This window comes from Eurypyga helias, unplaced genomic scaffold, assembly GCF_000690775.1.
Source record: "Eurypyga helias isolate BGI_N326 unplaced genomic scaffold, ASM69077v1 scaffold519, whole genome shotgun sequence".
In the NCBI taxonomy this organism is placed as follows: domain Eukaryota; kingdom Metazoa; phylum Chordata; class Aves; order Eurypygiformes; family Eurypygidae; genus Eurypyga; species Eurypyga helias.
The window spans coordinates 49357-121445 of NW_010269913.1; the positions used below are offsets into that span (position 1 = coordinate 49357).

At 36.3% G+C, this 72089-nt stretch overlaps 1 protein-coding gene across 1 annotated transcript; it reads left to right on the forward strand.

Moving 5' to 3' along the window:
* Positions 1-31349: 31349 nt before the first annotated feature.
* On the forward strand, positions 31350-57898 carry DNTT (DNA nucleotidylexotransferase). The gene is made up of 7 exons (XM_010158231.1): positions 31350-31552; positions 34925-35099; positions 41282-41407; positions 52111-52281; positions 53574-53645; positions 56356-56479; positions 57762-57898. The coding sequence occupies exons 1-7, from the start codon at positions 31350-31352 to the stop codon at positions 57896-57898; spliced, it is 1008 nt and encodes a 335-aa protein (XP_010156533.1).
* Positions 57899-72089: the final 14191 nt, after the last annotated feature.

A 72089-nucleotide genomic window follows, 5' to 3' on the forward strand; every position in this document is an offset into this window, starting at 1 on the left:
ATCATACTTTTGAGCTTAAATAAATAACATGATTACTCTAAGGTGGCATATGATCTAAAGTTTTGGGGTGTTTTAAATCTATTTTAAAAGTGTTTTTTTTCCCCCCCTGTCATTATTATTTCTGTGAAAGAACAAATCATCAGTAAGTTCATGCCAATGCTACATTATCTTTTCAGAAGACAGAGCTAACATAAAATGCTTGTACTGAGTCAGACAATAAGCTCATCCAGCCCAGCATCTTCTTTTCTGACTGTGGTCATAAGTGAGCTACCTAGGAAACTGTATAGAAACAGGGTCACCACGTAAGACTCGCATGGTACTCTTCCAGTCTCCAACCATTTTGAACTCGGAGACTTACAGGTCTGGATATGGTTTCTACCTATGCTGCATGCATATATATCACATAGTTTACACTGATCAGACCCAAGTTTGGAGCCATGACAGTTACCTTTTTAAGGAGGGAGATGTGCAATGGACTGGACAGGCACAGCTGGGAATCACTCTTAGGCTTCAGGAGGAGGAATGGTGGAGCTCAGATGGAGCTGAGAGAGAGCAGAGCTGAGGAGGCTCAGGCTGTGCACTTCTGCCCCTTCCCACCCCTGTCCCTGTCCAGCATCCCCTGTGTCCCTGCTGCATCCCTGCCCTACTCACAGCCTGTTTCTGCCTCTTCGCCTCTAACACAGAATACACTTCCAGTTTGAGAGGAGGTGGCATATGCAATTCATAAATTGGAGAAGAGGGCAGGGTGCATATTCTAAAATGGAGCAAGGGGGAAAAGTTTGAGACATTGCTTTGGAGAATGGGCAATAAAATTGCAAAGATGCAGCTGCAGCTGCTGAAACAAATCCAGATTATTTTGCTCAGCAGCTCTGAGTCACCACCACAGGAGAAACATGAAAGCTTCCATAAAAGGCCAGAGACCAAGGAATGTTCTATTCTACTTTCCAATTACTCTTCCTGTTTTATTTCCCAGTGCAAAATGGATATGTGGCACATATTCAAAGATTAAAGTGGATTTCAGCTAAGTTGAAATGTCTCATCTGCTATCCTTCTTCACATTTTTCTGCGTGTATTTTTGCTGTTAGAGTGATCGACAGGTCAGTTGTTGCCAGTGAATATTTTTAACTCTTAGCTATCTTGTGACTTTGCAGCACGTTGAATCTGGCAAAACTCAACTCCTGGAATTTGAGAAATGCAGAACTGTGATAGAAGTCCTTGCAACTTAAGCTTTGCATCATCAGAATAATCTCCAAGTGCCTGACTGGCACATTATAAGACAAACTCTGTTGAATTTTGTAGTGTTTCATAGTGTTGGCTGTGAATTGCTCTAGGGGGGCAGTGTCTCCCTGGGTGACAGAAAGAAGCAATAATCTCTTCCATTGTGTACAGGACCAGAGGTGCGTGTATTCCTTAAGAAATTTTGCTTGCCTAGTTGGAGTGGAGGAGTGATTGTGTCACAAGTAGGGTCTTCATGTTTGGTGGAGGTGGGGAGCAGCTGGGTGGGAGATGTGTACGAGTTAGAGATTTATGGTTGCATAGAGGAGACAACACAATAACAGATTGCATCAGGTGTGAAACATGAATAAAGTGAAGAGCAGCAATGCTGTTATTTCTGCAGTATAGGCTACTGAGTAGGTGTAAACAGTTCTAGTTCATAACATCTCAAAGGCAGATTAAAAAATAGTGGTTTAAGGATTCTGAATTCAGTGCATGCTGCCAGCAGTACCTGCTCCTCTTCCCACGATTGCCCGTTAGGCCACTAGCAATTTCAGAAATACTGGTGTGCAGAGTTGCTCCTTGCTGCCTGCTGCCCTCCACTGTTAATGCTCCCACACTGCCTGGTAGTCTGCAGAGAGCTGAAGCTCTGCCAGCCCTCCCACTTGCTGTGCCCAGGCCTCCCTCTTCTCCCACCCGTCTTCTGTCTGATTGCTCTCCTCCAACACTAACTTCTGGCTAATTCTCCTATCACTGCCTATGTTGACATTGCCTTAATTTGTATTCTGGGTTCTCAGGAGGGTACCAATGGCTCAAGAAGCCAACGTTTATGAAGCTCACCTCTCTCCACTGAGTGAGACAGATCTATTTGGGAAAGTCATGTTCAGTTTTGTGTTCCCAAAGGGGCTGTAGCAGAGGTGGTGGAACCATATGACTGTAGCTTGCAAGAAATACTTCGCCATTTGTGTTTTAGTCAGATGAAAAGTGATGATGACAACAAAAAAATTTAAAAACCAAGGATGTGGGGAGGCTCATCGGGGATCCTGCAGCTTGTCTCTTGATGCTAATATTGATGTTGGCTTGATCCATGCTGTAGTTTTCTTTCCTCAAGTGTGTGCAACAAAAATGGAGAATATTATCGTACACTTCCACTACCCTCAAGGGGGGATTATTTCAAGAATTGTTGGCTAGGAGGACCCCAGATTTTGTTACCGGTTCTACTTAGTGCTCTCATACTTCTAGTTGGTCTATGATTTTCATGACAATCCAAGTAAATGCATGCACTTGAACACGTTGGCTGTGTGGGCTGCAGCGGGGGCAGCCTTGAGCAGAATACTGAGGCTTCCAGCGTCCACTATCTCAAGGCTGACCACAGACGCTGTTGCTTCCCAATGTCCAGCTGCCTACATATGACTTTCAAGCAGACTTAGATGAGGTGCAGCACTAGCCTTGGGCAGGTCAGGCTTACTTGCTACTGAATATTCCCTGGAGCCTCTTGATCTGGCATGAAAATGTATTTGGGTACATGTGCAGAGTGTAATCTGTTATTTTATACTTGCATCTAACTGGAGATATTAGCACTTTTTATCTGTACTGTTTACAATTTCGCTGCTCAAAAAAAGGCAGAAATCTGTTTCTGTATAGTAAAGAAATTTCATTTTTTCTGGTGCCTTTAGCAAAAATGGTATCTAATACTTGAGAACTACAAAATTTCAGAGGAATCTTAGTTAATGTGTGCCTTTTATATACTGGGTAATTTCACCTCTAAACAGAAGTTCATCCTTACACGTAACTTGTACATAAAGCAGAGTTAACACATCATTACAGTATATATTTGAATGATTCTTTTTTGCTACAGTCTCAAATGTGCAAGCCATATAAAAGGCACATTTTTACAAGCTACAGCTCCTTGGAGTTTCATAAAGTAAGTTCTCTATTTGCAATTTCATAGAAATCATTAATAAGCAGCATAAAAACTGGTTCCTAGATCATACCACTGGCATTTCTTACTGAATACAACTATATATTTTCATGACCACAGGCACTAAATGTGTTAAACTTATTTCAAAACTCTCGAAGTCAAGTTCTGCTTTGCAAAAACCTGTAGAAGCTGCAAGCAACTTATTTTACTGTACATAACACTGGAATACTGCTTTCAGAAAAAATTACTTGAGCAAAGTATCTCAATGAAGTATCATTGTACATAAAATATGAACTATTGTCACTGGCTTGGCTTTTTTTTTCCCCCATTTTATACAAAAATAATGAAAGGAACACGACTTACCATATACTCATTTTTCTTCTCCCAGGCACACATGTTGCAGTTGATTCCAAATAAGTTAAAGGAGCAGTTTCTCATGTCTGCTCTTCCTCCTTAAACTGTCCCATATATATTTTGTTTTTGTTAGTGTGATTGACAGGCTTGGCATTCATAGTGGGTGGGAGAAAAACATTCTTAAAGTAAAAAGCTAGAATAATCTCAGAGTCTGAATAAGTCTACAGAGAATGTCATAAAATGAAGGCATACTTAGAGCTGTCTCTCTAGAAGCTTGCCAAAGTTTTGCCTTTTTTTTTTTTTTAATTTATTTATCAGAAAATAAAAATAACAACAGAATCAACAGAAATTTTGGTGTCTGGAAGGGACTTCAGGAGATCTAGGCAGGGTTTCAACAGAAGGGCAGGGTCAAACACAAGAGCAAATTGGCTCAGTCTCAGAAATCAGTTTGGTAACCTTTTATTCTACCTGTGAGTTCTTGGGGAAGCATCAGTTTCACCACCTCATTGGGTGACACCGCAGGAGGAAGAATAATAAATTCTGTGCTATACTGCTGGAAGGGTGCAAGAGAAAGTGCCTGTTCATAAAGGTAATTGCTAAGCACCAGATGGAGTAGTCCTGGACATCCTCTCTTTCCCGAAGAAGCAAACCTGGTTTCATAAACATTTGTTCATAAGTAGTGATTTAGGAAACTCTTGTTTAGACTTTTCATTCTCAGCATATTCTTCAATTTGACTCCATCTCAACTGAAATAAAGAGTGGCCAAACTGGTCCCAGTATAGTATTCTTTATTCTGTTGTAACTGCTTCTGTCTCTGTGATGTCCTGACATTAGAAGTATGCTTGTTATTCTTCACCAATGTTATTAACAAAGTACTGAATGCAATTAAGGCCAGAACAAATTCCTATGGGACCCTATTTGAAATACTCATTGAGTTTGAAAGTGATTTGCAGGTAACTTCTCAGTGTGAGTCAGATGAGCACTTACAGTATATATACAGTATATAATATACAGTACTTCCGCCAAATTTCTCTAGTTCGCCTGTCATGATTTTTATATGACCACATCAAAAGCCTCAGTGATAACATGCACTTTGTGCCCCTTACCTACTAGGTAGTTATCATATCCAGGAAGGAAATGAGATTGGTTTGACATAGTTTGTTCCTGACAAGTCAATTTTTACTGCAGTATGAAAGAAACAATTTATGAGTATATTGAAGCCCAACATTTGCTTCAGTGTATTTGTGACAATTGAAGTTGGGCTGACCATTCTGTAATGCTCTGTCCTCCTTCCCCCCCTCGTCTTAAAGGATGGATGTTTGCCCTTCTTTCATTTTACTGACCTACATTATGTGCTGAATTCATAACACTCAGAGTTCAAGGATGATGCTTCAGCTAGTTCTTTACATAATCTGTATTGAGAATTTCATTATGCCATTCATTTAAATATCTAATCCACCTTAATATCTGTAAGAAATACTCTGATCATACTGTGGCTGCTATCAAAATTAAGTATGTGGTCACAATCTTTTCTGTGAAAACTGATTAAATGCTTCAGTTTTTTCTCATGTTTGTTATTTATTCTCTTTTTTTTTTTTTCCCCCAATAAGGTGTGGACCTATGTTGTGGTTTAACTCTGGCTAGCAAAATACTACAAAGCTGCTCTCACAAATCCGCCCTTCCCTCCTTCAGCGAAGGAGAAGAATCGGAGGAAAAAGAAATAAGGAAGCTCATAAAATTGAGATAAGAACTATTTACTAATTGAATCTAAATTAATATATACAAATACTACTACTACTAAGTAATTAAAATAATAGAAAATAAAACATATGATACAATTATGATACAGTTGCTCACCACCCACTGACAAGTTGACAACCAGGTGCTGAGTAGTGGGAGTCAGACCCACAGAGCCCGAGAGCTGCAGCCCGAGGGCTGGAGCAGCAAATTCAGAGCAAATCCTATCAGTGACAGGATGACCGGGAAAACTAAACAAACCCAGTAACTCCCTCCCGAACGAGCCAGCACACAAGTTAGTGAAGCAGCTAACGCAGGAGTCAGGGGGAGCATTAGCAAGTGTACGGGAGTGAACAAGGGAGAGTAAGGGAGAGAGCAATGGCTCCCAGCCCCCCTCCTCACCTCTGCCCCCAGCATGACATACTACAGAGTGAAATAATTCTTTGGTCAGTTTGGGTCAGGTACCTGAACTGTGTGTCCCTGCACTGCCTGTAGCCAGACAGCGAGAGCTGGGAATGCAGCTGCAGGATCAGAAGTGGAGAAAGACCTTGAAACTGGTGCAGGCATTCCCCAGTGCCAGCTGGGACCTTATCAGTGCTGCTCTCTGCATCCAGGAACAGCTTCCTAGCAGCCACGGTAAAGAAAGTTAACTCTTTCCTGGCTGAATCCAGCACAACCTGTAATTCCCCCTGTTTTTCATACTAATATTTCAGGAGCCACAGGGACTTGAGTGGACTTCAGATGAACCTGTGAGTGGGGGAAGTGTCACAGGCTTTTCCAGTGGTGCCGCAGATAAGTACCAAGGGAAGCAGTGTCTTACAAAAATGTTTCTGTGGAAATTAACTGTGTACTTAGGACGGTTTAGCTTAATTGCATTCTGGCGTGAGCCTCTATCATTAAATCACTTTTTGGTCTGCAACTTTTTTTTTTTAAGTTCATGAAAAAAAATCTAAAAATCATTCAATGGGAAGGTGTTAAAAATCACTTCTTATACAGCAGTGCTGTATTGCTTAAAACTGACATCTGTTCTTACAATAATAAAAACTGTAACACCAAATTTGTAACAACTTTTGTAATGATGTGACCTATTTCAGAGCTTGATTGTAGCTTAGAACATGGCAGACTCAACAAAATTTTCCTGGTTTTCCAGGAGAAGGGATTAAGTGCTCTGTTTCTAGATGGCAACGTATACTATTGTTTTTTGAATTGTACCTGGGTTTTTTTTTTTTTTGCCTATTATGCCAGCCAATTATATGTTATGAAAATGGAGTTGTTCAGGAGTCTTGGATCCCAAGATTAGATATCAGGAAGAAATTCTTCCCGGAGAGGGTGGTGAGGCACTGGAACAGGTTGCCCAGAGAAGCTGTAGATGCCCCATCCCTGGATGTCTTCAAGGCCAGGCTGGATGAGGCTTTGAGCAATCTGGTCTAGTGGAGGGCGTCCCTGCCCATGGCAGGGGGGTTGAAACTAGATGATCTTTAAGGTCCCTTCCAACCCTAACCATTCTATGATTCTATGATCCCCTTTGTGATTGAAGTAAATTCATTTTTATGATTTAGATAAGTCAGTTGGGGAATTTTTCAGAGACCAAAGGGAACTCTACTTGCCTAAATATTTTATGGATCTTTGCAAATGTCCTTATTTTCTGTCCTGATGTTTTCCTCCATGTTTCTGTGAGATGATTTAGTACTGTAGCAGGGAGAACCATAGGAAACCTTAATATATCAGTGATTATCCAATTGTTATGAAAGCTTTCATGTTATAAAATGATGTAGATATCTGTTCTTCTGGTTTTAGTGAGGGTTCATTTGCAGTAAAGAGTATCTTTCCAGTTCTACTGACTGCATGTAATCATTATTTTTGTGCACTTGTTGCTTTAAGTTGTAGTAAAGAGTGATAATATGTAGAACTTCTTTGAGCAATTGTCTTGCAAGTAAACATAAAATTTATTGGAGGATTCTGGCATCTAGACTCTGTTACTGAAAAGTAATTAACTGTTCATGGTAAAGAACAAAAAATCTCTTTGCAGCACTTAATTGAAGTCTCTCTCTGTGCAGCCCTAAACAGTAAATCTAAAATACATTTTCTTCTTGTAATCACGAAAGACCCAGACCCAAAGAAATCTCAAATGAAAAAGAACAAAAACCACACAAAAAAACCCCAAAAGAACCAAAACACCTTTCTAAGAATGGTTAGCACCATTGCTATACCAGAAACTGTGGTGTACACCTGTTTGAAACCTCTCACCTTTAAATCGCTTCCACTATATCCAGTTTGTTACATAAATATGCCCTATTTCTTTCTTTTGCTTGTTCACAGCTGAATTTTAATTATTGCTAAGTGCTAGTTTTTTTTTTTGCTTGTTTTGTCACAGAGGCTGGATACATGGCATAAAAACCATTTTCTTAAGGACAGTTGCTCTTTGTGTTATTAATCAGCCTTCTAAAATCTTTTTATATGGCTTTTGATTTAGTTTGACCCTCTCTTTGAATCTAGCAACAGATTCAACCATTATTCTAGAGATTTTCCCCATCTAACTGTGCATTAAAAATATACTTATTCTCATAGGTATTTGTTTGTAACCTGAATTTTGCACCTAGTTTTCTCTATCTTTTCAAAAATTCATGTTTTTAACTCGTACAATAAAATATAACTAATAAAACCCCAACCTGATACAAAAGTGACGTTTGTTCATTAGAAATTCTCTTTGATTTTTTTTGAAGGCTGGAATTGATGCTGTATGCTTGGTTGTGATATCCTTCACAAGTACTCAGTATTCTTTGGAGTTTAACTGAGCTGCTTTTTTTGAGTTTTTATTCTTTTGAACACCTTGGCAGAACTTGCTGTCTATTCCTCTATGTTCATATGCTGGCTTATATAGTTTGCACTTACATTTTATATCATTTCTTTATAGAACCTCTGCTTCTTTGAAATTTATCTGTGCATTGACAATTCTGATAAAATATAGGAAAAAGGTGTACAAACAGATTTCTGTCTGGCAACATTTATATGCATTAAAATCCAGTGATTAAATTTCAAAACAGAATAACAATATTATTTCAGTGTCTTGCCTTATAATTTAAATAGCATTCCTAGGCAGCTTAAATTTGAAAAGCTATGGCTGATGCTTATTTTAAATTATGTTGTTTATGTTCTTTTGATGGATTTTATTAGTATAATGAATTCTTAGTTAAACACTATTGATGTCTTTGAGTCTTGCACATTGATATGTGCAGGAGGTCTTTCACGATGCACATGACTGTTGATATGAGATAAATGGAAAAATGTCAAATTAATACTGCAAGCCCCAGTGGGCATACTAATGCATCACTGCATGGTATTTTACGGTGGAAGATCTCAACAAAAGTTGACCCTGTAGGTGTTGAAGACTTCCACGAAGTTAGGGTAAGAACCAGAGTGGTGGGTTTCTTTTGCTGCATCTGCTTCACAGATCCAGAGTTCTCTGTCATTGCAATGAACTTGGCCAGCCTCAGATAACTGTAGTTAGAGAAAATTCCAAATGATGTTTCTGAGAAATCTGCCTCAGGATGACTCCCAAAAGAGCACTAGATTTAATTAAAATACACAAGTTTGTGCATTTATTTTGTGTGTTATGGATACCACTCATTTCTTTGAGGTATATGCACAGAAGTATGTCTCCATTCCCCACTTGCCCCGTATTTCCACTGTACCCATTACATTGCTTGCAATCTTTGGAACAACCTTTGATATTTCAGTACATCCAGCTACCGAGCAGTAGTTATGTTGATTTCCACAGTGACCCAGTATTACTCGAGTTCATTGAATCGTTAGTGGATTGAACCAGAAAAACTTCAGTCACAATAGAATTTGGAGTCAAAACTGAAGGATTTGTTGTTAGGATGCACTGTTAACAGGAGTTGTAAGGTGTGTAATAGAAAAGAGTGTTGCTTCTGTTTTGAAGAGGTATTTCTTCAGGCTTAACATACAGGTTTGGAGAGGAAGAATGGCATTTCTCCCATTTCTCTCCATCTTCTCCCCACCATGATGTGGGGAACTGAGAGAATCATCAAAACAGTGAAGCATAGTATACTATTGTTATAGTTATCATCAGTACTATGGTGTACACATAGTATACAGCTTATATAGTGCACATATACTGTATAGTGCACTACTATAGCATAACATTATAGCACAGTAGTGTAGTATTATGATATAGTGTTTCTGTGCTACTGACATATCAGAGAACATGTACTGGGTGAATTCACAAAGTTCATAGCTTTATTACAGTTCTATTATAGTTCTATTTAAATAGTTGTATTTACTTAGAACAACTGAGATAAAACTGGACAAAGAAAATAACTGGTGGGGAAACATGACACTGCAAAATCTAGGATCTTTCTGTAGGGCAGCAAAAAGTCTGCGGGAAACTGCAGTCAATTGTTGTATGAATGAGGGAAGATCTGGGAGCAGAATCTGAGACAGTTGTTTGGACATTGTATTGTTCAGTGTCGTAAAGAGAGCGTGTGGAAGGAAGGAAGGAAGAAAAAAAAAAGATGGTTTGGGGGAGTCCAGATTGTTTAGGGTAGCATGTTATTCACTTTTGTGGATAAGAGGAATTGAGTGGAACATTTATGCATCATCTGGCCAGCATCCAGATGTTTGGCCCAAAAATCAGCAGAGCTCTTACCTACATCCAGTCAACAGACCCCTGACAATGAAGTTAGAAAAATGAACTCTGGATGTGGCTTTGAGCAACGTGGTCTAGTGCAAGGTGTCCCTGCCCATGGCAGGGGGGTTGGAACTAGATGATCTTTAAGGTCCCTTCCAACCCAAACCATTCTATGATTCTATGAACTCTGAGACTTAAAGACAGAAGAAAGTAAAGGGTTTGAAAGGGAAAGGGGAAGGAAGATGGACAGAGGGAAAAAAACAACAAAGGGAAGTGGTGTAGAAGTGGAAGGGTACAAAAGGTAAAGAAAATGAGAAAGAAGGTGATGAAGAGACAAGCTGTACAAATAGAGAATGTTTATCAAGGTTTTTGGACTCATAAATAGAACTTTTACGTGTCTTGTGTCCTTACCCTGCTGACATAGATAAAATTTTATTAGCAGAGTTTATTTGACAGTCAACAGAGAGAGAATATGATAAAATCTCAATAAATAAGAAAGACCTTAAGAGCTGAGAGATCTATAGGTTTGGTGGTGTGTTTGTTTCCCCCCCACCCCCTGATTGCAATATTCAGGGAGATCTCAAAAAGGCATTTCAAAAGGTATTATGTTTATGATAAGAAATTTTAAATGAAAGAACTATCAAGAAAAAAAGTACAAAACGTACTTTTTAATTTTTCTCATTTGATTCACACAGCTTAAACTTAATAATTACATAATGTTTTATTATAACTCCTTTTTGTTTGTCTGTTTATTATTTAGTTAATGGTTATGTCATGATTTCATAATCTTTTATTTTAAATCATTTTATCGTTGAAGTAATGGTAATGTCGTCAAACTTATCAGCACAATACTAAGTGAAATTAGATCTAGGCACAATGGTCTTATAATGGCAAGAAAGGTATGGAAGGAACACACGTTCAGTGACAGATTTGTCCCTGCACTAAACCAGGAGAAGTCTTCTATTGTTATATGCTGAATACAGGCAGAATTTAATATGGTTATGTCCAATCTCTTTCTATTTTTCTTGTGAATTGCATTTTGCTTTTGACAACCTTCCTTCCATTGCTTTATGATCCCCAGTTTAATTGTCATAGAGACAGTCAAGGAAAGCCTCATTTTTAATGTTCTTACAGGTATTTTCTGCATGCACTGCCAAAGTTGCCTGTTGCAGTATGAATTGATGACAATACAGGGTTGTTTCATTTTATTCTTTTCTCCTGTTTTCCAAAGGCAGAAGCCATGGTTAATCATATTAGTTTATTTCCAAGGAAATCTTTTGCATATTGGAAAAATGCTGGGTATAATGCTGGGAAAAATGCTAAGTATAAGTAGGTAGAGAGTGAATAATGACATGGGATGCATCAAAGGGCAGTTTTGTGGTACCAGTCGGAATTAGTGTGAATGAGGGTAGATTCTGACTGCTGCTTGTTTGTCTTGTATGACATTAAAGTACACTTCAAGATTTTTGCTGTTACTAGGGAATGCTGGCCTCAATATCCATGCATATTGTAACCTAATGGAAAAAAACTGCAGTAACAGCTCCTCTTGTGTGTTGTAAACATTCCTCTGATAAGCTTTTTTTTAAGGATCTAGATATGAGGTGCTCAGTATGCATCCATCCACTGACATCCTTATAAATATTGTATTTCTGACCTTCAGATTTTCCCTCTTGATCTGTGGTTAAATGATATATATGCCAGTTTGACACTGCTGACATTCTGTCTGCCTGGTCTAACATTGTTATAGCGTGATTCCTTGTGATCCCATTGTCATGGGAATAATATATCTTGAATGATGAATATACTTTGAAGCAACATGGGAAATAAACACACTGGCTAAACTTCATTTACAGCAAGACTTTTTGTTGCAAAATGCCTTCTTTGCTGTCCAGTATAACTGATTTATGTAATGCCAGTGTATTTAAGAACACTCCTGTTTTATCAGACAGTGTGAAGAAAGATGAGCTACTGTTCAGGTGGATATTGAGTATCCCAATTATTACTGAGATCAGATTTTCCCTTGTTTTGTTTCCCATGCATATGGTACTGCATTATTTGGCTTTGCAACACAGTAAACTGAAATAGAAGTTTCCTGTTTTCCTTTGTGGTGAATGCTTCAATACTGCAGAAGAGAACACTTGTAGAGAAGGGAAGTGAAACTTCACCAGCTCTAGAGAAGTGAACCATAAACCATATGAGGTGAGAGAAAGGAAAAAAGAACACATAAAAAATTTGCACTCTGATATAATTTTTTCCTATGCTTGTTTTATGTTTTTAAACACACCTCAAAAGCAGCTCTACCTTAGGATTCCACGCTTGTTTTCAAAAGCTGATTGGATGTATGATGTGAATGAGACCTTCATAATTCTACCTACATTCCTGATAAATTGAAGTCTGACTATCTTTATTCAGGTCTTTTATGAAAAGTCAGTGGGAGTTGTTTATGCATAACCTTCATGTCCTCATTCCTTTGTTGTTAAAAAGAAATGAAATGAGAATTTAAACATGAAAAAAACCCAAAGTTGACAATAAATGTCAGGCTGATAAAAACCGCACCATTGACCTTCAGAACAGCAAGATTTGAGTGTGATGTGATTATCCTCTGAGGTCAGAAGCTACAAATCAGATGAAGCAGTGATGACTTCAGTCTGCTGCAACCTACACATTCTGTGTAACATCCCATGCCTCATTTGCTGCATCTTTTCCACTGTCCAGGATGTGATCTGCTATTCCTGTTTCCAATTTTGCATCTCCTCATTGTTGGCAGACAACAGCAGACAATTTAATTCTCTGGCAATTCTCACCTCTTGGTCATCTGTGCCCCAGTCCATAAGAAAAGCACTTAATGCGGTGTATATGTGACTGGCACACGTGAGTGCAAAATGTATGGGAGCATGCACTGTCCCTGATATACATGTATCAGCAAAATGAAATGGAATGCCCATACCTTACAACTGATAACGGATTATTTAAAGTCATTGTGAAATTGCTCTTAACTGACATTCATCTCTCCTCTTTCCTGTTGACTTGGGTGGCTGACCTTAATTTAGTTTGATTTACAGGCACATGTGCTGGTTTCAGGCAGGAAAGAGTTCCTTTTCTTCACAGTGCTGACGTCTGGCCCAGGGTGGCTGAGGGAGTGTTTCATTCCATGGTACATCAGTGGCGCATTTGTCCTGTGTGTAAGTCTGATGGAGAATGGAAACTAACAGTGGACTACCATGGCCTGAATGAAGTCACACCGTCAGCGAGTGCTGCCGTTCAAATGTAACATTTCACATAAAATGTCTCAGCGGTATTTGATAGCTTCATAACAGTAGAAGAATTTAGGAGAAAAGTTGACATGAATAAGTCTCTCTGCTTCAGAAAGTAGCCACCTTTTTTAAGACCTAGCTGTAAAATTTTTACCTTATAGAAGAATTTGTTTTGCAGTTATGACTTTGGAAAGTTGGAAAGCAAAATCCTGTGAGCTTCCTGAATGAGCTGATTCCCCCACTGTTGAATTATTGTGCATCCTTTAATGCATTTGTAGAGAATGGATCTTTAGATTGTCTTATGCTCCCAGAGGAGATTAAAATAGTACTGGGAACTATTTATCAAATGCTATATGGGAATGTCAGTATTGAGGCTTAATTTTCAGTGAGAGGATTTGAGTATGTTTTGGCCTAATTCCCCATTGGGAATACCCAGTGGGCTGCTCACACGCTATGAGTTTTCTAATAAATGTTCTAAATCTTATCTTTACATTCACTCTCACAAAATATACTGCAAAAAATTGTTAATCTGATTATTTTGTTGAGAGATCTAAATTGCAAATCCATCACAGATAAACCCACTCATTCTTATAAACTGAGTAAACAACGATAAAAGCTGTATCAGAAAGGATGCCTTGTAGCAAACTGTTTTATCAAAATGACCCCAGAACTATTCAGTTAAAGGTCAGGGAGAAGAACATTAATCAAATGAATTGCTGTTTATTTCCAGAGAGGATCTTAATCCTTAATGGGCTTTTCTTAACATTACAGGATCTTCTGGGAGAAGTTAGTTCTTGCCTTTCTTTGATGTTACCAATGGAATTCTGAAGAGTGCAAGAGAACAGAGCACTTTGCTGGACTGGCACAGCACAAAGGTGGTGAAATCACATCACTGACAATGGGTGTTTTCCACTTCATTTTGAGAAGATGAGGTGGAGCTAAAAAGAAATGAAGAGGATTGATGGTAACTATGCATTTCGCTGAATAACGTTTCAGGTAAGGTTATCAGCATGCTTCCCCCTGCCTCTCCTTCCTGACACATGATGAAGACATAGTAGAACAGGGAAAGTACAGTAGCACAAACTGCACTGAGGAACAAAGTATTATAGTTGGTTATAGCAGGTGAGATACAGGTTATAGCACCCTCTGCGTTTTCTGTCAACACTGGGGCAAAGATAGGAACAACAGAAGACTTGATGAATAGTGAAATGAATTTTATGTCGAACAGTTTTTAATCTAGTGCAAGTAATCCCATACAATGTCTAATTAGTAAAGCTTTCTTCTGAAACATTAGTAAAGTGCACTTGCAAATCCGTTCTGTACCTTATGAAATGAGTATTTTGAAATAGGCTGCTTGATTTGAAGAAACAGTAGTGAACTCAGGGTTGGAAATTATTCTCATCAAATATAGGCTGTCACGCAACAGTGAAAGTGGCAGTGACCACATGGATACTGGGCAGTTTTTTTCTACTTCTTCAGGAAAACTTATTGAATACCATTTTAACTATATTAATTCTGTTTTTTTATAGTATTAACTAATGCAATTTCAAATAACTCACTTCAGTAGCAAATCTATCAACAATGCATAGATATATTTATAATCTAGAGTAAATCCTAGTAAGAGCAAGACACTAGTCAGTCAACCCCGATTTAATAAATTATTTTTCTATTTATTTGTTCTATATATTTCCTCTGAAATTCAATGATGATCAAAAACACCTTTAAAAGCGAAACAATGAATAATCATCCTCATTTGCAGAAAATCGGCAATTGTAAAAATGTTATCACAGATTTATTCAATGAAACATTTTCTGAGATGAATTTCATTGCCGTAGGCCTTGCTTAACAATGGTGATATAGGTACAGTATATATATGAGATGCTACCGTTTAGTCAAGAGAAATAAAAAGCCTTATAATGCCATGTTGTAACAGACCATAAGGGGGAGTACTTAACAACTACATCGAATCGTTAGAGGTTGGGAATAGAGACTGAAAGCAAGGCCTCTAATGCAATGCAGCTGAGCATAGGTAATCTCTTCAAGTCTTGTTGACACTGAAAATCAATTTCCTAACAACTGACTTCTTCAAACCTTTAGACTCAAAATGATTAAGTCACTCCACATATATGTAAAACCAAATAGTAAATTCCTTACCCAACCAGAGCCATTATTATTAGTTTTCAGAAATGGAGTGGTGTTTCTTAGTCACTTGGAAAGGAGTTTGAAGGTTTCTTCATTTATTTGACTGGAAGTTTAGTTTATTAAGTTTTAAATTGGGAATAGTTACATATGCAAAATTACTGTTTCATTTTCTTTCTCATATTAATGCACTAAACACAGGTTCTACGTGTAATTTTACCCTAGATAGTTGACATACTTTTGTTATATTGGTGTTGTTTACTAACAGACCTTGCATTGTTACTATTGTAACTGAGATAGGAATCTAGACCACAGTATATTCATGCAGGAGACATTTGCAGCTGTCAGATAATTGGCAGCTCATTGGCTTGTTTTGAGATCTGTGGATAAAAAAACAGTGCAGATTAAAGACAAGATATAGGATTGTATTTTTTTTTTTCTCCTAACTGACACATGGTATCAAGGGGGCTTAACATGATAGTTGGCTGTTAGCTTATCCTGATAAACTCTACGTGGAAGTTGATAATAGAGTAATTTCAAACTACTGAAAGAAAATTTTATGCTTTGCCTTTTACCTGGAAATCTTCATGTTCTTCTTAAATGCTATTCACACAATTTAAGCAAGTCATAATTAGCAGAGTTGGGCAGAATCTTAATGGTCCCCAAATTGTCAGCAGTGGAAATACAACAAATACAGTGTCAGAGCTTTGCTCTCTATAGATGTGCAATAACCTCTCACTGTACCTTCATAAACAAAATATTGTGGTAATTCTAGAAGATATTTTCAAAATCTGCTCTTTATTGCGACCAGCATATGAAAGAGAGAGAAGTATTAAAGGGCTCAGTTTCATCTTATTTGTCTGCCAGGGCTAATATTCCCAATGTGCCTATATCACCTTGTAAATAGAAACTATATTATGATATGGCAAATTCTGGCTTTGAAACAATTTCTGGTGCATAGATGTTTGCTGATGATATGATTTCAGGACTTAATGTTTGTTCAATTTGAAATGAGGTCTTAAATGAAGGCTTTATTTGAAGATGATATACAGCGATTGATTGGAAGCCTAATGGATTCTCTCTCTGCTTTCAGATTGATTAAACAGTGATTTCTGAGTTAGAGAATTGGGAATAAGTGATATTGAACACACACATTCCATGTACGTTTTCATGCTTCAGTAAGTCAAGTTCAAAGAAGTGTGTCAACAGTATATTGGAAATGATACATTAATCTCCATCAAACTATATCTGAAAATGACCAAAACCTCAAAAGAAATTTGTTCCTTCGCTTTCCCACCAAAATCAATGATCACAACAATATGGGAGCTTAGCTGAGCTGTTCTTAGCACATAATTGTCCTCATGTAGGAACATCATCCTGTTATATTGAAGTAATTGATCCAAACCATTCACTGAAAAATTCTTCCTCCATTTCACTTTACTCTTCAAACATTTGCTGGATAAAGTATTGTTAGATTTAACACTGGAATTTGGCTTAAAAAAAAAACCAAACCATCTTTTGCTTGACTTATTTTCATTTTATGGAAAGCCAAGAATGACTCGGTTCACAAGCTTCAAGATACATAAGATGTATTAAGGTTATTAAGGTATTGAAGGTGGCCTACAAGGGTGGTGGGAGAGGACTTTTTACAAGAGCCTGTAGTGACAGGACAAGGGGTAACGGGTACAAATTGAAAACAGGGAGGTTTAGATTAGATATCAGGAAGAAATTCTTCACAGAGAGGGTGGTGAGGCACTGGAACAGGTTGCCCAGAGATGTAGTGGATGCCCCATCCCTGGATGTCTTCAAGGCCAGGCTGGATGTGGCTTTGCAACCTGGTGTAGTGGAAGGTGTCCCTGCCCATGGCAGGGGGGTTGGAACTGGATGGTCTTTAAGGTCCCTTCCAACCCAAACCATTCTATGATTCTATGGTTAGTTCCAGAAGGGGTTACATCTGGAATAAATCCCAGGAAGAAAGAGATTAATGATATATGAATAGTACCAACATTTTTGTGATATGCATATAATCAAATTCCAGTCCGATTACTCCTAAGAACCTTAAGTGCCATGTCTTTAAAAAGTATGGAACATGTTCCTCTACTATCCAAGATATTATCGTGTAATGTTCTTGCCTGGGTAGTATAGTAACAAACAGGTAGATAGAAAGCAAAATGTGCCTCAGATTAACGTACCCCTTCAATCCTGTAATCCTCCAGGAAGCAGTTGCTGTCCTGAATCTTTGACAATATAGGACTGCTATCTCCGATGAAGTGGTACTGACTGAATCAGAAATGTTTTCAATTTCAAGCGTTTGACCTACCCAGTACAGACAAAATGTTTTTAACATTCATAGAAGTGAAATGTGCATACACATGTGTACACACCAGTACACCGGTACAAAGCCCATTTGTTCTGCACCAGTTGCAGAGTAAAGGGCACCACTAAAACTTGTTTGCTTATTTAGACTTCTGAATCCCTTACTGAAACACAAGGATTTTTGCTATCTGAGTTATAGTTATACTAGCTGAAGCAGAAATAATCCAGAAGCTGGCCTTAAACCAGGAATGAAAATGGAAACTACTCAGTGTAGAAGTCACAGTAGTCATCTTAGTCTTCTTTTTCACAAAGACTTCAAATAGAGATTCATATATTCATAGGTGTTAAGGTTACAAGTGACTAACAGTCATTATAAAGTGTGACCTTTTGCGTAACAGAAATTATGATTTATGTAAATAAATTCTTGCTTTATATGCTATGACTGATATTGAACTAAAGCACATAGTTCATAAAAATATCCAGCTTTGATAAAAAGGGTTTTCAGTGTTTGAAAATTTGCCACAATCCAGCTGCACAGAAATGATGAAGCTGAATGGATTTTATCTGCCATGTATTTCTGGTGAGAGCTTGAATTTATCAAGATAGCTACATATTAGGGCATATTGGCCTAAGTACATCTAAGTCTAAGTATATGCCGTTATGGCTAGTCTGTTAAAAATCAAGGTCATAGTTAAAAAATTGGTTGTAACTTCTTTAAAAAATAGCATATGTTAACAACAACAACAACAAAAACCAAGCCACAGACAACTCCTACTCCAAACACTATTCAGTGATGTAAATCTAACAAAAGCCAGAAATTCAACATACTTTCTATATGGATATCTTCTGATTGCTTCCCCAACTTATTGGTGTTTCTTTCTGTCTCACTGATTGCTTTGAGGTTCATGTTGCTTATGCCCATTCGGGACTCAGTATTTACAAAACTTAAACTGGTTAACATCACCAGCAGAATCAGGTGAAGTAAAGCGGTGGGTTCATGTCCTTATTGGAATTGCATCTAGCTAATGTTTCTCCAACAATACTACTGATCTGATAAATTCAGCAGTGTTACCTCCAAGATGTTTAATTAAGGCAGGGATTTCTATGTTGACTTAAGTCTTTTAATCACCCTTTGGAGAATGGCGACATTTCTTTTTAGTGAATTCTAACTATATAATAACACCAGTTTCTGCAGAGAAGATTAACCTGTGCTGTGTTACAGAAAAGTCTGGTAAAAGGTTCTGGGATAGGAAAAAACCAGAAATAGATTAAATGTTTTGTTTAAGATTTGTGATTTTTTTTACTTCTCAATTAAAAATGGTATTTTAAAATAAATAACCCTAAATTGAAGTAAAAAATAAGAAATCAGAAAACAAGTATTCTGAAATTGTCTTAGATTGCCTGGTTTCACATCAAATGAAACTTTTTGTTCAACCTAAACTGAATATGGATATTTTTGGATAATTGATACAAGAAGTTTCATTTTTGGTTGAACAGACACTTTCAATCATAGAGAAACCTTTTGTTTTCATTTAATGCAAAACATCCTGCCTTTTCCAATCAAACAAATACTTCTTTCAACAACTGTTCAGTAAATGAATTGAAAACAATTTCTTTACCTGCTTGCATTCCTATACTACATGTGCTCCTCTGCATTCAGTATAAAGCACTTGCCAGCATGTGTGCACCACTTTGCCCAAGAAATATATTTACTCTGGAGCCTAATAGGGTCACTTCACAAGATGAAGAAAAAGAGTACAGTTGGATTAAATAGAGAAGAGGTGCAAAAGCTGAGCTACGAGTTCTGCAGAGAAATTATTGCTTGTATAACCACAAAACCAGCCCAGGTGTCTTTTTCTGAGTCAGGTCTGACTCTGTCTGCGAGGCACTGTTAGCCCAAACACAGCTGTTATATCCCCACACCTAACACACAGAACTAGAAAATATTTCCTATTTGCATAGGAATTAATTAGCCATATATGCATTTGGTGATATGGATAAACAACGCCAGCAGTCCTGACTCCTGCTACCCTAATAGTGTCCACAAACCCAGAATTACTAACCCAGTAATCCTTTTAGATGTAGGCTATGGGATCCTACTGAATTAAACTCTAACTCTACTGAACTCTGAACTCTAAAAGTGTAACCTGCCCATTAATATAAAAAATTATTTCTTTTAGCCAAATCCAAGCACATCTTTGAAAGCCTTGCTTGCATCAGCACTAAATCAATTTGCTTATTTCTAGACTGAGTCTAAAACATAGGCAAAGGATCTCTATTTTTTGCAAAACCTAATAATTATCCTAATCTGATTGTTAATATTGATATGTTGTATCTCTTTTCCCTTAGTAGATGGAAGCTGCTGGCCCAGACTAAATCTAGTCTGGTGGCCCTTTTGATACCGTTATCTAAGTATATGTATATGTTATCTGTCCTTGTTGTTCTGGGCCCTAGCCGTTATCCTAAATTTAGGCTTTCTTATTTTAGCTACCCTAAGTTCAAGGTTATTCTTATTGCCCTTGTTTGTAGCCATATTGGAAACCTCTTCCGGGTAAGCGCAAACCATCCTTTAACCCTGAATCTACCTCAAGACCTTTCTTATTCTCTCTTGTGTCTTTCAGCTATAGCTATAACCTCTATCCCAAACATTATCTTATTCTATTTACGTGCCAAAGCAATATCATATCCAAAATATGATTTTACCTCCTAGATTGTGATGTTAAGACCACTAAAGTTAGCCTAAGTACAGCCCTAACCTCACCTTATCAGTTTCCACAGAAGTCATTGCCCTTGATTTCAGGTTGATGTTTCTTTGATCATTCCCCTGTATTTAGAGTGCGAATAAAAGTGATTTGTCAATTCAGGGTTTGTATACGAATAAGCTGAGGTTTACGTTTCAGGCACAGAATTATGGCAGTATCTTCAAAAGATTGTAAGGCCACACATTTATATCTAGGGGTCACAGGATTGCTGCTTAGTAATTTGCAACACAGACTTTCTTAAATACACAGGGATTAAGCTGCTTGTATTTGAGTCGTAGGACTGAGCTGGAAAACTGTTAGGTGTTTCTGCAGCTGAAAAATATTGAGAAACAGTGATCTAAATGAAAGGTGAATGAATCTGGATCTTCTAGTCACTTGTGAAAATGAAAAAAATAAGAAATGCTGAGTATGCCACTTAAATTTACATATATGCCTATTTTGAAACGTGAGGAATAGGGAGAACGTCAACCAATTTTCAGGTATATTCTGATTGAATTTGAGAGGAGATCTATAACTGTTCAGGTGTATCCAGTCTATTCATAGTACTAAGCAGTCTTAAGTTTGGGTGTTTTTAATATATCCATTTAAATGGATACCTATAAAATGTGCCAGGCTTGGTAAGGAACAGAGAGGAAATTTGTCATCAGTCATTACTGATACAGTCATTGCTGAAAAATAAACAGCAAAATAATGATATTAATTTTAAACTTAGTACAACCTTACTGTTCTCATGTATTAGTGATGGACAAAACTAACAGAGAGCTGGACGCTGATATATGGACCCTGTCACAACAGCGGAAACAATATATTAGAACCTGGCACTTTGATTCTGGGGTTTAAAATGAAACAGTTGTAATACCAACTGGGTGGACTAAGATGGATTCTCAAGAAGAAAAGCAACAGGACAGGCCTTCAGTCATTGCTGTAATGAGAAAATATTCTCAAATTTAACAAGATAAGAAAACCTGAGTAATCACTGTTTTAATGTACTGCTAAAATCTTTCTTGCTTGCTCTGAAGATGATTGAGGAGGCTGTATAGTCTTTTCTAAAAAGTCACTCGTAAAGCAACTGACTCTACCATCATATTACGTGCCTTCTCAGCTGATTCTTCTAACTTCAGGTTTCTCAGGCAGTGCAACAGCATGGTTTTTCAAGTTTTCTATGGTGGTTTATAGAGTCAGGTGCAGCAGTTGACTTCTTTTGGCTCAGACATTTTACAGAGAGGCTAAGTTCTAAGTTTTCATGTCAAATGTACAGTATTGAGTGGTGAGTGACAAGGTGGTAACAAATTTTAACTCCATACGACATATGTACTACAAATTTAGGGTAGTTTTATGTTAGGAGTTTAATGCTCCATTATTTTCATAATCATTTTTACTCAATGAGTCTTAAATTACTGTGTCAAGCAATGTAAAATAGCCTTGAGAACACCTTATGAATCCAAACACATACTATAGGACTGAGTAAGACTGAAGTACTGTAATTTATTTATTTCTTGCTTAATCATTTAAAACGAGCAGTTATCCTCAATTTCTGGCCCTCACATTCACCTTTCTATGTTGTGTTGTGGTTTGTTTACACTGGTGTTTGTGCTGTAGCATGCTTGTGGGTAGCACAGCTGTGGAGGTAGCATGAGGTGATCCTGCGGTGGTTTGCTGTGGAGCGGCAGGGAGCACGCACCACAACTTGGTATGTTGCCACAAAGGCTGGTGGGGTTTGTGTTTTGTTGTCTGTTGGTTTTGACCAGTGATTAGTGAAGAGAGCATGTATAAATGGTTGCTGGAGTTACTGTTTGCCCCAACAATTACTACATCTAACTGTTACAACTGTAACTTTAGTACTTTGGCAAAGCAATTTTATCTGGAACTGAGATAAGAAATTATCTGTGTGTGTATGTATATATACGTAATTTACAGTTAAATGCAGATGCTCTATAGATATTTTTGATACCTTTTGACTTTCGCTTGACGATGTTTATCAAATAATAGCTATATAGGATATTTGTTAATGTCCAGTAACATATGCCCTTGATGCATGTCTATATTCCTGCCATCATCAGATCATTCCTACTCAGAAACCTCTCTTGGACAGAGCCATCTTTGTCCACTCACTGCAGCAAAGTTAAGAATATTATTTTCTCTAAAGATTTCTCCCTCAAATGTGAGTATTTTTATTCCCTCTCAGAAACATCCACCGTTACAGTCTGATTTAGATAGTTCCTTTAACCTCCCTCTATCAGTATTCATTAAGAGAGGTTTATGTTTGGTTTCCTTTCATGATGCTGTATGCAGCCAGAACAATAAGGGCTGTTGCAAGGTTGTTCTGAACCAACCTTTTCTTCCAGCCCTCTAAGATGAGCGCTAGCCCCCACAGTCATCCTCTTCTCCCCCTTAAGTTTTCAACACCTGCATGTGGAGGAAAGGCTCTAGAAGACATCTTAACTCATATAACCTACATAACAGTGAAATAAGTAACCAGGAAGCCACTGAAACCACATAAAGGGGAAGATATACACTACATGTAATTACATGTGACAATTTTCTGGATTTACTGATATATGAAAATATACATGGATTTTCCTTCTGCAGGTTGTGCAATATGGTGTGATTTGCACCTTATTAGATGCCTACACAAGATAATGGACTGACCAAATTTTCTGTAGATAGAAACCATGCTGTTAGCCAATTATAATTTTATCAGTTACCTGCAAGGTTCGGTGATTATGACATATATATGCAACTTAGAATTCTTTATTCAAATCTGTATATATGGTTTCTTTATTGTGTCCCATTTTGCTTATATAAGTAATAATTTACTTGTAACTTACGAGACATCTGGGGCTACTTTGCTATACATTTAAAAGCATTACTACATCTAATGTCATTATTTTCACCTTAGCAGTAGTTCACTACCATTGAAATATCTTCCTCTGCAGACCGTTTATTCTTGACACAATTTTGGTATGCATTCACTTAGAGCTGTCAAAGCTGTAGTCTGTGTATGTCGTTACACCCATGGCTTCTTTATTCTTCGCAGGCCATTTTGTCATTGCCATGCATGTTATGTTGAGATATTCAGGTATTCTGTGCAGAGTCTGAACAGCACAGCCCAGTGAGCAAGACTACAAGAGAGGAAAAAAATACTATTTTCCTCCGTGCCTTATGTAAGTAAATCAGTGGCCCGGCCTAACTACTAAAATCTACAGGAGATTTTTCTCTAAATCTTCCTACTTGACTCATTAGCTTTGGATGGCGAAAGTTGGTGATAGACTTATACCAATTCCATAGTGTTTCAATCAGCCTTGTAGAAGAGCAGCCTAGAATAGCTGGAAATGAGCTGGCTGGGTTAGGAAATCATGTTAAGTAGTAATAGTGTCAAAATAATTGTGCTTGACTATATGATAACTCTGGGATCTACTGGTACCTGCTCTGCATAACCATTAGAACAGTATCAGGATTTCTCTCTAATTTGGCCTGATAATATTTCTTTGTATTTCCACACATTTCAACACAGTTAAATGAAACAGAGGTTAAATTTGTCTGTTTATAATGCTTGTATTCATGATACAAGGCATTCATGAATTCCAGGCATTGTGAACCTCACAATAATCTCCCAACAGCAAAAGAAAACTGAATTTTGTTCTTAATAACATCACAAAATGCAAAGTGACTAAATTAAAATGTTTATAAATTATAAACAGCATCATTTTAAATAAAACTTTGAATAAATTGTTTTAACAAAACAACATTCACAAATAGATTTACCTGGTTTATATCCTTCCTGCTGTCATTCTTCATAATACTTGATAATAATTAGTTTATCATAGGAATATAGACCCAGAAGGACATGGGAATTCTTAGTGAATGAAAGAAGTTGAATCTTGTTGACAGAAAGTTTTTCAGAACGGTGTGGTCTTTGGATTTGTCACTTAACTATTAAATTACCAGCTCCATTTATAGTTCTGTGATAGCACATTGAGTCTGACTTTTCATGTAGCAGAAAATTAGCTTTCATTTCTTAAAACTGAATCCTCTCTGCAGCAATAAACATGGAAAAGAGGAGTAAAGCTTATACTACAAGTACTTAAATTAGATGGAATTATATTATCTCTTTGAATAGTATAAAAATGTGTCAAAGCTTGTGATGAAATTTCCTAATAAGCAGGTCTGCATCATAAAATAATGGCATGAGATTTACATCTGTAATTTAAGGAAACAGAAAGATGGCTCTAAAATCTGTGCTCTCAAATATATCCAGAGACAATGTGGCTTTCTTATAAAGATCAATCAACATATCTTCACAGCTGAGTAAGTATGCAATGCTACACTGGGACAAGGCTTGCAGGAGCCATTGCAACTTTGAATTGACTTAGTAATATTGAATTTTCTACAAGATGAAATGAGGGAGCAAATCTTGAGTTAGGCTGGAAAAGGAATTACCAGTAGCTTTGAGAAGTAAATTTTTATGCCATTGAAAAAAACCCAGCTTTTGTTGCAGTGAAAGGTAGAGCTGTCAAACCCACACTGCAAAATAAAAACTGTTTAAGTATTTTGTGATTCTCTAGGTAGCTGCCAAATTATAGGTGAAGTCAATAAGAAATGGAAAGAATGCTTTTGTGGAAACTGTGTCAAGAGTGGTTTGGGATTAAAAAAATCCAGCTGGATAAAGCAAACTCTTTCTTTCTATGAATTAATCACCTAGCTAAGTTATTTCTGCTGTAATTAGTTCCCATTAGTGGAACTCAAAACCTCAGTAAATCAAAGGGTGAGAATTCAGCCCCATTCCACTGTGTTTTCTAGCATCCTTCAGTTTAAATTTCTGTAACAAAAAGGACTTCTAACTGATTTTTCCTTCACCTGAAAAATTCACAACAGGTCACTGAGATGAAAATATGTTTTGTTTTCTCTCTGGAGGTAACAGAAATATATGGCTAATCCTCATCAGCATTTCTTTCAGCTTCTCTGATGCTGGCTCTGACTTTTTTCTACAGCTTATTTTGGCAGAGTGTGCAGAAAGAGTATCACTGTACTGTTAGCCATTAACTGTTGCTTTTGCTCAATAGCCAGAAAGTGAGATAAACTTCCTTATCTTGGTGTGAGAGGACAAAGGGACATACCACATAATATTATTCATAAGTTTTTCTTCCTTCTGAAACAACATTATCTACAGTGCTTTACTGTTTTTTACTCCATTCTACTATATTACCTGGTCTGATTATCTCAGCTTGACTGTTAGCCATTAACTGTTGCTTTTGCTCAATAGCCAGAAAGTGAGATAAACTTCCTTATCTTGGTGTGAGAGGACAAAGGGACATACCACATAATATTATTCATAAGTTTTTCTTCCTTCTGAAACAACATTATCTACAGTGCTTTACTGTTTTTTACTCCATTCTACTATATTACCTGGTCTGATTATCTCAGCTTGATGATGTGGGAACTGCAAGGCAAATAAGCTTTCCTGTACTCCTGACACTTGAGTATATAGTTGAAAGCTTTATGTGAAACATGGCAGTAGCCTTTTCCTGTTTTTCATTATTTTGGCTTAAGTACATCTATGTTGATTAAATGTGTTATGCTTTACTGTTTAGAAGGCATAAATCTCACACATTTGTATCTTCTGTAATGTAAATAGTTCTAGAACTGTCTTTACAGTGTTACTGTAAGATGCATCAATTCTACCATCTAGTAACTATTGTAACAACAAATTAAAAGATGATACACGGTCAATTTAGCTGTTATATTAGCAGTGCCCTGCTAGAGGAGCAGAGGAGGAAATAAACGATTCTTTATAAGAGAATGAAGGTAGCAAGATAAGAATTTTTATGTAACAGTGTATTCAATTCTGAAATTATCTTTTTTTCAATTCTAAAATTATCTTTTTATATAAGAACTTTCTGAAATGTTCACAGGAACATTATTTGGTTATCATTGAGAGAAATAATCTTTACATCTGCCTAAATATAGGCCATGCAACACCATTTGTGTAGCTTCTCATCTCTGAAATGTTGTTTGGTATTTGTTAATTGATGTCCTTGGTCCTGTCAATGAGATGCTTGTGAGAGTCTAAATAAACGGTACTCAGTAGCCAGAGACCTTTACCTTTGTAAACTGTGTTTGGGAGAGATGCATAACTGTCAAAGGACTTTCCTGACCATGCATATTGATGCGATTATGCAGATATGTCTCTGCTTATTGCTGGGAGGCTCATGAGGCTCTCATGAGACTACAGTATAAAGAAAACCATTGATGTACCAGCACAATAAATCAAAGAGTAGTCCAATAACAGTCACAACAAGGAGCAGCAGCTACCATCAGCAGAGTAACCAAAGAGAGCAATTGTAATTCTTGTTACTGAACAGAGACTGAAGGAAAAGTGAAAATAATAGTTTCCAGGGAATATAGACATATGATGTGGGTAGGATTTAGTGCCTGCCAGGATTTGTCACCAATTACTTTTGCGCATGCTGTAAGGGGGAACCCTATTGCTCTATTTTATTATTAAGCACTGTGATATCACTTTTCCCTAGTTTCCTCAGGAAGGGCTTAGAAGAAGAGACCCTTTCTCTAATAGCTGTATATACAATCAGTTACAGAAGCTGACAGCTCTTGATATGATTTCTACATGGGCAGTTTTTGAGAGAGGTTGCTAAATACATTCTTCTTACTCAGGTTTTCATCTCCAATATGTGAGGGGAAAAAACAGATAATAAGCAGCTATTCTGCACATACGTCAGAAATCTACATTTGATGACACCAGCTACAAGATTTCATGTCTTCTCTAAGCCTACTTTATCTTACATGCCAAATACCATGATACAGCCAAGTAAGCACATTCAAAGCATACAATCAATTCATCAGTATTTAAAAATTCTTGTTTATCTGGGTATTTTATGGAGTTTGTCATCTTTGATGTGAATAACTTAAGCATGTATACTTCTAAGTTGCCTCCTGAAAATGTTCTAGTAGTTAAAAAAATAGTAGTATCACCAAAGGGGATGAGGGAGAATTGATTTTTAAATGTATATGATCATTTCCAGAATATACTTTTCAATATTTCTTTATCTTGAATAATAGTACATGTATTCAAAACACTGGAAACAAATATAACAGCATCATGTTATGTTCCTTTATTTTGTAGGCTTGCTAGATTGGTTTACCATGCTCATTTTGTAAGAATTTATGTTTTAGTATATGTGAAAAAAATAGGGAGTAAAGAAACGGATTCATGCAACATATGTTCAAACAGGGTTTGCTGGTACAGACAGCGGTGTCCAGGAGTTCCATTTACTGACCCCTTTTGTCTGATGGACTTGTAAAATATTTTTAAGCTTGTTGATTGTCTACTAAACAATAATGAAAACACTTCCTACATAATGTGGAATTAAGGACAGAAACTTGAGGCCCTCATGGGTCCGTGTAGCTCTCTGGGGACTAGTGAAGCAGAAGATTCAAGTAAAATAAATAAGTATAAATATGAAAACAAAGCCTGTACTTGTTTGTAGGAGATAAAACTTCATAAAAATAGTTCTTAAATGTTTTATATTTTGGTATATGGACATCCTTCAAGATTGCATTGGCTAAGTGTAAGTAGTACAAATATAGAAAATTGCTATCTAGTAACTTTATTTAAAAATATGATTGGATTCCACAAAATTTTAACTAAACCCAGGAAAAATACCTGCCATATTATTTTTAGGCATTGAGAGACTGGTAGAACAGGTATCAACATCAAAGAGAATGCTTAGCAGTCAAGAAGGCCAGAATTTAAACAGAAGCAAAGTCGTGGCAATATCTGGACAAAAAGAAATACCAGGATTTTAAAACTTCTGTGAAATTGTTCATTGGAAAATGTTTAATTACCTAAGACTTTAAACTGAAAAAGCTGAGAAAAATTAATCCCTGTGAAACAATACTCTGGGAAATGCTGGTAAGTCTATGTGAAATCAAAAAGGTATCCAATCACTTCTGTAGTTTTTATTGATCGTGCTTAAGAGATGCTTTCTCTGAAGGTCAGCATACTGCAGCTGTGTATTAAAAGCACCTTTCACCACTCTTGACTCTTCACAAGAAAGGTATATAAAATGGGCAAGTAACATTTTATAAAATATTTACAATGCAGTTCACATGAAAGCAGGGCACTGAAAGACTACCTGACAATGATCAAGAAGGTGCAGTGAATGCATGTGTGAATACTGAAATTCAGAGTAGCTGAACTGTGCTTCCCAGAAATTCGGTGTTCCTGCACTTTTCCTCTGGAGGAAGCTCCCTTTGACGCCAAACCAGTACTCTGGGGTTCAGGCTGAGATCTGTACAGGCTTGAGGACTGGGATGTTGCTGTTGGCACAGACATCTCAAGTGATGGAAGACGTTTACTTAAATGCCTATCAACATTTTTGTACATCTTGTTTTTAATCCATGCCTTTGATAGTACTCAAAATTGAGCTGCAGCAAGAACATCAGAACATGGAAATTTGTTCTAGATTTCCTGCCAGGTATGTGAATTATGCTGAACTCCAGGAGACTGGGATGGAAAAGTTTCTGCAGGTTTCTGTGGTTTTAGGCCACTAATCATAGGTGATGGAGAATAAGGTATTAAATGTGGTGTCATGACTCAGATGACAGGATATTTTTCCTTTGTCATAAATGAGACATGCCTTTTCTCCACTGTGTTTGTTCTCTCCCTAATGCATATATATTCTGCTTTCTGTATTACTGTCAAAAATATAATGTACTGTTGTAGGAGAGTAGGTTATTAACTCATCTGGGATATGGAAATGCTTTTAATTTTAGAAGGTATGTTTAATAAAATTGCATCACTGGCAGAAACATTTGTGTGATACTATATTGTGTTTATTAGACAAGAAAAATCTCTTTGCATTAGGTTCAAAGCCAGAAATTGATTTTCAAAGGGACTGGGCGCCGAAGTTGCTTAGATATTTTGCAAATCCCACTAGGCCTCTGTTTGCAGCTTTTTGGCACCTAAATACCCTTGAAAATCTGGCTCAAGAGTTGTTACAGTAACACAAAGGAATAATAAGTTATGTTTTTCATGCCAGAAGGATTTTACTGGCACTGAGCATCTTGATGTTACACTGGGGGAAATTATATTTACATGTTTGAGAGCACTGAATTAATTATAACATAAAATGAGACTTTGTTTAACATATGTAAAGAATCTGTTCTCAAATACATTATTACTTGTAGGGCTTGAGATAAAGTAAAGCCTTTTACCAAGCCTAGGAAGGCTGTAAACAGGGAGGTGGCCAGTGTTCAGTTGTTCATTAACAGTCTGTAAAACAGACACAGAGAAACCAAAAGTGATTGCGAAGCCTTAATGCCAGACCCATCACTATTAACTTTTTTTTTTCCTACCTCTATTCTTTGGCTTAAGCCTCTTAAAGGCAGCTTGTCTGTTTTCCAGGCCCTATGTAAATAGCTTGTATAATTTCAAAATAACCTTGAAATTATTTATTTTGACAATTTTAATGTTATGAATTGGAAAGAGGAATAGATATTTTGGCTCCTGGGTTATCCTTAAGCAAGGGAAGAAATGAATGGAGTCTAGTCTATGTACAGAACTATGTATATATTTTCTTCATGACCTTGGGAAGATCCCGGAGCTGAAAGCTCTATATTAATTTTTGATGGTTAGTTTGATTTCTAATGAAAGCTCTTACTTTATATCTGTGATAATACAGTTGCAGCAGCAAGAGCTATAGGTCTGGGATATTGTCTGTAATATAATTTAATTTTAAACTTGTGTCCATAATTACAAGAATGATGTTTTGACTTATTTTTCTGTAACTCAGATTGTATATCCATCTGTCATAAAATGACTGAAAATAAAATGGGTAGATCTGACTTAGGCAGGATTTTCCACCTTGCTTCCTCTCCTGAACATGAGCAATGAGAATTGCAAGAGATAATGTTTCTGACACATTCTGAAGGACTGGTAAAATCCAAATACTCTGCTACACCATAAATAAAAATCCAACTTGGCATGGAAATGGGGATATTTACCACTGAAATGGATTTGTGCTGAAATAGGTGCACATGCGGTAAACCTGGTTGGTTGCACACACTTTGCTCTGATGGTAATTCAGGGTGATACCTATCTGGATCCAATACAATGTCTGCAATAAATTTTAGCATAGTTCTCTGATGACCAATACCCCATTCTCAAAAGAGGATGGTACCTATCCTCAGTAATCTCTTCTGCAGTTGTTTGGAGGTCACTGGGTGCTTAAAAGCAGCAGTTTCCCTACTATACGTGCCACAGATAGCAGAACATTCCAGGGCAAATAGCAGAAAGCAGTGTTGGCAATGCATGCCAAAGATATATCTAAACACAACTCTAATGCTTTCTCTTTGCCTTTCATTGCTTTAGTATCAAAACAGCAAAGAATCTCTTTTATTGTAATTTTAATTTCAAAAGCATATTTTTATTTGTTTTCTTAAAAAAAAAACCCTATCCCTTTTTAATCAAACTAATTATACAGAAGTGGCAATTTTATGGGCTATTGTACAACATATTTGTATACTGGTTTTTAGTTGTATTCTAAGGCATAATTCCTAGCTAAGAATAGGAAGATTTTTTTTTTTTTAACAATTGAAAATTAATGTGCAGTTTGGAAAAGTGAGATTTGGAAAATATATGAAAGCAGAAGTTGATGGATCTGTGCTATTAAACCAGCTGAAAACCTGGTTGAAATTTTGAGATAATTTTTCAATGATCAATATTATTTGGATAATGTCTTTACAGGTAATGGCTGTTTTAAGGAACAAAGGCAAAATTGCACCTGTCAGGAGAAGTTCGGTGCACTAAGCCCCAGCTGGTAGAAAGCAAGTGATGTTTCTGCTTGTGTAGCACCTGGTTTTGATTTCAGAGGGGAGACAAGACAATTACTTCAATGGGTGGTGACATTAAATACAGCTGCTGCCTGGCAGAAAGCTGTTTTCTGCGTTTTACCCAAGTGCAAAAACTTTTACCTCACATCATGAATAGGATCAGAGCTCCAGCTGTATTTTCCCAGAGGAAGAGACAGAAAGGGATGCATTCCCCAAACCTTTCATGCAGTTATGAAATAAAGTTCAGTAAGTTTGTAATTTTTATTATGCAGAGGAAGATGGGGATGACCAGAAGGATGTTTCTGATGGAGCTGGCAAGAAGGAAAGGTTTCAGAGTAGAAAGTGAACTAAGGTAGGAAAATGTTTATATGTGTAAAAATAACATATAGTAATGCTGCTTGAAACATTCTAGTTTGATTAATGCAGTCATACCAGTGACTGCAGTAGGAGCTTTTGCCTGTGTGTTTGGTGGATATTGCTCTTTCCATCATAAAGATGCTTCAGGAATTCAGTGGGTATGCCTAAAGCGTGGTTCGTTTCTGTTGTCTTCTGGGCAGAGAGCAGGCAACACACAAACATTAGAAAAATTTCTAATTAGTTACTTCTAAAAGCTGTGGTGCTAATTTATCTTAAGGCTGTCAATTTTAATGTGTCTGTGTTCCTTCTTACATGGAAAATAAAAAATGTAAGGTGTGAGCTTGCAGTGTTTTTCATGGGATACGTTTATATGCATTGTGTAGTCTCACTGGAATCAGTGAATCATGTTTTCAGCTGATCTGAATCAACCATTGTTTATTTCCCCCCTAAAGTCAGGTTAAGATTAATCTAAATTACTGGACTATTCCTGAAATGAAAAAAATTAGACATACAGGAATGGAAAATGTAATGGTTGAGAGAGGGCATTTCTGTAGAACATTTCTGGTATCTAATATTTAATCTTCCTATGAGAAACTCACAGCCGTGAGTTTAAAAGTGACTGGCTTACACTTTGGTACAGTCTGGAAGAGCACTGGAGGAAAGACTTAGGAATGAAAAACCACATATGTGGCATTTTGGGGCAAAGATATACTCCAGCTGCAAATTTGTCTGGCGCTGTTTCAGTAAGTCAACTCATGTTGCAGGAAGCCTTCCTCCAAATAGAGCTTTTTGTGAGTGCTAGTTGTATCATTATGCCGTTTTCTGAAAGCTACATCATTATCTGTGTTCTCTGAAAAGCTGGAAGAAAACCAAGTATTGATCACTTATCTGTATCTGTATGCAGATAGTATACAACAGGGTCCTCCCTATAAAAGCTCATTTCCACAGATTTTTCAATCCCATCAACTTGAAAGCCTGAGGAAGAAGAGAGGATGAAATAATTTGTAAAGCAAGATTCAAGCAGGTATTGAACAGAAGTAGGCAATTAGCATCTGATGCAAAACTAATTGAATTCTCAGGGAGAAAAATGAACTGTGCTGTTCTGAATCCTACGTTAACAATCCTTTGAGGACTGAGTAGAGGGTTTATCTGGGTTGCTTTGACACACAGGTATTTATTGCCAAAGTTTCACTTTGTGCAAATTGTATGCAAAACAGGTAATATATGTAATTTCAGCTTAGCTGCTGCTGGATAAAACTATTTCGCTGTTGATTTTTGTTTTGGAAAATGCCAGAGGAAATGCTAAATTTGTTAGGTCCTGTACCAAGAAAAAAGCACGGCTGTACTGGTACCAGAGGAAACTGGTGCACAGCAGCTAAACTGCTGCTGCGAGCACAGTGATGGCAAAGTTCCCAGATCAGCAGCTTGGTACAAATACATTACATATGAATATTTTATATAAAGTGAAATAAACCACAGGAAGCAGAAGTTCTATGTCTCTAACTGATTTTTTTTTTTTCTCATCAAGTAAAGATGTGACAGTTTAATTAAAGTAGAACTTAGCAGGGTTAAATAATGATAAAACCAATAGTATTTCATGGAGATTCACCTAGCATAGATTTATAATCTTATAGATTAAACCAAATTGGGATTTTTTTTTTCCAGTGGACTCCACTCTATAGTTTGCACAATAAGAAGAGAAAAAAAATTTCTAAAATATATTACATTCCATAAGTTTCTTATATTTGCAAAATGTAGTACATTTACTACGTTGGAGAGTTATAAGGTAACAGTTTTTTGTGGGGTCACTCCAGTATTTGTCATTGTGATTAGGCGATTTAATGAAATCAGGGTCACAGAATAGGCCAGGGGATTTTGTTGGTCTCTTAGAAAGTAGTTTGTTTCAAAAGGTTGTGCACTCTGCATTTATAGCACACGTCGTTTCTATAGAAGTCTGTACTAACCAGTTATCTCTACCAGCAGTGCCTTGTCTGCTTGGAAAGGTTGATGGCTTAACTTCTTCAGGTGTTACAGGAAGACTGCAGAGCAATCTGTCAGCTCCATTTGAAATTTGATGTATGTGTCATCAAGGCTGTCACCAGTATGGGCTAGCAGGAGGTTACAGGGGCTTGTGAATGGAGGTGGTGGCCAACAGGGCAATTTATGTTCCAATCCTAGGCTTATTTCTGTAAAACCTAAGTCAAATAATGACACTGGCTATCTCTGCCTTTCTCCCAATAAGTTTAAGAATCTGCTATTGGTTAATTTTGGTGTATATTTCAGAGATACTGAAATCCTACAAGTTTCATGAAAACAAAGAGTTTTCCTCCTTTATCTGTTGTTGTCTTTGTGGGCGAAGGCACCCTGCTTGGGTGTGTGTGGAGCGGGAACACTAAGAATCACTCAAAATTTCCTACCAAGTTAGTAGTTTCCTAAGCATCAGCAGACCAGGTAGAGATTTACAGATCATTCTAAATATGTATGCAATTTTTTTCTTGAAACATGACACTTTGTCCCTGTCCATTATTTTCCTGTGGAAGGTGCAGAACTTTGTCTTTTTCATCATAGAATCATAGAATGGTTTGGGTTGAAAGGGACCTTAAAGATCATCTAGTTCCAACCCCTCTGCCATGGGCATGAACCATCATGGGATTCGTTCCAATTATTCTAGTATACCAACCCAAATTTAGTGTAGTAACCTTTGTGCTACAATATTTTTAAGCAGTGTACACCTTATAATCTATTGAACAATGACTCAATCTCTAAATTTCATATGCGCTAAAATATCAGTTTTGTAAGAGACTGACCTCTTAGTAGCAAGGAAGTGGTCTTTAGATGGAGCACATAATTCATAAATTTTCAGTCCTGAACATCTGACGATGCCTTATGTAAAGAGCTTAATGTAAGTACAGAAAGATATTGCTAGTTGTAAAGCTTTAAAGAATTACTGTTAACAGACTTTTTAATACTGTAAACCTTTATTGATCAGGAATATTGGGAAAGGGATGTCGGCTATGGTAAAGCAGCTTTTTCATTATGGTACTGCTCATGCGAGCCAAACATTTTCAGAGTTGCAAGAAAATGTGTAATAGGTTAGTGTCTTACAGAAGGCAAATGTTACAGAAAGAAAGAAAATGTTGCACTTAGAGGAGCTGTCAGGCTAAAGTCTTTCCTCAAAACAGATTCAGTGACTGGAATAGATATACTGTGATATGAAAATGCAACCGCTTCCAACATCCTAATGTGCAGTATATTCTACAATTTTCAGGAAGTGCATGGTAAGTAAATACGGAAATTGCAGCTCTGTACCTGTGTACATTTGGGTTCAGGAAAAAAAGAAAAGTTATTTTGGTGTATTTTTTGACAGTGATTCTGTCACTCATATTGTGGCTGAGAACAACTCTTACCCGGAGGTGCTGGACTGGCTGAAAAGACAGGCTGTGGGTGACAGCTCCCGGTTTGAACTGCTGGATATTTCCTGGCTCACAGCCTGCATGGAAGCAGGAAGACCAGTTGAATCAGAAATGAAGTATCGTCTCATGGTAAGATAGATCCTTCAGTGCAAATACATTTTCGTTCATAATGAACAACTGTGTATTATTAAATTTTTTTTAAACCTAAAAACTTATATATTTATGTTGTGATATAACCTTTGAGTTTAAAAACTTTTTTCCCTAGAGTTTACATGAGTAATTCGCACAGTTTTAATAGGTTAAAAAGGTCTTCCATGCCTTTATATTAGTGTCTGGTAATCTTAAATTACCATGGCATCATGTTACAAACTATTAATCTACATCATTCCTGTAAAAAAAGGGTGCTATTAAAGGGGAAACATCCATCACTGAAGTACTTGCTGTTGTTGTGGTACTTGTGGTATTTCCACAAATACTTCAACGTCATGAAATGTCCCACTGAGAGCCGTGAGTTTTAATGAGCTCCTGATGGAATACTTTTCTCTTCAAAAAAGTACAAAACCATTAAAACCTTTGCTGTTTAGAAGTGATGAGCTAACTGCCAGGCCCTTGAAGGACCTGTGAAATGAAGGCTGTTGCAATCTGTGGACATGCATTTACAAACTTGGCACCATCAAGCAGAACTGTGCTAAGAAAAAAGGTTTTATGATATTGTATCGTCTCTCAGTGGGAGCCTTAAGCCAGAGGATATTGCAAACGGCAGGCTGATTATTTGGTGAATGGTGTTTGACCTTGAAGCAGTGGACAATGACATATTTTTGTCTGATCTGTATTTGACAAAATTCTATGCTGATTTCTCAAACAGGAGCATAGTGCGAACTGGTGATATTCAATACCCCCAGTACAGCCTGTAAATGATGAGGATGTGGTAGGGATGCCCAGACGTGCTGTGCGCAGGTGTTGATGGCACATGTCAATGGGCTGTGAAATAGACCCTGTGCTGCAGCAGGATGAACCTGTTCCCTTGTTCTTCACGCGCTTGGGCCTCTTGGTGATGGATTTAACGTGCACTGGTGAAGAAATTAATTCATATGTCAAGAAAATTACAAATCTGATCCAAAGCCCTCTGAAGTAAAGTGAGGGATTCCTGATGATTTCTGAGGGTCTACATTAGACTCTGTGTGAACTGCAAAACAGTAACTGGGAATTCCATGGATACTGGGATCATGGCAGGATCCGCAGCATGTCCCTTCCTGTGAGGCAGAGGATGCCTGAATATTTAACAGCAATATTGTGCTGTCTTCTGCTTATATAAATACCACCCTTCCCCAAGAAAAACTGTAGCTCCTGGTTTGCTTTTTCCAGTCATCTTTCATTGCCAGAAACTATTTTGCAGGATTTTACATATAAAAATTACTGTTTAATAAGGCTTCAGGGGTGGGGGGAGGAGTGAGTACGCCAGATGGAGCTGTCACCCTCAGACTCAGCACAACTCCATGACAGAATATGTGTTTATGTTTGCAATTCTTCCAGTGAAGTATTTTTGCAGTATTTTTATAATATTTTCAGTGAATCTGCTGGCAGGAAAATAGACCAAAGAAATTAATGCAAAACAAAACAAAACCAGACCAGGAAACCTTGTAACTACTGTGTTATGTGATCTCACAGGCAAACAGGTCATAAAAATATAAATGCTGGAAAAGCAAAGTTCTCTAAACAAGAAATAACACCAAAACATGAGCAAAAATCTGTGAACTTTGTTGAGAGATACATATCAGAATTAAAACCAAACCAAATTACTCATTATGTACATTCTTAATGTCAGCAGTGTGTGAAGACCTGTTGATTCAGATATCTCAGCAACATATAGTTTCATAGATGTTTCTGTTTGCGTTTTCCTTTTCAAGGCATGAAGTACATTTGTCTTTCTCCACAATGTCTCCAATGATGCTGAAACTTACATTTTTCTTACTTTTTTTTTTTTTTAAATTGGTGAGAAGTATGCTGGAAGTTGAACTGTCTTAGTGTTCGTTTATATATAAAAGTCCTTTTGGAATACTGCTGGAATAGAAACTTCTGAAAAAGGTAGCAGCACAGTCAGGAGATCATTAACATACTTTGACACTGACTCTGCAAATAAGAGCTGTTCTTACTGAAACGTAAAGGTTTCATGCTAATGAATGTAGAGTGCGATAAGCACATCGGTGACAGCTGTACCATTAACTTTAAAGCTTATAGTTAAGACCAGTCTTAATTACATACTGACTTAATTAGATAGTAATAAACATTTTTGTAAACCAGACAAAGAAGGAGAAAGGATTCTAGAAGTTTAGCAAATTTTAAAATAACTTTCTTGTTGCAGTGTCACTATGATTATTTTTTTTTCTGCCTTGAGAAATGGGGAAGGATTGACATAAAGGTTGATTTTCTTTTTAAGTACCAGACCAAACTTGTGCATAATGTAATTTAGTTGGAGTTTCACTGGTGACAAATTTGGTCCATTGTATCAGTCTTGTAAAATGTGAAATGGAAGTGAATTAACAAACCTTGAACTCGGGCTACATCAGAAAGGTTTTGAGGTACAAGGAATGGATTTCAGTGGGGGAATGTTTTGGGTGAAATCTTGTCTATGTGCAGGTTAGTGGTAAAATTCCAATAAATATTAATAGCACTAAGATTTCATCTTTCAGATCTTGCAGTTACTTTTTTAGAAGGTTGTTTTTCATTTGGGACATTTATTTTAATGCATTACTAAAAAGAAATGTCCTTCTCCATGCAAAGCAAGAGTATAAAGTCAGAGTTACAGATCATTAGTTAACATATTAATTACAATTGTGACTAAAGTACCTTTTTCTGTGGTTGTGAATGATCCAAGAGATATACTCTGTAAATCACTAACATCAGAATAAAAGGTTGGGTGACTAGATCTAAGGTGGTCTGAATTATTATTGATTCATTCAGTAACAGTTGACTTTTATAGTTAATAGCCATCATTTAATTTAATAGGCTATGGAAATGTGGTGGCCAAACATACGCTTTAGAGGGAAAGTATTTCTCTGGCAAAGGAACGCTGTTGTCCAGAGACACTTTCCACCACATTCACATGTGCATTCTGGACAATAGCAGGACATGAACATTAATAAGTATGCAAGGCATCCTCACATGCTAGACAGTACTGCTGTTTCCTGGGTAGTGGAAAAGAAAGAGGCAGAGGGAGGCTTTCACAGGGCTAAAAAGATGGGAAGAGAACACTAAGTGGGTTGGCATTCTCAGCAGCTTTAGGAACTGTGTTGTGACTACATCGTCTTCCTTTTCCTTAGTAGGAACACAAAAATTGTTAGTTAATAATTTTTTAAAAAAGGAAGAGAGATTTATTTCATTCAACAAAGGATTTTCCTCCACATCAGGAAACGGAAGTGCTGCATCTTTTGATCCCTTGCCATATCATGTGACAAGCAACTAATATTTAACATTTTCTGGAGTGTCTCACTCTGTTGCCTCATGAAAGAGAGAGGCTCTAACTGATGGAAGAAATCCCTCATACTGACAGTCAGAGTTCTGCAGAAAATAAAATGAAACTTATAAACTGGCTGCCTTCTCTTCATAAAAGGCTGGATATCAGCAGAGTTTATTATTTTATCAGTGCTGTCTGGACTTTACAAAGCTGCTGGTTGTTGAATAATGTGGCCTGACAGAGTGTCTAGTATCTGCACACTTGATTCACTGCTGCTCCAATTTCTCTCTGGTATTTCCCTATGTCATTATAGTTCTTTGTTTGTCTATTAAAAAAATAGTTTGTCAAAGAGCATAGGAGTCCCCTACAAGATTAATTCTGCAACTAAGCCTCCCGGGTGTACAAACTGATGTGAGTGGTACAGGTTGATTTTTCCCACTTATGCCATGCGGAAAATGTCACTGTGGACCAGCAGTGACACAGACTGGTACCACAGCTTGGATCTGGGGCACAAACTCTGACTATCTCTAGCAATTAAGTAGCCTGCACTTTTGGATATTTTTCAGTGTTACCCCTGTGCAGTGTACCATAATTTCATTTTAATGTGGTATAGATTTATCTTTAAAAAAAGAAAAAAAAAATCAATGCTTACAATTTTCTCATATTCATAGTTGTTTCTTAGTACTACAAATTGTTTTAGGTAGTGTGAGTTTCCAGGATTGCTTGTTCTACGTGGTAATTGCTACTTGATGAAACTTTAGGTTTGTCCCATAATCTGAACAAGCAGTATGAATCCTGTTATGCTCTGATGACGATAGGAAAACATCTCTGCAGTTCTCATGCAGGCGTCATAATATTCCCTAAAAATCAGACTGTAGTAGTTACTGTTTGCTTTCAGTTTTGCTGTTGATTTCTAGCCAGTTTCTTCTGTTGCTATATATAATCAAGTCCTATTAATTAAAAGTATAACTATTGCTGATTAAGAAAAATGCTCAAATATCTTAGCTAAGGCAGTAACAGGATGTTTATGTGCCGGTCTATCAACCTCTTAAACATAGAGAGCTTCTGTGTTAATTTTGCTTTCTTCCACAGTGCCAGGTAATGCTACATGTAGGGTTCTTGTTCTTTGTGTGTCTATGTCGTAATGAAGATAATAGCTTATTATAAATTCTATTCAGTAATGTTCTGTTTGTTCACAGTCTCTGCAGCTGGCACTATCATTTCAAGCAGTATATTAGCTGTAATCAATCATAGTTTATGTGATCTAAAATAAATTTTAAAGTATAATTCATGAATGTGTGCAAAAGTGGGTGAGTAGTGCTGTTGATCCTGGCTGAAACCTATTTTGGTTATTCCCAGGAGTGGTCTTACACATAAAATAGCTTCCTTCCTTTCAGTGTATACCATGAAAACTGTCACATAATTCACTGCTCCTTTAGCTGTGCGAGCAAACGATTTTTGTGTGTGTGTGTGAATACTATTATTTAACTACTCTGTATCAAATAGAAATGCAATTTAGCATGAAATTGTATGTGTGTGGGGGTGTGTGTGTGAAGGCACAGGCACATTTATAGGTTTGCCTAGCACAGATACTTTATGTCTGCATGTCTTTGGATACAGGGGAGAAAGGGCTCATCATTCCATTGTTTGGCTGAAAATTTCCTCTGTGTATCTTTGTGATATTTTTGTTGTTGTTGAATCATTTCCCTGTGGCTTTTGAATAGTGCAATGCAATACGTTTTTGACAGATCTGCCAAATATTTTCTGGGAAAATGACAAATAGCAAAAAATATATAGAAATTCTGAGAACGCTTTAGGTGTTTCCAAAGTATTTGTTTTGGACACTTTCAAAAAAGCAAAGGAATTAAAGGCCTGGGCATATAAAATAGCAGAAAAGTTGTTGCCAGGTTCTCTTTTACCAGTTCCTCACTGGTCAGGACAGTTGCATGTTAAGGACTCATGCTTAGGACTCTGCTAATGGGGAATTATAGAAGAGTTCCTTTCCTAACCTGCTACAGAGACTGTCTGCAGACTTTTTTGTTGATCCTTGTTGATTTTGCATGGAACAAAATTGGGTGAAAAGCAAATAAGCATGTAAGGTAGCCTGGTGCTTGGGAAACTTGCATTTAAGAATTGGCACCTAGCTCCTTTTCCTGGCTCCTGTGAATGCCTAAAATGATGTCAGAATAGGATCAGTGTGTACAGAAAGGGCTGAGTGAGAAGCCACATCATAAGGTGAACGGTGACTGGTCTATGAAAGGATGGAGATGACTATTCTGTGGCTGTTTATGATGGTTCCTTTTTAATGACCCCAAAATAGAACATTTAGCTTAATGAATTAAATCCAAACAAACAAATAATCTTTGTGGAAAATTTATTTTTCTCTCACCACTGAAGGTGTGGGGTGTTTTGGTTTTTTTTCTTTCCCCCTTGGTCTAACATCCCTGATCTTATATTGAATCATGTAGTGTTTTCTGGGAAAACTCTGTTCTTTCAAGCTTATCTGCTCCTAAAGCTTTGTAGTTTTTCAGTCTTTCTGCAATAAGAGGAGTAGTAGGAAGGAGACTTGCCATGTAAAGATACTTTTTTTTTTTTTAATGAGTGTGCCACTGAAAACTTTCTGCAAGAACTTACTGCAGAAAATGAAAAACCCCAGTAATCACCAGTTAAACTGGTACTGTCAGTGCAGTCAGTGTGAAATTAAATGTTTTTTTTTAGCAAGATGGTAAGAGCATTATTATTTTCTTACCACACTTTAAGGTACATATTTTGGGCTCTTTAAATGTATTTTTTGGTATTTTAAATTTTTAACAGGTGTGTCATTAAACTTTCTCCCCTTTTCTTTTCTCCTTACTAGGAACAAGATCAGTCTCCTCCTTTGAATACACCTAAATCAGAAGTGCCATCATTTATTGCAAGTAAAGTATCTCAGTACTCATGTCAAAGGAAGACAACTTTAGATAACTACAACAAGAAATTCACGGTAATACTTATTCTGTCCATGAGATAAAAACTAGAACAAGTAAAATAGTACAGTACTTGCATTAATATTTTCTGTGGCACCCTCAGCAAATTCATGAGTTAAACATGCAGAACAATGATAAAAAAATTTTAAAGTTATAGATCTGTCATATTTAAATTGAAAATGAGTGCAAGCTTAATTGCATCCTTTAAGTAATGTTGAAAACTTGACACAGTGGATTTTCAAATACACTAATAGCTTGTAAACACATGAATTTTTAAAACAAATGTTAAAATAACATTCTGCCAATGTCTTTTTTTTTTTTTTCATCACAGTCTTATTTGACAAGTTTGAAGTAATGATAAGCAAAAGTTTTGTTTAGGTGACTCCAAGGTACTTCACAATTGCTGTGCTGCCTTCCCATTTGCTCAGGTGTTTGATTCTTCAAAGTGTGGTTGTAAGTTTCAGATTTTTGCAATTGCTTAGTTATCATGAGGGTTGTTTTGTCATGTTAAAGTCATTAAGCTGTGTAGTTAAATAGAAAGCTTAGAGATGTCATATATCCTATTTAATGCTCATAACATTACTCAGTTCAGTGGGTATGAAAAGCCTGAGTCATCTGGGCTAAATTCCTCTTAAGTTACCGTGCTTAATGGCTCCTCTTGGCTGGCTGTAGATACTCAGTGACAACTATTCAATAGGAAACATTTGACACAGACTCCAGTGTAGTATAATCTGAATAAATCTGGCACAGTTACATTAATATCTTTCAATTACAACATGAAACACCTTCTCATCTTTTTAAGTTTTACTATTATGTTATTATAGTTTTTATATTTTTGCTTTGTGTGTGTGGCTATAAATACACACAAATCTCAAGTAAATATTATTTGTAAGATCCATATAAAAAGAATAACAACAAATAGCAGTAATTCGAGAATAAAAAATATTTACAAGGTAAATACTAAAACCTCTGGGAATTCAGAACTAAAGATAAACCTAAGAGCAACTCTAAAATGTCTTGAAATAGGAATGCACAGTTAAAAATTAAGCAATCTAAATTTTGCCTTGTAGTGATGCTTTGAAATAATCATCAATTATACTAATTACATAATAATGTTTATGGTATTCAAGTAGGTCAAACTCTTTGCTTATTTAAAAGAATTTCCCTTTTTGAGCATCCTGATGGAAATTAAGTTTTACCCCTACTCTGAACCTGAGGTTGGACTAGAGACCCCCTGAAGTCCCTTCCAGCCCGAGTGATTCCAACATTCTTAAAACTGCTTTCTTTGGAATACCTGCGATGCCCCACGTCCTGCTAGAAAAACAAGGCTGTGAATGTTTTTGTTTAACCTCTGGAAAGCAGTCATTCTTTTTCACTGTTTACAAATATCACATTCATGCTACTGTAGGGGAAGATATCAGATCAAATAGCATCACCCAAAGGTTCTGTAAAATACTGGTTGTCTTGGAGAAACAGGAGATGCCTTAGTTCTACTCTTCCTGAAAACTGTGGAATATGTGTGTCTGGTTCTTTCTTAAATTTTCTGTAGTAAAACATTTTGTCAGTCATTCTGAAGGTAAAAAATTAAAAGTAATTGTGATAGATAATTGCAAATTACAATGGTTACTCCTAGACAACACAAAGTTGTTGATTTTTAATTGTCCTTAACATTTTGAGCACAAAAAAGTCTAGAATAAGGTATTTTCCTTTTTAATTATACCTTTTAAGATTATTTTTAATGTTTTTAAACATTTAATAACTATATTGTTAAACTCTCACAGTGTTTTTTCATTTTCAGAGACTTGATGCTATAACTATAACAATAGCAAATATATTGTCTGTATCCTAGTGGTTGAATTCCTGAATTTAGTCCACGATTCAGTTCAGATGAAAACTATGGTAGCAGCAACGTATTAATTGAGTGGTTTGTTATACCTGTGTTTCACAGATAGGCAGTCCCTAAATTACTTCCATGTTTATCATAGCAGCAGTCTTAATGTCAGAGTACAACTTGTATTTGATAAATTAATTTAGCTGAACGCACTAGAAGCATGGCTGTTTGATGACTGAAGCACTGATTCCTTCTGTTATCCTATATATGAAACATTTCTGAGTACGGGTAGAAATTAGGTTTTGTAGTGATAAAGATGACAGTTTTTCATCCTTGTAATTTGAGAATACCTGTTCTGAGTTCATGCTGTATTTTATTTCTGGAGGTAGTACTGGTCAAGCTGGTAATGTGTATGATCCTGTCTAGCACCTACACTTTGACAGCTGTAATGTAACTGCTTAGGGCTGTTGCTCTTTTTCCTCACAATCAAAGTTTGCAATGACAGCTGAAGGCTTGGGTGTTTATGGACTGCAAGAGCTGGCTCATTCCCTGGAGGCCTGCCAGTTAGTCTGCCTAATGTCACAGGAGCCTGATTTTCAGTTTTGCTGTTGTTTCCTTGGTCTTGTATTAAACCTGTAATTCACGTTCTCAAATAAAAGTGTTCCAACATTTTTCAGTGTGAGCACTTAGCAAATGCACTGAAGCATTGGTATAATTCACTTGTGCCTGCTGTGGGCAGCCAACCATTAAATGACAGATTTTCCCTGGCTCAATGCCGTACATCCTGAAAATTAGGTCCAAACCATCTTGAATTATGTGTTGATGATAGTATTTTGTTATAACAACTTCATTCTGTGAGCCAGGGTGGGCCTTTTTCTTACGGATTTTCTGTTTTCTTTGGTTAGCTTGGAAATAATGTTTTTCATTCTCTCCTATAACAGGGGTGCAAAGTGATTATTTGCTCATGCATCATTGGATGAACGCATGGTTATTCCTTTTAGTGGACTTTTCCCTGATACCCTGTATCAAATTCCTCTTTCAGATGAGTAGTAGTTAAGTTTGAGAGAGTGGTAGTTACATCTGGCATCTTTTTGTCTCTTCTGAAGAACACAGAAACGTTTGCTAATAGTCAGTGGTGTGTGTACAACAAGGCTTGGAATGTGCTGATTTCTTGGGAGAGACACTTTTGGAGACTTGATTTCTGTAGAAATTGGTAATTGCATGACTTGGCAATATGCACTTGTAGCCCAGAAAGCTAACCATATCCTGGGCTGCATCAAAAGCAGCATGACCAGTAAGTAGGTCGAGGGAGGTGATTCTCACCCTCTACTCTGACCCGGTGAGACCCCACCTGGAGTACTGCATCCAGCCCTGGGTTGGAACTAGATGGTCTTTAAGTTCCCTTCCAACGCAAACCATTCTATGATTAGTGATCAGTTTTAATCTTGAGTCCTGTTCCACACATATTTTTCCGTGAAAGACCATTTATTAAAACCAAATAGCAGAGATACCTGATGACAGCTCATGAGGATAGTATGGTGGTTTAGCACAATAGATACAATTTCTGTGTTCAACGGTTGCATGTTTCCTTTCTGTTGTAATAGCCAGAAAATAACTTACAGAAAGGTCAACAAAACAGTTTTGCATCATGGAAGGGTTGGCAAAGATTATGCAGATGTGGAGATTACATGAATAGGTTCAGTGTGGGACAAACCCTACCCAATTACTTTTTTATAAGCTGTTGAGGAGTAGCAAGGTCTGTCGTGTGGAAAATACACTAAGTATGTCAAATTGGACGCCAAGGAAGAGACAGTGGCATTGTGTGGCAGTTCATGAAGGAGAAATGCAACCACATCAGATTTGTTGGGCCTCGCACCGTCCTTGGGTCACTGTGCGTCACGTACTGTGGCCTCGTGGTACGTAGGTTGGGAACCACTGCCATGGGCTTCACTGGTGTGCGTGATCCAGCAATGCACCTGAATGCATAGCCCTGACTCCACAGGTGAACTGTAGCTGTTCAGATGGGTAAAGGTTCAAAACAAAAGGGGAAATCCTTTCACCAGAGGCTGGACGTTAGCATGATTCCTTTATGTTTGCCTTAAACATTAATGTTATTACGGAATATGATATTACAGTATTGTTCTCTGGCAAATTTGTAAATAGCCAGCCATCCTCCCCCTCTACGACTGAAAATATACACTTGGGAAGTGCATTGTGTTTTCATGTGGTAAAACAAATGGAGCCATTCTGCTGTGCCCGAGAGGGGTTGTTGGATTTGAATATTAATACCAGACTGCAATAAAATTCAGAAAGACATTCTTCTGTGAGGAAAATACAATTTAATTCTCACAGAAGAAACTAATTAAGTTGGAGGCAAATGATTCTGTGATTCTGAGGCTTATTGCTAATGCTACTGAATGTTACTTTGCTTTGGCTGTTACTCATGGTAATGAGAATGCAGATATTTAGCATAGGAAAGATGCCTTGTTTCCTTCCCACTCTGTTAGAGGGGAAAAAAATACCTTTTTAAACTTCTTTTGTACCTACAGAAACATTTATCAGTTATGCCAGTGGTTCACACATTTATTATTATTCCATTTCAAAACAGACCTCAGGAGAACCTCAGCTTTAATTTCGTAATGAACTTGGAAACTCTATAGGTAGGAAACCACTAAAAGCATACCCTTAATAACATGTACTGTCTTACTGGCATAGCTTACTTCAGTAAAAATTCTCCAGACAGAAAATCAAAATTACAAATTTTGTAAACATATGTGAAGTATATTCCTATCCAAAATGAACTAGTGCTTTGGTCTAAAGAAGAAATATCTTGTTTTTAAGGTAAGTGGAAGGGTGCTTCCTAAAATAGAGACAGAATATAAGTACACCTGTACCTTTTAGCAACCTAAATTTGTATGTATGCATCAAGTCTATGCGGCTTTCTTTGACCATATTAGTATGCATAATATACATTTAGCATTTAATATTTCTTACTATACTGTGAATGTTTATCTAGGACAGTGTTAAGTGATTGACGCTCTAACTGCATTTTTGTGCTCTGTCAGGACAAAATGTCCTGCTTTCTTTCAAATTATGTGGAAAATATGGAAACTTTTCAAGAGTACCACTATTTTCTGTTGTAAGAAATGAACCTGTTATTGGTTAATATGAGGAGCAGCTGGAGGTAATGGATATTTGTTTCTAATAACTGTATATACGAAGACTCTGAGATCATGCGCATTATGCTATTACTATTACTCTCATTTACTCAGATTATTTGTTTCTCCAGCTGATGTAAGCTGACATGACAAAAATGGATAATTTTATTAATTTGGAAATCGCTTTAGTCAACACTACAGGTTGTTTCAAATTTCTTAATTTTCCTTGAAATTCTTCTAGCACCCCAAGGTATTTATTTTCTCTCTCTGTGTATACAAAAGGTATTCACGTGCCCTATGTCTGTTCCCATTGACACATGAAATTAGGATTTACGCTGGGGAATGTGAGAAGAAAATTATTTGAATGGATGGTTCATTCTAAATCTCTTTAAAATCACTTTGGTCAGTTTTGAATCAAACATTGGCAACAGAAATGTGATGAGAACTTGTAGCACAACTAAAAGCACAAGTTTTTTTAGCACAACTGCTAGTGGATTAAGTTCACCTGTACAATGGTATGTTGTTGTTTTTTATATGTGCTGCAGTAGCATTTGCAGGCTCAAGTAAGATAGAAGCCTTTTTTATAAGAGATGCTGTACAAACACATTGCAAAAGACAATTCAAGCCCTGGAGAGTTCATAGCCCTAACAGAGAGGAAACAATGGCAGAGAGGTCTGAAGCAGCTTTCCAAGGTCACACAGCAGAGGGGCAATGGGTGTAGACATGGGAATAAGACAAGTGCCCCGACCGTGAAGCTGTAATGTTTTCTCTGCAAAACAGATTAGATTTAAAATATGTTCTTGGTAGCATAATACTGGTGATGTCTGTTCTAGCAGAGTCTTAAATGGAGGTTATTAAAGATTATGTAGCAAATAGCGATGGCACTGCTCTGACAATCTTGAAATGAGCAGCATAGTATGAATCATAGCATGGGTCCATTAGCTTATTTTATTTACTGAATGTGAGTGGACACATGTACTTTGATATTCTTGTTGAAAGTTATTGGGTAGCTGTTCAGCAGACTTAAACCATCATAGTGTTATTGATTATTATTTTTTTTTTTGGTGGGAATCATTCTCGTACATTAGTTGACAATCTTGCTTTGTGCTGATTTCAGTCTTGTGATTTTTAACATTTGTAATACATTTTAGCATGCATTTTCACATGTACAAGATACTTACTAATAACTTTGCTCTGTTAATGATACTTTATCTTACTAGGTCTTATATACCAGATATTAAATGAACTGCAAAATGTCTGTCAGTACATCCATCTGGTTCTTTATTTTTAACATTATACAATGAACTGTTTGTGTATTTTTGTATTTGACCCTCTGGGATCTGAAAGTCTGTTCCATTTCCACATATATCCCACATTTCCGACACAGATGGAAAACTTGCAATAACTGAAGAACTGAAATTTAGCCCAGCTATCTTTCACATTTGCTTACAGCAGCCCCTGCAGAATATCCTGGATATTATGAAAATCCCACATGTTGGAAATTTCTAAGAGTTTATTTCCTGTTAAATGAGTACCTTTTAAACAGGCAGTCTGAGTACTTATCTGATTGATAAGACAACATAAAGATGCTTAATGTAAGAAATACAGAGGTTTAGAATAAATGAAGGGTCAGTAACTTTCCTTTTTATAGCACCATAAATAGATTACACCAGAGATCTAATAGATTGCAAGCATTTTCTCAGCTAATATAGGAGTTTCATGTGCTTTCCCCCTCTGGAATATTAGTGTGGATTATAATATTCAGTAGACTGCACCTCCACTTGGAGATCAGTTGCTTTCTTTTTTTTAAAGCAGAAAGTTTTTATCAAAAAGAATGTCAAAAGCCATTTTATGTAAAAGACAAATTTGTAATTAACTGCAGCATTTGCAGGAAATGTTTTGTATAGGGAAGAATGAATATTCAATGCTATTTAATTGTTTATTTAAAACAGCTTAACGAGCTTTGCAAAGGCAGGAAAACACTGAAAAATGTAAACTAGAATGATAAAAATGCTTTGATTATAACTTCTCATTGACTGTCAACAGCCTCTGAGTAAAACACTACATGTGATTGTCTTTTTCAGTAATGGTGTTAATGTAGCTTTCTGAAAACTGCCCTCCTGCTAGTAGTAAGGGTCTAATACCTCTCTAAACCAGCAGTGGTGCTGGTATATGAAGACAGTTTTATCATGATGGCTGATTATTCAGTATAGAATACATCTATTTAAATATGCATGTTGGGAGTAAGAAAAAACATCCCTAGGCTTTCTGAGCTTCCTAATCAAGAAGATGACTTTGACAGTCTCTGTCATTACTACATACTGCTGAGAAGGTACTTATGAGAACTGTTTTCTATGTTTTTTTCTGTATAGACTACTTTAAGAAGAAGGTAGAAACTCTATGTTTTTGATTCTGTCCCCCGTTAATTCTGCTAGTGTTAATCTGAGTAAGAAACTTCTGGCTAAACACTGCTTTCTTGAATATGCATGTACACAGGTTGTAAAGAGAGGGGGAGAAAAAAAAGAAAAAAGTACTCATAATTTTGTGAGTGGAAATATAAAACTCACTTAAAGAAAAAAGTAGCATCTTTTATTGCATAGTAGGAAAGAATCTTTGAAGCTGACAAAGAATAAAAAGAGTTAGAACTTGGGAGAACATTAAAAAAACCAAACCAAAACAGCCCAACCTACAAAAATTGTACAGCAGAGGAAACATGACTCCTATCACCCCACTTGTAAAATATATATTTTCTTTGCAGTACTGTGTATGCTGTATTTGTTCTTCCGTATGCAAACTGGGATAAATCCATACTGCTTGTGACCTCAAATTTGTATTTTCCTCTCTTTCTGCATTAGTTTTCTTTCAAAATGGGAGCTATATTTTACACCTCTCTCTAACCAAAAAGTATGTCATTAAATACAACATAGTCTGTCAAGCAAATAAAGAACTTTAAAAAAAAAAAAAAAGGGGTGGGGCAGGGAGAAGAATAGCAGTTGAATAAATGTAATATTTAGCCACTGCAAGAGCTTTAAATACAGCTAAGCCAAGATTTTCTGCACTATTTTTGTAATATAATATGTGGAGTGTGGTTTGGTGGTTTTTTTTTTTTTTCCCCCTCAAAGGAAGTGTTCTCCATTCTCCCTTTTGATTCCTTATATCCAAGGGCTAATTGAATGTAAATACTAATATAAACTTCTAGATCAAGCATCTTGCTAAACAGCTCTCTCTCTCGAGGTTTTTCATGAAATGTTATGAAAACGGAATTGCACAGCGCTTACTAATTGGGGTAATCTGGGTAGCTGATAAATAAATATGCAGCTAAGGCCAACAGGTGACTGATCCATAGAGAGATTGAGGACTGAAGTTATACTGGTGATATACAGCAAAGCAAATTCTCTGTATTGACCCCAAATTAATTTTTATTCACTTTAACATGGTAGCACAGAAATTAAAAAAAAAAAAAACCAAAAAAACACAACAAACACCAACAAACAAACAAATCCACAAAAAAAAACCCAAAGGAAAGTGGTTTGTTCAGCTAAGGTACCTACTTTTAAAGGGGTTCTGTCAAACTAAGTTGGGGGGTTTTTTTGATTCATTAAGGGGAAACTTTTGCAAATCCTAGGGTCAGTAGAGACAATGTTTTCTTGAAGATTTTGATAAAAACCATTTTGCTTCATTGGGCCCATAATGTTCATAATCTGAACAACACAATATATCACATAGTCTGTTTTTCTATAACTGACCAAACAGTGAAATGTAATATGGAAATAATCTACATTCATTGTGAAAGGTACATTTAATTTTGAGAAGTTCTATTTTAATGATCTAAATGATTGCACCTCAAGTAACGTTGTTGTTGTTCTAATCAGGCTATATTCCTTCAGTGCATGGTGACAGATGCTGTTCTTGATTCCATAGGTGTAATAAAGGGACAACTTCGCTGAATTTGCTGTCACATCATGGGGTGTGGAACAAACTGACTCCAGTTCACCTGGGCATATTGTGCATGTGACATTTAGGATGTGCAAGGCTTTTTTTTAGTTTTTACTTGGCTTTATATTCCAATATAAAACACATTAATGCTAAGATAAAAATCAAAGCAAAATCTAAAATTATTTTTCTTTGAAGTATGTAATGATACATTTAATTACAAATTCAATGAAAACTGAACCTAAATGTGAACAGTGATTCCATAAACACTGAGTATGGAGAAAAAGCTGTTTAATCTTATTCCTTCTTACTATCAGCTGCAATCATTGTTCTAGTAAAGCGTTTGCTGTCTCTTGATATCTGTATCACAGGGTGTTACTCATACTTATTACAAAAACATTTCTGAACAGACACTTGGACTACAGCTCTGTGAAGTGATAATTGCAGGCAGATGCACACTGACAACCACTTCTTTGTTATTTTGTAATGCCTCATGGGTCAAAGAAGAAACAAGAGTAAGTTGGAAAACAAGGATAAGTGGCATATGCAGCAACTGATAAAAGTGAGACATATGGCCCTTTCAAGGCTGGGATCTGTTAGCTCCTCTTGAGAGACTGGCTGGAGAGTAAGAAATGAGTGTCCTGGGAGGAGTGCCGAACACAGGGCAGTGTGGGAGCTAGCCAGCGCTGGCTAGTTCATGGTCTGTAGGCAGCCTGCCCTGTGCCACATGAATGATGTGTAAAAGCATCACAAACAGCCAGGTGTGGGATGCATTTTAGATAAGTATTTTGAACAGTGGAAGTCTTTTCTGGAAATGGTGCACTCTTAAAATTCTCTGAAGAAACCACTTAATTTTGCAGTCTTGAAAATCTTTGTGCAATGTTTCATTAAGAACTCAGATTTCTAGCTGCTGATAGGCTGCGAGCCTTCATAAGTTCTTTTCTTAGGTTATTCACAAAATTTTGCAGCATTTGTTCTCTCCCAAACCTTAGTATTCTACAGTGTGAAACCAAAAAAAACCTGTCTTCTCAACCACTGTGTTATCTGTTCCCTGCATTTCACTTCTAAAAATTGCCATTTTATCTATGAATTCTGGGAGGGAGAATCCAAAGTTGCATAAATGACGTACGGATAGCGGAGGGGGTGGGGAAAGAAAAGAGGAAAAGAAAAAAAAAGAAATTCACACTAGCAATCTCCAGGTGGTTTTGAGTGGAATGTCAAATAAACCAAGCCATGATAGCTGAAGAACTATTAAAAAAAAAAAAAAAAAGTTTCTATTTGCATAGGTCATACAACTGAAAAACGACCAAAAGTAGTTTGTTATCGAAGTTACTACATAGAAGCATGGCTACAAGTTCAAAAAGAACAAGGTGTTTTCCAGTATTACCACAGACTCCTATTTAGTTGTGTCTGAAAATGAAGATGTCGCCTACTGACCTGCTGGATTACTTGCGTTTGGGAACAATTCTAAAAATCATGGTGCTATTTCACATTGATTCATTAGATCTGCACGGAATGTGGGAAGTCCATCTCACAAAATATTTTAAAGTTCGGCTTTGTTATAGATCACAATCTTTTGCCACATTTGTCTCTAAGATACAATTTTTAGAATAGCTGGAAAATTTCAAGTGGCTAGAAAATTATGTTGAATTTTTTTTTCTATGAACTCTGTCTTTGCACCCTAGTATAAAGAAATCATTCTTGAATTAGCCTACAAAGTAACCTTGCTACAGGGTACACTGAGTAGTTTAAGCATTTATTAACCTTTAACTCTTTCCTACACCTTCCCCCTCCCCAGGATGCCTTTGAGATAATGGCTGAAAATTATGAGTTCAGAGAAAATGAAATATTCTGCCTGGAATTTCTGAGAGCAGCTTCTGTACTGAAATTTCTTCCATTTCCAGTAACCAGAATGAAAGATATACAAGGGTTGCCCTGCATGGGAGACCAAGTCAGAGATCTTATTGAGGTACGTAACTCTGAATTATCTGCCAATTAATTCTTTTACAGATGTACTTTTAGATGTCACAGAGTGCTTCATTGATATCTGTGTGTATTTACACAACCTTCTTTATTTCCATTATATAATCCTTATTAGTAAGCATGCAACGATTTCTGGAAACCTTCTGTAGTAACATAAGTTTCTGTCATAGAACCTTCTCCTTTAGAAATAAAGGTAACTAATGAATAAATACAAATTAGTAAATAATGCAGCATCTTCTTTGTATGTAATTTTAAAAGGCTCACTCTGATTTGGATGTGACAGGCTAACTGTTAACAGTTTTGTTCATGTGACTTCTGGCCTCGGTCACATGACTTTGCTCACCTGAATGCTTTATTAGAAATAATAATTTTGCAAAACTGGTAAATATTTTAGTACTTCAATGTTAAATCTTACCTCGCTATGAGTTATAGCAGAGCCTTTTATCTAGGTGATGGATAAACGTTACATTCTTCCTGGAGCTTTAAGTATTCCCTGCATTTTTTAAAATTCTTAACCTTTTCAGGACCCCACATCTTGGGTGTTGTTATTCCTGCAGGCAGCTGATCCGGTCTCAGCTGTCTTGGAGCGGTCATTGCTGAGTGGTGATTCACTCTGGCTGTGAATCCACCAGTTAAGAATGTAGCCTCTGAAGTGCTCTTTGTACCTGCTACCTGGGGCCTGGGAAGTCAATTATGATCCCACAGAAAATAGGATGATTGGTGAGAGTTTTTTTTTGGTGTGGTGATTTTTTGGTTTGTGCTTTTTTTGTGTGTGTGTGGTGTGGGTTTTTTTTTTTTTTTTTAGCTTTTATCAGGAAGACTGAAGGAACTGTACACTCATGAAAAAAATATATCTGTTCTTACAATGCTCTTAAGAGAAATAAACTCAACTAAATAATGCAATCTAATTTTCAGGACAACTCATTGATAGCTTATGATAAATAACTGCTTTCTGGCTGTGAATTTATGAGTAAATAAGTACTGTGAAATATATTCCATGGTCCCAGATTCTACTTTATCCTTGAGTAAATTTATGAGTAAATAAGTACTGTGAAATTTATTCTATGGTTCCAGTTTCTCCTTCATCCTTCAGCAATTTTCTGTCTCAAAAAAGATTGCAGAATTTGATCCTAATGGAATAAAACAATATGCTCTCTAGGGATGCTATTCATGTTTGCACAGGTTGATAAGACTTTCTCTGAGATCATTTTACTAAATCTTACCATAATCTTGATTATTTTTACATTTGTTTTTTAAGTAACGTTTTTCTTTTTTTAGGAGATTATTGAAGAAGGAGAGAGTTCTAGAGTTAAAGAAGTGTTAAATGATGAACGATACAAATCATTTAAGGTAAATCTTTTGAGGTTTGAGGTTTGGAGCTGCTCAAAATTGCATATATTTTCTGCTGTTTAGTAGAGTTTAGGCATAACCATCAATTTTATTATAAAGGAACACCCAATATCAAGTATGAAGAAAGAAATGTCTAGAATAAAGAGAAAGAGGGAGAGAGAAATTGTGATAGAGTAAGGAAACAAAGGTGAAATCAGTTACCTTACTAATTAATGCATACACAGTTGCTCTTAATCTTGAACTAAACAATCTATTTTTCCTGAAAACTAATGTAATGCATACCCTTTGCTTTAAGTTTAACCCAACGTTGAGTTTATTTTTTCCTCAGTTGATTATCTTTATAACACTACACTATCTTATTCTGGCATTAAGATAATACTAGCTGAAGAAGATGACTCAGATCTATTTTAATTATCTTCTGTGTGAGACAGAAGGAAGAGGAATGGAGATATTTCTTTGTTAGGCAGATTGTAGGTTCAGAGTCATGATCACAATTCTTCATAGTTACAGGGAATCTAAAACTAATGTATAAATCTAAATGTATTCCTATCTATAGGAATCTAAAATGTATTCCCATTTCTTACTTATTCAGTGAATTTTCCACTGGAAAAATATTTTTTCAATTTTAACTGCAGTTTTAATCTCTAAAGATATCCTGTTTGTGTCTTCAGAAAAAAATTAATTGGGGTGTAAAAGGAATGGGACTGTTTCATTCTCCCCTGTATTACTCACTTTTACTTCAGCTATTGAAAGGCTCTTCCATTCTTCCTGACCCATAGTACAAGTATAAAAGATGTTCAGTGATAGCTGTTGATGCCATCTGTTTCAATACTCAGAAAAAAGATGTAGATTCACATGTATGGCAGGATGCAGGAACCAAACTTGCCTATTAATTGTGATAAAGACTGAGGATCAGCTATTAAATCTTATGGTTTGGGGTTTAAGAAAATTTTGTGGAGATTAGAATAAAAACTATCAGGGGACAGGTTATCTCAAATATACTTTATGCCTTGTTTCACATGCTAAATTGCAACAAGCTCATGTGGCTCTCTTGTTAGTTGAGCACAGTCTCAACATATCTGCTAAATTGGCTGTAGTTAATTTTTCCCAATAATTTTTTCTCTGTTTCTAAGAAAGCCAAGAAGATTCCCATAATATTGGTGAATTCCTAAATTTTAATGGTTAGTATGGTTCTGGTAACTGCTCCAAATCACTCATCATGACTTAAAATATCACTGCTGGTCCCAGGGCAGTTATCAAATGATTGGAATAAATTATACAGTCTGTTTTAGATGCAGGGTACATGAATGATATGGTCAGTTTTCCTCCTTTTAGAAGTGGAAGCTGCAGAGAACAAGTTCATATAAATCACTTCCACCAGCTGAAAAAGAACAGTGCTTGCATACACAATTGAATAAATGGGCTACCTGCTACCCTTGGAGTTTCTCTAAATTGACATCTATAAATACACTGACTAATAATGGATCTCAGTATGTAAAGAAAAGTGTCCTTTTTTCCCTAAAATTTAGACAGTGGCATAGAATAATTTTCTTTCGTTCTCTATCCCAGTATTAATTAAGCCTCTTGGAATCATTCTAAACCCTGTAATGGACCCTTTTGAAAATCTTTTAGCAGTAGCAATAACATTAAAAGATAACAATCTAAGTATTTTAAAAATCACATTCTTTCATAAACACCCATGATTCAGACAAAGAATAGGTAATTTTACCCATTATATAGAAAATGTAAGGTAATCCCTATTCAGTATTATCCAAGATTTTAATTTTTCTCTTTTCATTATCTAAATTATTTCCAAGGAATTAATCCTATTAGAAAAACACAAAATAAAGCTTGCATGGTTAGAATTCATAGGTTGTAGATTCAATGGAAAACAGCAGTTATTTGTGTCTTACACAGCTAGTCATTGAATTCTATAAAAGTACAAAGAAACTATTGAAAGCTTCAGTATTGACAAACTGAACATAAGGAACGTGCTTTTGAGCAAGCATGAAAGTTTTCCCGCTTGCTTTCATATTACTGTTCATCTGAAATATTGATCCACTGAATAATGCTTACAACAGTGACATTTTTGCTTTACATCCTTTCTTGGGGAATAAGTTGATGTACAAAACTACTTTGGAATAAATGGAATATAACCATGCTAAAACTTCAGAGAATGGTAGATTTGGGCTTTTTAATTTTTTTTTTTTTCAGTGGGTAAACAAGTGAAATCTGTACTACAAATAAGATGTATGAGGAATTTAGCTTGGCTGATGTGAGGACTGAAGAATTGTAAGACTGCTTATAATATGCAAGCAAAGAAAAATTGCTATTTGTACTTGAAATTGAATCTCATTTTGGGAAACGATATTGAGTGTGACTTCAGATAAAGACTACTATCCTTCAAACCTTAGTTGAAAGTGTTTATTTAGGTAAATCACATAAAGATGCTGGGGCTACTACTGTATTATTGTTTAGATTTCCCTTTAATGTGAACTGTCCATGTATAAAAACAATTGCATCTTCATTGTAACTCTGCAAAGAAAGGAAGTTGAATCTGCATGTTCGTATTATGCTACCATTTATCTTCAATGTAGGATAAGCTCTGCCCACTATTTCCTCTATGAAATCTCGTTGTTACCTACATGTTGTTAATTCACTGCTCCTTTAGAAAACAAGACTGAGATGTGTGTTCTTCTGCTGACTTTAGCAATTTACTTCAGTCTTTGGAGTGGGAGTGAAGACATCTGAGAAATGGTACAGAATGGGTTTACGAACAGTGGAAGAGATAAAAGCTTGCAAGACCCTGAAGCTGTCAAAAATGCAGAAAGCAGGTAAGGTGAAAGTCTCATAATTGATAACAGAATCAGAGAAGGAGATGAAGTTCATTTATACATCCATTTTCTTGCTGCAGTGTTTTGTGAATATTAAATTATTAGCTTAAAATGATATTTGGACTAACAGAGCTCCTAATTAAAAATGGTGTCATTCAAAACATGTGAATATGCACACTTTTTTAATTGCTTACACAGATACACAATGAAATCTGCTCTTATACACAAAACTATTAATGTGTCATTATTGCACAGGTTGTGAAAAAATTACGTTAGGAAATCATAGAACTACTGTTCAGAGCAGACCTGCCTCCTCCAAGGCAACCATGCTTGAGTGATAAATCAAGACTTGTAATAAAGTACTTGTAAAACTACTTCCATAATCCTCGCAAGTCTTAACTCTAAAGTGTGAAACGTAGTCAAATGAATAATGTTACTTCCCCATGGATTGTTTTTTTTGGTGCATGCACCATTTCCCTAAATAAAGGAAGTAATTTAAACAAAGGAATTAGTTCTGTTAAGGAGAGGAGTTTATATAAAGTGGTATTAAAATAATGTAATTTTAGTTTTGCATTAAACCTATGTGTGTTACATCACCTCAGAATCCCTTAGATAAGCTTGCACACATTCATGTTCTTTTGTCCTTTTTTCTTTTACATATCATACTCAAACGTGTGAAGCAAGCTGCAGGACAGGGCTCTTTTGATACAAACTCTGTGATCAAACATAAAGTTAGCTGGGGTATTTCACATACATCTGAGCCCTGTACTTGGCTAGAACCCCTTCCTTTCAGGAAGAACACATTTGTACAGAAATGCCATTGATGGGAGCTGGTAGGGAACTCAGGGTAACTTATAAATATTCAGGTTCTCAGCAAGCCGAGCAATTATCCTGACTGCTGTGTTGTTATAAATTGTAACTGCTGTAACAAATTATGATGACAAAAATCTACATAAACTGTAAGGACAAAGATGGGGAAGGAAGAGGCTGTATCTTGCCTCTGATCCCCCACACCCATGGTAGGAGGGTGAATCCAGAAATGGTGGGGATGAAGGAAAAGATTCCTGAAGAGGCTGGATCAAAAGAAAAACCTATAGTTTCCAGGTTCAAGATCAAGAATTTCCTAATTCTTGCCAGTAGAAAGGTTTCCCTTGCCCATGATACGAGTTGTGTGGTTTAATCCCTTGGTGAGAGGTGTCTGTTCACAGGGGGCTTACATAACACTATGTAGATTTTGATAATTCCACAGAGTGATCAGCATTTTTTTGCCTTTGACTTCCAGGGTTTCTCTACTATGAGGACCTTGTTAGCTGTGTATCTAAAGCAGATGCGGATGCAGTAAGCTTGATTGTCAAGAATACTGTGTGTAAGTTTCTACCAGATGCTTTAGTTACCATAACCGGTGGTTTCAGGAGGTGAGTGAAAACAAATGAGATCACTTGGCTATTTTATTCATGTACGCACAAAATGATGTTTGTTTCTTGGAAAAATCAAAGAAGTTTACTGGGAAAGTGTCAGGGTTTGTGGTCAATGGTTGTTTTTGTCTTTTTTCTTTTTTTTTTTTTTTTTTTAAAGGGAAAGCAATCGTGACATTCCCAAGTTCCTGTGTTTTATTACTATAGATGGTTGGTTTGTCAGAACAAAAACTATCTTAGCTTGCTGGAAAATTGATGTTTAGATCGGATGCTATACTTGGGCATATTTTTTTTTTCTTATTTAGTGGATCTGAATTCCCAAGGCTGACACTATTGTAAGACCGTGCCTGAAAAAAGATATGACAGCATTAAGGCTATATTGTGCTTAGTTGTTGGTGTGGTTTTTTTCTTCTTTGGTGTTCTTTTTGGTTTTTTTAATTATTATTATTTGTTTGGGGTTTTTGTTTGTTTCGTTGTTTTCTTGTTTTAAAGAGAACTTGGTCACATGACATTGAAGTATGCTAAGACAGTTTGTAGTGTTAGAAGTACACATTGCAGTAAATGTATACATTGCACTGACTAAACTGAATATACACTAACCTCTGTATGGATAGGGTGATCTCAGAATTTCGTTCCTAAAGCTCTGTAAAACCAAACCAGAAGCTGTTGCTAGGTACATACACTATTCATTCTTTCAGCATGTACTCGAGAGCTGTCCAGGAGTCATACAGCTTCAGGGTTGAGACTGGGAATAGTCTTTAAGGAGTATCAGGTTCCTTGCTCTCTACTCAATCCCCCATTAGGTCACTGCTTGTACTACCTGTTGTGCTCATGAACCAAAAAAAAAACCCCAAACCTTAACATGTTAAGTCTCTTGCTGCTTAATTTGTTATTTTGTGAAATGGTTTGAGTTATCTAGGTTTGAAGGTTTGGTTTGAAGTGTCTTTATAGGCACTTATATTTTAATTACTGAACTGCAATAGAGTTTACTACATCAGTACTTTTTTGACTGTCATATAGTGGCAGTATTCATCAGCATGAAGTATGTTTAAGCTCACTATCTCAGTTTTCAATTAACAAATTATTATTTCTTTCATCATTATGTAAATATTTTAATAAAAGCAGTAGGCAAATTTTATTAATTAAATGACTTGATTCTCCTATATTACACCTTGTATGTTACTAATATAAGAGAAAAAAAGAGCTCATGATTGCTGTGAATAATTTATTAATTCCCCAGGACCCAGATTTGTTTTGTTTTGTGTATCTGTTTCATAACTTGGAAAAAATAAGCAGTTGATTGTGTTCCTCCAGTTTTGATTGGAGAGTTGAAAGTCAGGAGTCTCATAAACCTTACTTACTATGTGGGAGAACTGAATGAATTACAAAGAACAGAACTCTGATCAGTGATCTGCAGTCATGGAGATTCAATAGGGTAGAGATGAAATACAGGAGAGAGACATTCTTTGTGCCAAACTTATCAAACAAACCTGTAGCTGCATATATTTAATGAATTACTAGACCTTTTCCATTAGATTCCTAAAATGTCATGAAATCAGATGTTGCATTAATCAAAACTAGGAATAAAATAGTATAAAATTCAAGTGAATAATAGCTTTTTTCTTTTTTTTTTTTTTTTTTGAAACACCAGCTAACTTGTTCACAGACTTTTCTTTGGTCTGATTTAGCTTTCACCTTTAGTCTTCCTTACTGCTTCTTGAACTATCTTAATGATAGTTGTTGTTTACAACAGCCATAGTCAAGGATGGTGGTAGATGAATCATGTTTTGGGTATAAATGAAAGACCAGTTCAAACACAAGAGAAGCCACTGTCTAGAGTATAAAAACATCAGTGCGTGAATTCCTCTGTAGCCAAATTGCAAGCACAAGTGCTGGAACACATTGGCTAGTAGCTGCATGTTAGAGAGCAACAGGAAAACAAAGAAGAGGATGGTCAATAGACAGTGAAAATGGAGCCTTGAAGAGACGAGACAACGATATTTTGAGCACAGGTTTGGCTGGTATTCTGGAGACTCTTAGGACACCGATCACTGCTTGTATCGAGGAAGCAGGATTGCAGGATTAAGCCAGTAGTCATCCATTTGCAGATCTTGTAGTAATAGAAACTGTTGTTTCTGTATTTCTAATTCAGAATAGTGGAAGATTCATGGGGGGAAAAAGGGACCACAGAGATGAAGTGAAAATCAAATTACTACTATATATGTGTTTTAATCAAAATACCAGGCCTACATGCTCTTAAAGTAAGACACGAAAACTGGAAAAGCTAGTGCAATCTTACTGAGAACATACCAAGGCCTGTTTCTATGACCAGGTGTGTGTACAATTAATTTCGCCTTTTGTTCTAATATTCTGTAGTTTCAGCTAAGCTTCCAAATTCCCTCTTTTACCTCTTCTCAGGGGTCATGTTACTGAAGCAGACTTCAGTGTCTGCTCCTTCCTTGATGCCTTTTCTTTCCTATTCTTCCATCTCTCTGCCTGTCTTCACAAAACAATAGCTCATAAAATATCTTTAATCAGAATTGCCTTCCTTGTGGTTTTGGTTGGAAGTGGCAATATACTGTGTTTGACTGAAGGCAGCTCTCCCTTCAGCTGTCTGAATCCCTAAAGGACATAGAAGTAACTGAAATAAAGGGTCATGATGGCAACCCTTCAGTATCTCCCTAATTTGAAATCATTGAGAAGTGGAAATGAATAAATTAATGCCTTTGCTACTACCCTACAGAAACAACTATCTATCTGCCTGTAAAACATATTCCTTGGTATAGTTTCATGTGAGAGAATTTCAGGTGGTTTTTTTGGTGTTTTCTTTAAATATTTTTCTGACACTTATCTGGGTCATTTTGAAACAGAAATTACAACACTGAAATGCATGGAAATATGGAAGTAGAACAATTGTAGTTATGAAATAAATAAATCACACCCAGAGGGTGTGGAATGCATTTCATTGTCTATCTAGTCAGGCCTATCAGCTTGACTATAGAGAAGGAACTATTAAAGATGCTGATAATGCAACATAAAGCATACCATGTCTGATGCTATCAGAAAGACTGAATTTACTGTGCATTCTATTTGAATCAGGAATGGGCATGGCATTATTTTCAGAGCTCAGCCTCTCTTACTTTGAATTGCTGAGATTTAAGGCTGTTTTTCTTCTTAAAGTTAGACAGATTTTGAGGTGGGGAATAGCACCTCATACTACAACTTACAAAAGCTGTTGAGGGTGAAGTTTCCCTTCAAACACTGAGTTAGAGAGGCCCTGGGATGGGGAGGAAAGAAACTTTATTTTAGTGTGCAACATCCTTGATTAATACTGTGTTTGTACCAACTATATCCAAGGCACGACTGTAGTTTAGGCTAATACAAGTCATCACTTTTAAATGAGAGTTAAACTGAATGTGATAACTTTTTTTCCCTGGTTATTAAAAATGTAATTTTATTCTATTAAGTGACTCAAGGATTTTTCAGTAGTAAAAGCATTATCTCATCTTGTATATATTACTGCACATTACAGAAAATCTGATATGTATTAGCAGTCTGTTAATGCTAATATAAATATTGTCATTGTTGCACAGTTGTTAGTAATGACAAGTAGACAGAAAACTTCACACTAGATTTCATGGCAGTGAAACTGGGGTAGTTTTCACCCTTTCTCCAGTAGCTCCATGTTAACATACAGCTTCACAGTGACTCCAAGAAAAGGTTGTCAAGTGCTGAATTATTATACGTTCTGCAAGATCCCAGATTTTTGCTAACTTGATTTATCTGCTGATATTTTGTTTTGCCACATGATGTGAACTAGATTGAAGGCTTCTTAAGAGCAGAAATACTTGGAGAAATCATTGCATAGTATATAGATTCAATCTCTGTAATGATTATTCATATATTAATGCACACACCCACAAAACCCAAAATTGACTGGAATTTATAAAAATATCTGGAATAAGAATTAAATTTAATATGAAGAATTTCATTTTAGATGAGTTTTCATATTGCAGTTGTTAAGGTGTCCAAGTGTATTGGGCAATGCATCAAGCAGGATAGCTAGTGCCTATTGTGTATTATTTGTCTTGGTGTGATGCTGATTCCTGCATCCTTCATCAGTCTTCAGGGAAGTTTTGTCTCAGATGCTATTATTAAATTCTGTTCTAACATGAGCCTGATTGTAGTTCAATATCTCCTTCTTTGAATTTTATATTATCTTCTAGAAATCGGGATCTGAGGCTCTGAAGGTAACGGATGTTAACAGAAAAGCAGTGAAGAAAGCAAAGGATAGGGTCAGTGAGTTTATCAGGAAGCACTGCCATGCTTTTGTATGTTACAGCGTAAAAGTTTCCTGTGTGCAGTGACATTTCCTGCAAGGCAAAGGAATGCATAAAGTAATGACATGACACACGACTCTGGTCTTCCCTGTTGTGTATCAAGAAAATATTTAACGATACCTCTCCCTTGCTTCTCAGAAATAAAGTAAAATGAAATAGCTGGGACAAAGAAACACTTCCAGAGATTATTTTACAGGCTCACACACTGAAGAACAACGAATGTTATTGTGGCACCTTCATTTCAGAAGTGAGACTTCCATAAGGCATCTGAAATCACAATTATCTGATTCTATTGACACATGCTCATAAATGAAAGAATATGAGGAAGAATGTATGAAGAATATTATACTTCTCAAGCTCTTGGTATATACTCGAGACTTCGTAGTTTATTTAACTGAGCTAGTCATGTGGTCTCTGACTGAATTTCTTGATAAATTGTGATAAAAAGCACTGTTTGACCTTTTCATATTGGATATTCCTAATAAAAGGATTCTTTAGCAGACTGTAGAGGGTAGAACACCTGACATGACTACAAATCTTTATTAGGTTCAGAGAAATAAATGTAGCTGAAGTCTTATTACACAAATTGTTTTCTTTCTGCTCAGATCTAGGATTAAGATAGTGCCAAACTTCAAATCTATATAATTAATTTAGCAAAAGCTGCTTTCATTAAGTTTTTAGACAAATTCCGAAGCAGAGGTTCTCTATTCTACTCGCCCCTTGTCATTATAGTGTATCTTAGCATCTACAGTGTTTTTAGATAGTTATTTCTATGCTTTTTTACTCCAAAATCCAAGCTATAGTGAGGAAAAGATATAAGCTGTACGCAGCTGCTCAAGCTCAAATACTGTAATTTCTGCTCACTTTCTTTGACTGCTATTTATTATAAGAAGTAAATTTTAAATCTGCTGTTATTTAATTTTGTCAGGAAGAAACCTGCTATAAAGGAGCTGTGAGGCAAGCTGCTCATTGAACATTTGAACTGATATGGTAGTTTGCACACAGCCTAATTTAAGCAGTTCCTAGAAGAATCTAGCAATTCTTCCAGCAAAAGCCTCAAAGAAACTGCTTGGATATCACTCATGAGCACAGCTTTGCCTCTGATAAACTGTAGTCCATTTTGGATGAGGCTTTTAACCTGGACATATTCTAATCTGATCTGGTTGGTCTTAAAGCTTAATAAAATACCAAACTCTTAAGTTTAGAAGTGTTTGACCTTGAGGTGTTGGCATGCTCTGAATAAAAATATTCTGTGGCAGGAGTTAGAGGCACTACAACTGGGGAAGAATAGAGGTCATCAGTAGTTTCTGCTTCTAAGTTCCTGTAAACCATTAAAAAATAAGTTGAGAAAGGAGAAAATAATTTTTATCTGAGTTAATGGCTAGCTAAGTCAATTTAGAAGATAATCTATTAGAGTAATTCAGACACTTCCTTTTGTCATTAGAGCTTTGATTATTTTTCCACTCATTTCATCTGTTATTAGTCATGATGAATCATGAAGTAGAAGCTGATGAATAAGGTATCTGGGAGTCATGGACAAAAAGGACTTTGTAAGAATCCATGAGGCAGTTGAATACTCCACACAGTATATTGTTTGAAAGACCTGTTGATTCAAGATTTTTACACTCCCTACTCTACTCAAACTTTTACTGCTTTCAGAGGTTTTATCAGTTCATTAGAAGGATGCCGTTTAGTTACATCTCTCTCATCTCTCCAAAGCTAATTCAGGTGTTGGGTCCATAGTGGAGATGGCAGTGCTGCTGATTTCTGTGAGGTTTTATGCTGTTTATGTAGAGCCAGAAACTTCCTGGATTAGCCTTACAGTTTCCATGATAACCTACACCTGCTGGAATGCATTTGTAACAACTTCAGTGGTGTTCGGCACTTTCTGTATCCTATCAACTCGGCCTCAGGTTGCACCAGGGGAGGTTTAGATTGGATATTAGAAAACTTTTCTTCATGGGAAGGGTTGTCAAGGATTGGAACGGGCTGCCCAGAGAGGTGATTGAATCACAATCCCTGGAGGTTTTTGAAGTTGTGTGTATGAGGCATGTAGGGACATAGTTTAGTAGTGGACTTGGCAGTGTTAGGTTAATAGTTGGACTTGATGATCATAAAGGTGTTTTCCAACCTAAACGATTCTATAAGTCTATGAACACGGATGATGACTACTACTATGTAAGCCAGAGCAATACAAATAATGTTTATACAGCAAGGTATGAAATCCCAGATTATATTGTTTTAGGACTATTGCAACAATGCTTTCTGTATTAACATTTTTTTTTAACTGAATTGGAAAAAACGAGAATGAAGCCAAAACTGCGGATAATGTATTTCCTTGTGAGGCAGTCAATCTGAAGTTTTAGTTATGCAGTGGTATGTGACCAGATTTGTCACTGTTTTAATTCTAGACAAAGTTTTACATGAAACAGGTTAAAATCTTTAAAATTACTGTACTAATGATGGCTTTGTACTATTTACAATATTCGTCGTTACACAGAGCGCAAGGAATATTGGCAGTACGCTTGTCAAATTACAAAGGCAAGCTTGTAGAGACAAGGCATTTTATCACAAGTACACCACTAGGAGTAAGAAAAGGTATTGTCTTAAAATCAGATTGTTTCTTTACAGTTCACATAAAAGTAGTGTTTTATTCATTTGATATCCAAATCTGATATTCAGTGTTAAAATGAAAGCCAAATTCTGCAATTTCTAGTAAAGTCACAGAAATTTCTAGAGTAATAGCTAAATTCCCAAGATTCTAACTGGTTTTGTCCACAGATTTTAAGTAGACTGCCTTTTCCTATAGAAAGTTATTCTAAAAGAGTGTATGAGACAAAGTTGCTAGATGAGCTTCGTCTGATAACTACATAGATCAATTTGGCCATTATTAGAGGCAGAAATGCCCTGTTACAGAGAATCCTGTTGATAGATGTGGCAAGATGCACAATTTTAAAACCAGCAGCAATAAAATAAAGTGAGTCAGGGTAAGTGGGAAACTTGCCATGAGCAGATAATTTATGTATGTATATGTATGTGTGTATAGAGTAATAATACGTATATATAAAGACTCTATATATGAAGAAAGAACAGAATGTCAGCTCATACTGGTATGCAAAGAATTTTTCTCCTTTTGTTTTTTTCTGATTTGCCCTTTAAGATCACTTTCAATCATTTTTGGTACATAAGGGTCAGCCATTTGGCAATTATAGGTTTCTGAATTATATGGAAATATTTTTAGAATGCTTGCCACTGCATAAACCCAAAGTGTTAATGGCTTCACTAAGTCAAATTAAATTTTAATGGCTGTGGTTTAATTTTTCTTTTAGCCCGTTCGCATCCTTTAAGTAGCATTAAATGTGATTCAGTTGTCTTCTAATGTCACAGCTGACCTGAATAGCCTTTTCAATTAGCCTTTTAGATGAAGCAGATCTGATACATTTTAAATAAATAAAGTTTTCTTTTTATTGGTTAAATGCTGATATTCACAGATCATTTAATCCATTTATTGAGATGCAATGTCAAAAGAACAACAATTTCTTTGTGCAATGCTGGTGAATAATGAATGTGTAGAGATGAGACAAAAAATCATGACATCTTTGTTTTGTAAGTGAATGAAGAGAAGGAGAGGAACTCAAGAAGACCTATTTACAATTTTACGAAAGATGCATGACTGAGAAATGAAGAAAACTATTTGCCAAGAAGTTACATATTGAAAACATTTTAGGAAATAGTGAGAAATATACTGAGCTAACAATGCACATTCCCCTCAGATTTATTCTGATATCTTGTAAATAATCTAATCTCTAAACAATAGATGGATGTCCCATGTTTTTTAAATCTGCTCATTCTATATTAATGTAGTATGTTTTAATTTAATCTTTTAATGGATTATTTTAGTGTTTGTGATGCAATATGCTTTTTACTTATACAAAAAGTAATTGAAATTTTTAGAAATCTACCGTGGTTCATTCAAAAGCATCTTTGATGTTTCCATAATTCTGTTTGATGTTTGTTCTCATATTTGGATGACAGTTTCTCAAAACTTCACTTTGTAACAGCGACGGCCTACTGTGATAAAACCTTCAGTGTGTATGGGGGCAGGCGTGGGGAAAGAGGCTTCTGGGTTTACTGCTCAGCATGGGATACAACAAAAACAATCTGGGTTGTCTGTTATGTAGAAGAGCTGGGCTGAGGATGATTTGGACTGTAGATGTATCATTTCCAGTTGCTTTGGTTATTAAAGTGCAAGAGAATGATGGTGTTATTAGCTAGAGAAAATTTCAGCACTGACTTAATTTTTGCTAGTTTAGTTGCTTGTGTGTGTCACATTATAAGCCTGCCCACAAACAACTTCCTCCTGATGTAAAATCCTAGCTTTGAAACAAATAGCAGTCTATCATGACGGCTGGCTCATTAGACTCACCTATGTGGAAAGAAGTGGTGACAGCTGTCAGTATGAATAACAGTACTCCCAACTCCAAACTCCAGCAGCTTGTGCAGTGGCACTCCTTAAGATAATATACCGTTAGAATTCCAAAATGTTAAAACATATTTTGCATTATTTACACAGCTTTCTAGACAGGTTTACCAAAATGAATGTCTTGAAAAGTTATAAAGGGGGTTATAATGCAACTATTTATAGTCCCAGTATATCAATTAAATATACTTAATCACCTATGTTCTACTGACCTTTCCCATTTTTAAACCATTGACAGTAAAGATTGTTTTAATTTTTATTATGCTAGGTTAACTAAAATTTATTCAGCATTTTAGAACAATTAATGTATGCAGTACTGATTACTATTAGGACTATGAAAACAAAACATGTAAATTACTAAGTTTGGTATGACTTATATTGAAAACACTTTGGTTTTTTGGCAGGGGAAATGGTCTGCCTTTCCTTGAACATGATTCTTCCAATATGCAAACATGTTCGGTTTTTTTTTCATTGAGCATAAAACAGACATTCAATAAGCTCGCAAAAGGTATTTTGTACAGGAGACAGGAATTGATGCTGATATAGTTTGAATAGGATATAATTTCATCCAAAAAATCACATCAAGTCCCAGGCATTATTATAACATGTAGCCTGGGGCTGGGACAGGGGGGCAGGTTGCATAATACAAACATGTATTAAAATTGATTTATCAGTATGATTTTTATAAGCTCGAAAATCTGCTTCCTACACTAAGGGTGAACTGTTGCTCTTTGAATATTTCGGTAATTTGGGAGTAGATTAGTATATGTCATGGGGGAATAAAAGCTGTTCTGATTAAAAGGAAACTGTACAAATAATTGGTACCTAACATTAACATGTACAGAGATGTATTCACAGGCTGAATGAGCTTCATTTTCAAAATCTGTACAGAGAATGACAAGTAATTCTGTACAAGAAAATTTCAGGCAAGATCAATGATGATAACCTTAGGACTGTTCCATAGCAGTTGTGTTATATGTGCTGCAGTTAATTTGAAGTGCATAAAACAGGGGTCTTGCAGTTTTCAGACTCATTCTTTTTCATGCTACTGATGTTAGATATAATGTAATAGGAATACGATAAAGAGAGAATATGAATATCTAATTTTTAGTAAGTTGTGATTTTATCACATGCTTTACTATGTGTAAAAAACATTTTATTCACTGAAGATTTGATTAACTGGTTTTGGAATTTTATTTTAGTGGCTCTTTACTAATGGTTTGTTGCCCCCCCCCTTTTTTTTTTTAATACTGGGGGACAGGAAAATTTGTATATTACTATTTGAGAAGAAGTTTGATGAAAGAGGTTGCTGACAATGTGAGTGGTTTAGAACAGTTTTTTACCCAGAAACTAAGACAGTGAATGAAATAGATCATATGTTTATATTTAGCGTTAGTTGGAAAATAAGTGTTTATAAGTACTATTTGATTTCTATGAAAATTTTCAATTCCTTATTGAAGAACTGGACAGAAATATCATTCTCTTGCTTGGTAGGGGATATAATTCAAGTGATTTCTATTTCTTTAGTGAAATGAATTCTTTAGTCACAATTTCTCATTCGTGACAAGCCTCAGCTATAGAAGTATCATACAATATTGTGTCATTTTACCTAAAGACAGGGTATGTGCATCATGGAAGAGATACTCAGAGGCACAGAAACCTCTGTGAAGCGATTAAGATCACTGGAATATCTTGACTCAAATTTTGGCCAAGAAATTGGAATGACAACTTGGATTAAAAGGTTTCTTTCTCATTTATATTTAACTTTCCATACAAATCCTTCTATTTTCTCTCATTTTCCTGAACAACTTTGCTAAATCCTCATTGTAAATAATAGATTGAGTGATTAGAGAGAGAATAAACTGTCAACTATAATTATCTTTCAGAATTTGTAGGAAAATCAAACACCAGCAAATATTTTCCAGTTATTAGTGATTTTTTAAATTGTGGGTTTTTTTGCCTTTTACATGGATATTCTGGGTATGCATCATATTTTCAAATACTGTCTCTTATAAACATTTGGCATGAAGACAGCTAATACCATGCGTTGATTTCTTAAATGTCCAGCCAGTGAATTTAAACAGAACAATTTTAATACTCAGTCCAGGAAGTATGTTGAAGTAGGATATTTAATATATACTACTTGAAAAGTATTTTCTGTAAATGGATGAGCACTAAGGGTTTTACAGGCTGTCTCACAAATAAATAGCTATAGAGTAAAATATATTCATGATAGTACATAAAACTGGTAAGTAAAAATCTTCTAAAAGTTATAGAGCATTAGGTACAAGGTGGACTATTAAGGTAGTGGAATATATTCAGGGAAACATGAAGTAGCAAGATAAAAAGAGAGACAAGATATTTCAGATAACGTGGTAGGATAAAAGAAAAACATAAAGAACAAGAGGTCAAATCAAAGACATACATGGCTGTGATGAGATAGGGATGCATAGTTCGTTAGACAGCCCTGTTCCTTAGATTTTATATATAAAATAGTTTCATTTGGGTTCACCGGCTAAAAAGAGGATGCTTTACAAAATCCAAGCAACCCAAGGTGGAAATGGAATGAAGAGAGACGGATAGTAACACTGTGACCTGCAGGAGAAAGTGGTACTCTTGTATAAAGGCAAACTGAATCAAAACTCTCCATAAAGGCAAATTGAAACTAAATTCTGCCAGCAGTCCTTGACCAAGTTCCCAGCAGCTGACTTTACAAGAGAGTTAATTAATTTGTTAGCAAAGAACAGTGCAAAGGATGCTCAGCCAGTTGGACATATATATGTGCATGTTATGGTTTAATCCCAGAGAGCAACTAAGCACCACACAGATGCTCGTTCACTCCCCCCTGCTGAGATGGGGGAGAGAATTGGAAGAGTAAAAGTGAGAAAACTAGAGGTTTTAGATAAAGACAGTTTAATTGGTTAAACAAAAGCTGCGAACGCAAACAAAGCAAAACAAGGAATTAATTCACTAACTCCCATGGGCAGGCAGGTGTTCAGCCATCTCCAGAAAAGCAAAGCTTCATCATATGTAGGGGTTACTTGGGGGCACAAAATACCATCATGCCAAACATCGCCCCCTTCCTCCTTCTTCCCTCAGTTTTATGGGGGAAGCATGACATCATATGGTATGGAATATCCCGTTGGTCAGTTGGGGTCAGCTGTCCTGGCTGTGTCCCCTCCCAACTTCTTGTGCACCCTCTGTCTCCTCACTGGTGGGGTGGAGTGAGGAGCAGAAAAGGCCTGGACTCTGTGTAAGCACTGCTCAGCAGTAGCTAAAACATCCCGCTGTTATCAACACTGTTTTCAGCACAATCCAAAACACAGCCCAGTACCATCTACTGTGAAGAAAATTGACTCTGTCCCTGCCCAAACCAGCACCGTGCACCAGAAAACATTTGGCTGTTTCTTATTTTGTTTCAGACTATTGTACTTGCTCATCATTTTACCTATGACCTCTGATGCCTGTTCCTAAACAATTCAGGGCAGAAATAGAAATAATTAATTACATTTTGTCTTGTTTGCAGTTCTTTGAATGTGTGTTGCTCCCTCTGAGAGCTTTCTGATGTCTCAAATGTTTTCAAGTGTATTTCTTACTATTCATATCGCAAGATAATTTTGTTTGGTAGTATGTTTTACTCGTGTGTGTTTCAGGGCATCTACACCAGAGACGAAGTTGTTCTGAAGATTTTGCTCTCTATTAGTGAGCAATTATTAAGAAGAACAATATTATTCAGTGGTTCACTGTTTGCAAAAGATTTAGCTTGCTCAGATGCCAGACAGTTCAGGTTTTGTAGGATCAAATGCCTGTTGTTCAGAGTCAAGAGATTAAAAACCAGTTCTAATTTGAACATGCAATATACTGCATGGTTTACCATGGTTTTATTCCTAGAAAGCTGGCTTGAAAACAAGATATTTATAGTAGTTTACTCTTAGCAGAAGTCAGTGTTTATTATAGGCTAGTTAGTTGCTGTAAAAACAGTTGACAGCACAAGCAAAGAATGACGTTTTCCTGGCAGATAATAATGAGAAAAGCTGCAAGCATCAGTGACCTTGTGTTATGCTTTGAGCAACCAGAGGGTACGTTTTACAGTTCCTTGTGAGCAAGAGTAGCCATAACATTTTAATTAAGTGGGATATGATCATGCTGGTGGTGAGGGGACATGATAATGAGAAGGTGACTGCTAGCTAAAATTTTGTTTTTGCTAGAATGTGAGTTAGGACTATTTTTTTACATGTCAGATAACAAGGAAAAGATTAAAAAGGTTAAAAATAAATAGTGTAGGAAATGCCTGAATTATAAATATAGCCAGAAATAGTCCTTTTAGTTGCTTTTAATTTGGGAACAGTGGAATTTATTATGGATTGTTGCTATGCTGTGAGGATTGCGTGGATGGCAATGTTTCAGGCAATCTTTTTGAAGAATGGAAAATTAGCATTAAATATGGAGCAGTGAAACCTGATAAGATAGACTCACTTATAATTATCAGCTATGATAGCTGATGTGTGATACTACTAGGGGCTGTCTTAGAGAGAAAGAAAAAAAATGCCAACAAACCAGCATGAAAACCTTATGGGTTGTTTCTTCTTATGTACAAGTTTATAAGCTCATTAGTTCATAAGCTAAGAACCTTACTCTCTGTATGTTATGTTAATGATCAAAGACTGCAGAAAATTTGCCTTAAATCTTGGCATTCCTTACATCTAGAAACAGTTCCAATTGGTAAACACAGGAGATATTCTTGGCTATATGATCCTGTTGCAGAGGTTACACTGTCCAGTTATATCTAGTTTGTCTGTGTTAGTAATAATATCCTCATGGAAAATTTTTCCTTATCAAATATCTCAAAATTGTTATTATAGTATGCATTTATATTGTTGCCATAATTACTACATCCAGACTTAGTAAATGGGAATTTTTCTCCACCATTCAAATACAAATGAAATGTGAACAAGCTACTTGTACATTTTAGCTAAAATGTTGGGAGTCTTGACCTTGATTTCAGCTTTCATCTAATTGTTTATGAATTTCAGCTGGCAAGAAATGGAGACCCAGGAAATGCATCTTCACATTTCACTTAAATAAAAATATGTAGCTACAGTCAAGACACCCTTAAAATGCTCCGTTACTTGATGTGTCCCACAACAATATAGGTTGCAAAAGTCAAGATATTTATATTCAGAAAGAAGTCAGAACAAGAGTTTAGAGCAATATGACATGAGTGGCTCTTTGAGAGACTGAAAATATGTGGCTAGATCTTCACAATGTCTGGGTCAGGAAAAGGGTACAGAGAGAACACTCAAAAGTTACATTCTCAAACAGAGTATCTGCTTGCCATGGTTTGGGAATTAAGGAAGTTGGTTAATAATAATCAG

Excerpts from the sequence above, each read along its gene's own strand:
- DNTT (XM_010158231.1), top strand. The coding sequence starts at position 31,350 with ATGAATAGGATCAGAGCTCCAGCTGTATTTTCCCAGAGGAAGAGACAG. Across the intron at positions 41,408-52,110 it reads ACTACAACAAGAAATTCACG|GATGCCTTTGAGATAATGGC; the intron begins GTAATACTTATT and ends CCCCCTCCCCAG. Across the intron at positions 52,282-53,573 it reads AAGTCAGAGATCTTATTGAG|GAGATTATTGAAGAAGGAGA; the intron begins GTACGTAACTCT and ends TTCTTTTTTTAG.